Source organism: Mirounga leonina, unplaced genomic scaffold (genome assembly GCF_011800145.1).
Source record: "Mirounga leonina isolate KUSES-001 unplaced genomic scaffold, KU_Mleo_1.0 Mir_174, whole genome shotgun sequence".
Lineage (NCBI taxonomy): Eukaryota > Metazoa > Chordata > Mammalia > Carnivora > Phocidae > Mirounga > Mirounga leonina.
The window spans coordinates 57,533,589-57,605,677 of record NW_023270451.1 but is presented as its reverse complement, the minus strand read 5'-3'; the positions used below and the strand labels follow the sequence as shown (position 1 = coordinate 57,605,677).

At 38.9% G+C, this 72,089-nt stretch overlaps 1 protein-coding gene across 5 annotated transcripts; it reads right to left on the bottom strand.

Annotated features, from left to right (window-relative positions):
* Nucleotides 1–22,670: 22,670 nt before the first annotated feature.
* TES (testin LIM domain protein) lies at nucleotides 22,671–69,993 on the bottom strand. Of its 5 annotated transcripts, none has more exons than XM_035020966.1 (8): nucleotides 69,783–69,993; nucleotides 69,302–69,492; nucleotides 44,771–44,856; nucleotides 33,193–33,445; nucleotides 31,728–32,060; nucleotides 30,029–30,244; nucleotides 29,451–29,609; nucleotides 22,671–23,943 (listed from the first exon to the last, which is right to left on the bottom strand). In XM_035020966.1, exons 3-8 carry the CDS (start codon nucleotides 44,854–44,856, stop codon nucleotides 23,755–23,757), a joined length of 1,236 nt encoding a protein of 411 aa, XP_034876857.1. In that variant the 5' UTR covers nucleotides 69,302–69,492; nucleotides 69,783–69,993; the 3' UTR covers nucleotides 22,671–23,754. The 5 variants fall into 5 exon arrangements, with proteins under 5 accessions (XP_034876857.1, XP_034876859.1, XP_034876855.1 ...); XM_035020968.1 differs by lacking the exon at nucleotides 69,302–69,492 and adding an exon at nucleotides 59,888–60,153; XM_035020964.1 differs by lacking the exon at nucleotides 69,302–69,492.
* Between the last annotated feature and the right edge of the window lie 2,096 nt (nucleotides 69,994–72,089).

Sequence of the window (72,089 nt, the reverse complement as noted above, 5' to 3'; positions counted from 1 at the left end):
TCTAAATTTCTAAAACACACAGATTCTAAGGAAACTAAAAAACAAAACAAGCTAAAATAATGACAATCTGGAGACTACAACACAGTCATTTGGAACAATGGTTCTCAGGCAATTTTATCTGCAACTTTTCTTAAGTACTGTATTTGTGTTATCATTCCTCTTTTCCCTACATTTTTATTTTCCTTTTTTATTCACCTCCCTCAAAGATCACAGCCTGGACCACTCTTTTATAAAGAAAGAACACTCGTAGTTTATGCCTCCATTACTACAGATTCTTGATTTTATAGATCTCAACAGGGACTGAGCCTGGGTGGCTCAGTCGTTAAGCGTCTGCCTTCGGCTCAGGTCATGATCTCAGGGTCCTGGGATCGAGTCCTACATGGGGAACCTTGCTCAACGGGAAGTCTGCTTCTCCTTCTGCCTGTCTCTGCTCCCCCTGCTTGTGCGCACTCTCTCTCGCTCTCTGACAAATAAATAAATAAAATCTTAAAAAGTAAATAAAATAAAATAAAAAATACATATAGATAGATCTCAACAGAGATTGAGATGTGAGGCTTAAGAGGCCAAGGAGGCCACACTGCAACTCTGCTTGACTTCAAGGCTGTCACCATGAGCCAAACCTCGGAGCACAGCTTTGTGGATGCCATAATAGAGTACTAGATGAGAGGAAGTCTTATAACTCATTTCATAAAAATTTGCTCATTTTACAGATAAGAAAAGTGAAGATCAGCTTTATAAAAAGTGACTTGCACTGGGTGCAAACTAGAGTCCAAGACTGTGATTTCCAGGTCCGGTCAACGTCACCACCATGTGCCACGCCAACCACTTGGCATCCTTTTGGCACACAACCAAATCTTATATTTGCCCCTGTAATTCAAGGTTGTTGTTGCTGTTGTTTTCCTTCTTAACTTGGTTTCTTCATTTGCTGATTCTTTAGCTGTGGGATCCTCAGTCATATCCACTGAGGAGCCAACTACATTAAATAAAAATATGGTCACGAACCCTACTCTTAGCCCAACTCCCAAGGTGAATGACCTTGTTGGGCTTTACTCCCGCTCTTTACCAGGGAGATCAGTATCACCTCAGCTATTTCTAAGCAAATCTAACATTCCAGAATGCAGGGTATATAGAATCTCAGGGAATGACTGATTCTCTGGGGCATGTTTCTGTGTGCACGCCTTGTTCTTTTCAATGACCTCCCCATGAGTTTCTGGAATGTGAAGACTGTTTTTTTCTGAAGAAACCACTGGCCTACATACTTCTAGTTCTTTAAAAAATTGTTACAAGGGACACTGCTGTAACCAGCAATATAAACTCTTGGACTGTTTCCTAGTTATCTTTCTGCCTGTTCTTTATCCACCAGCCTGAGAAGAGTGGTGCAATTTTGTGAGCTAGCTAAATAAATTGAATAAATGAACAAATAAGTACACTGAAGAATAAGCACTAAACTGTGAACCCAGTGCTTCCACAATAGACTTCTTTCTGTGGCATGACTTTCATCAAAAATATCCTTTTTCTCCTAATCACTCTGCATTTCTAACACTCTAGCCTTCCCTTAAACCTTCCTTTCCTTCCTCTCCTTTCTCCCCTTTTCTTCTTTCCTCCTCCCACTGCACCATTTTCTTCTTTAAATCTTCAGACAAAAGAGCAATTTTAATCATTGAAACATATGGATGCTGGGCTGCTATCACTTAACAATCCATAAATAATACTTAGATGTAAATTTTGACATTTTGCTCAAATTTCCTCATGGCTATATAAGATTTTTTTTGTAGTATTAACATGAATGTAGAAAAGCAATGAATACGTTGGTGGTGTTGGTTGAGAGTGACAGATACAGAAACAAAGACAGAAAGAGACATAGGGAAATTTCAGATGAATATTATTTGGCAACATTTCAAAAAAAACCCCCCAGAAAACCCAAAGGACATTAGCAAGATCAAAGCTGTGTGGGTACATAAGTGGAGTTCAAAGAAGGTAGCAAAAGATACCGGAAAGCAATTTTTAAAATCATGTAATTACATAACAATGATTCTTTTGTTTGTACCAACCTTTCTAGTTACATTTTGATGTGAATGACAAGTGATAATTTCCTTAAATGTACTTCCACCCTGTTCTCAGTATGTGTTATGTGAAATCTTGTTTCCTGGCATGTTTTAGGAAGAGAGGTAGAGGAGTCAGGCTGGCCTCAGTGTGATATGTGCCATTTCCCACTCCTGATCCATCAATTACACTGGTCAGGTGGCCTCACCCCATCTCTGAGGGAGGCCGGGCAAAGGAGTGCACATCACCATCACCCGGATCTGCCATACCTGAGGTAGTTGAAAACTCATTGGTCTTGGAGTCCAGAAAAACTGTGTTCCAATCTACCTCAAACTCAGTAGAGGAGACAACACTTCTTATTTTCCATCAAAAAGTATGTTATACTTCCCCATATTTCCAATCACATTTACAATTATGCTAACAACACCTAACTTTTAAAAGGACACTTTTTGCTGAAGAATGTGTAAGCCCTTGGTTTATTGTTTTTATTTTAGTTGAGAGCAGTGGTGTTCTATCCAATAAATAACATTTCCAACAAAATTAAAAGGAGGCATTAGGAAAAAAACGAGGAGAGGCATTTATTTTACCATTTATTCTACTCTTTAAATCTGATTGAAGAAATATACATATAGAGAAGTGTACGTATTGGTAGTGTGCAGTTCAGTGAATTTTCACAAACTGGCTATACCTGGGTAATCAGCTCTCAGATCAAGAAATACAACATTACTAGTAACTCAGAGTCCCCTTCTAGTTTATAACCTCCTAAGGATCACCACTATCCTGCCTTCCAATACCACAAGTGAATTTGTATTTTACATAAATGAAATCGTACAGTATATATTCTTTTTTTTTTAAAAGATTTATTTATTTATTTGAGAGAGCGAGAAAGAGAGAGAGAGAGAGAGCACATGAGAGGGGGGAGGGTCAGAGGGAGAAGCAGACCCCCTGCTGAGCAGGGAGCCCGACGCGGGACTCGATCCCTGGACTCCGGGATCATGACCTGAGCTGAAGGCAGTCGCTTAACCAACTGAGCCACCCAGGCGCCCCACAGTATATATTCTTTTGTGCCATGTGCAGAGAGCAGAATGGAGTCTCTCCTGTCCAGCAGGAGCCAGTGTCAAGCAATGACGCAAGCAGGTAAGGTCCTGCAGCCAGGAGACATCACCGGCTCCCACGCCAGTTCTGGGGAGAACTGATCATGAGCGGAACCAGAGGAGGGCTGCAGAGACCCCAAACCGATCCATTCCCTTTAAAAAGGGAAGGACTTGGGCAGAAAACAGTCAGACTCTTCAGACCTGACCCCTCTATGTCTGACCCCTTAAAAAAGGCAACTGCCGCCGAAGGCGCTGCCTGACGGATGTCCGAACAGAACCGAGAGCCTTCCCTGCTGGAACATGAGAAGCAGTCAGTGCCGAGAGCTGACCCGGACCAGACGGAGGCCTTAGCTCAGCTGTGCGCCCCCAGCCTGACTTCGCGTTTGGTTCATGAACTTCCTGCACCCTTCTGTTGTCTTGTTTGTTGTGTGGCTTGTCTTCTGTCCTGCTCCGTGTGCTGTGTAAGAAGCCAAGCTTAATCACGTGGTGAAATGTCATGGAGTTTGGAATCCTAGGCCTGCTTTATATTGTGATTTAACTTTGCTTTATGATTGAATAAAGCTGACACTGTGGAAAGACACAACTCGTGTGTGTGCCTTCATCGCCTTCATCGTGTGCTCATGAAGTGTTACATTGAATTTGTTATTATGTTATGCTATTAGGTTGTTCCTCTTATTGCTAATGTATTCCACTCTGTGAATATAGCCATACTATTACATTTGGGTTTATTTTTGACCGCCAGTCTCTATTGGCTAGAGAGTTGGAAAGTATTTTCATATGTAATCAATATCCTGCTTCTCTTGATCAGTTTCCTGACCTCTTCTGATCACTTCTGACTGCTCTCTTTTTGAGGCTTACAGTCATTAAGTTTCCATGGGCTTTGCTGGCTCTGAGGCAAATCCAATCATAGTTCTCTTTTTGTTTTCCTTACTCATTCTTTCCTGAGTTCCTCTGCTGCTGCATATATATATCTTGTATATATCATCTATCTATTTATCTATCTAATGTTTTATGTAACACACACACACATACACTTTTTTCATGCTTATCTCGTATGTCAGTTATTCTCAATTTTTTTACATTGGGCTTAAACTGGAGGTAATTTGGAGACACTTATATGGGACTTGTTGAAAAAAATTATATATTTTTTATTTATATAATTATAAAAATACAGCATGTTAATGAAGAAATTGAATATGGTCTTTATATAAAGATGACAAATATTTGTAGTTTTTAAAATGAGAAACTTAAGTTTGTTTTGGTGAAAGAATCTGATTTTTTTGTGTCACATTTTTATAACTGAAATGTTTATAGATTTCCTATTCAAGTCTTATTAATGATGCAAAATCTTGATAATTACCATCAATGAGACACTTTTTTTGGTGCAAGTGTCACCTGGTGATGGGTATTAAAGAGGGCACGTTCTGCATGGAGCACTGGGTGTTACACGCAAACGATGAATCATGGAACACTACATCAAAAACTAATGATGCAATGTATGGTGATTAACATAACATAATAAAATAAAAAAAGTATTAAAACCATTAAAATATTATAACAGTTAAAATTATATTTGAAAAATTTAGGAATCTCTTTATTTCTCAGCTGTAACATTGAAATTTCCTTTGCTAATGAGGATAGATTTTTAATCCAATAGAATTTTTTTTATATCAAGTATTTTGAGATAATGACAAAGCTCTATTTTGGAACAGGCCTACCTACACATCAGAGAAGCTACTATGTAGCCAGCACATCAACTGAAAACAGAAACATTCAGTATATGGGAAGCTAGAAATGTGGGACCACTGCCCAGAGCTATCCCCTTCCCAACATCCCATCTGGCCCCCTTCCTCTTCCTCCTTTCTCCTAATGCTCTACCAAGTTCACCTTAAGCTATTTGGCATCTCCAACTCCAACTCCTCCAGCAGCCTCATAGGCCTTATAATGGGTTGATTGGTGGTTCCCCAAAAGATATGTCCATGCTTTAATTCCTAGAGCTGTAAATGTTACCTTATTTGGAGAAAAGGTCTTTGCGTATGTAATTAATGGTCTTGAGATAAAGTGATTGTCCTGGATTATTTGGAGGGTCACTAAATCCAATGACAAATGCCTTTATAAGAAGCACACAGGAGAGATTTGACAGACAAAAGATGAGGAAGTGATGGGACCACAGAGGCAGAAACTGGAGTGATGCAGCTGCAAGGCCACAAGTCAAAGAATGCCACCCCTGGCCTTGCAAGCTGCCCAAGGGCTGAGACAGACAGGATGGTGTAGCATGGCCAGTGAGCCTTCTTGACACATTGTCCTTGGGGTGGCCACATAGGGCTATTAACATTCAACTCACCCTCTGGTAGTGATGCAGTTTCTTCTCACTAGGATTATTGACAATGTATGTTGGAAAGAAAAATTATTTTCTATAGAAAACATCCATAGTTTTGGTAGGAAAAAATATAGGTTTATGGTGGATCAGTATCAGGAAAATCACCCAGCAGAAAATATTCCCAACTTTTATTTTGAATTTTATTAAAGTGCTCCTTGAGCATAAACCAAAAGATCCTGAAGAGGTGGTAGATGGTGGTGGAAACCCTTCTATATTTGGGTGTAGAATTATCCTAAATTCATGTGTTAGTCTGTTTGAACTTCATTTTTATTAACTCTCTGACACATTACTTTTTGAGACGTAATAAAAGTTTTGAGAAATTTTCTTCAGCCCACTTCACATCACAGTTTGCTCTTTGCAGTTCCTTTGCACTCACCTCTGTCTCTGCCTCCCCTGCCCCCCCTCCATGTGCTTCTCCTCAGGTAATACTCCTCCTGCCTCTCCTAGCCACCTTTGTGCCAACTTTTCTGAACTTTGTACTGGGATAAGGATATTTTCCCAAGGTGGCCAATTGTTCCAACTTATTGAAGACTTTTATAAAGAAAACACCAAAGTAGACCGCTTGGTAATTTAAAATTCGTGATTGGTTAGCTTTTGGGGTTCCTGCATTGCAGTGATCGTCTTGTAGATTCCACAGTTCTTGGGGCAGAGCGGTAGAGAGGAAAACAGATTCCCTTTTTCTAGGCCAGAACATGGGAATGTTAAAAAAACACAAGCAGAGCACGAGGAGTGGATTCCTGGGGTGACAGAAGTGACAGCAGTCTCAGCAGCAGCTCAGAGGGCATTCGTTTCTAAAATTACCGTGGTATGGACATTGCTGGTGGAGTCCTCTCGTCCCATAGAATACTGCCTGAATTGTAGTTGAGAAGTACTGGGACTGACCCTTTGGACATAAGTAAGCATTCTTGTAGCTTCTTGATAATACAAAGGGTAAGTCCCTGGAGGAAGCTAGAACCTTTATTCACCCTGGCGAAGGTGATTCGTTTTACTTTGGCTAACTGATAAGACACATAGTATGATCACAGCTCTAAGTACTGTCAGTGTTCCATTTTACAGATAGAAAAACAAGGCGCAAAGAGATTTAACAACCTCTCCAAGGTCACAGTTAATAAGGCGCAGTCAGAATCAAACCCAGGCAGCCTGGCTAGACAGTCTGTTTGAGAAGATTTGATTAGCATTTAAGTCCAGGAAATAGAGTGGAAGGGTTACTGTACTGTTACCCAAATAATTGCTCCAAGAAATGGAAAGACATTGTGCATAAGGTATTTACTTGTTAGTGTGAGTTGGTGTCACAGCGTGATGGGAAGGTATCTCTGGTGTCTCACAACAGGCAAAAGTTATACAAGAATATCTTGCATTTGGTACTGGAAAAGTTGAAACTGCCTTATGTACACAAGATTGAGATAATATTTATTTCAGCAAAATATCTTGAGCCTGTTCATTTTTGTACCCTGAGGTTTGGAAAACCTGACATTCTCTTGCCTAGCTAGTGTAATCTATTTTAGCATTAGTGTTCCCCATTTTCTAATAAAATTAGAGTTTTAGGTTAAAGAGAAGTATTTATTAAAGCAAATGTTGTTTTTACTGTAATGCTGTTTAATTTTATCAGACTGGTATCCAAGTTACCCCTGAAACACAAGCTCTATAGATTGTGAAGTTTAGGAAGGTTAAAACATGGCTAATGGGTGTTCTTGAGGAATCTTAAATCTCAGCTAATATGTTAAATTTTCAATTTTTGAGAACATATACAAAATGCTCTTCATTGCCATTAAAGTCTAGGAAGCCAGGTTATGGCTATTGATCCCTAATATAAAACTGAGAATCAATTATTGAAAGATTTATTTATTTATTTATTTATTTGGAGGGGGGAAACAGAGAGAGAGCGTGTGAGCCGGGGAGAAGGGGCAGAGGGAGAGGGGAGAGAGAATTCTCAAGCAGACTCTCCACTGAGCCCGGAGCCTGACGCAGGGCTTGATCCCAGGACCCCGAGATCATGACCTGAGCTGTAATTAAGAGTCAGATGTTTAACCTACTGAGCCACCCAGGCACTCCGAGAATCAATTATTTAATATAATATACCTGAATTTTTCTTCAAAACTTAATTGTAAGTAAGTGATTTATGTCCATACCCTTTTGGGGAGAGTCTAGCTCATCAAAAAGGTGGTAAAATTTCATACATTATATTTAGAGATTAAAGATTAAGTCCAAGCTAAAATTGAGTTTGCTCTGGGTCAGCCAAAGTTGTTGGAAGAGAGAAGCTGCCATTTAATTAAAAGCACCAGCAGGTGGAGATAGTCTTATGTAAAGATGTTCTCAAAGTCTCAGACTCCAGTGTCCCCTCTTTTCAGAACTTTAGGCACATCTTACTGGGCATATCCCCCTGGATATGACATTGGCATTTTAAAGAAACGTACTCCAAACAAAACACCATATTTGTCAACCCAGAAACTCCCCAAACCCTGTCATTTTGGATTTTTATGGAGGCCTCACTACCTAGGTATGATTGACTAAATCATTGGCCATTCATGAATGATCTCAAATTCTAGCCTCTCTCCCCTTCCAGAGGGCTGAAAGTTCCAACCTTCTATTCATATGGTTGGTTCCTCTGGCAAACTCAGGTGTGATTGAAAGGGGTTTCTTATGAATAACTGAAGACCCTTTATCTCTTTCGTCACTTAGGAAATCTGAAGGGTTTTAAGAGCTCTGTGCCATGAACTGGATGAAGACCAAATATGTATTTCTTATCATAAATCACAGTATGACAACATCTCACCACTTTTCCTGCTGGATCACTTACACTCCTGTTAATGACCCAGTTCCAGTGTTGCCTCCCCCCCTGAAATCTGCTCTGCTCTCATCTTGACTCCCTTCATGCATCCCCTCTATTGAGGGCTTAACACACTACATGATAATTACTTGTTTGCATGTCTGCCTCTCTCCCCATCTGGTGAGTACAAGCTCATTGGCTCCTTGTACACCTTGTAAACATCAGAGTCTTTTTGTAAACTCTGAGCGATTGGTTACTGAATAAATGAATGAACACAAGTTCGATGTTTTCTACATATTCACAAGACTGTTATCTGGTGAATTTGCTGACATCAGCTCTACTTGGTGACCATATCAGATTACTGATAGTGAGAGGACTTTTGTATCAAGCCACAACTATAAATATCTAACATAGTTTATTTATTATTAATTTTCCTTTTCTCACATCACTCACTTATATTTGGAAATATATATTACAAGGTATGTGAGCAAAATAGCTGAGTCGTTTCTTTTAATATTAACCAAAATCACCAGGTATCAGACTTATTTCCATTTATAAGATTCATGAAGTAAGAAGGTATAGTCATTTTATTGCCTTGTAACCAGAGAAAACTTTGGGGCATATGTACATTCTACATTTCTGAAACATGATTTATTCTCTATAGTTTGTGAGTTTGATACATTTAGATTTTAGGGCAAATTTTAAGCTTATAGCCACAAATTTTGCAGTTTTTCTATTCATTCAAAATGCCTTCACCAGTCTTTTTTTTTTTTTTTTCATCTAAGATTATTTGGGTATTTTATGAGATTAAGAAGAAAAAAAAGATTTGGTTAGCATATCTAGTTTCTTTGAAGTGAAATGACACTTAGAATTTGATAGGTGGTCTTAATTCATTTTGCCAGATAAGTGTATGTTGCTGATAAGTAAGCCTATTTTCTTCAACTGAGTGTAAACAAGTGAAGAAATATGGTGGAAAATAGTGTTCTCACGTCTATTATGACTTTTAAAAACACATCTCTCTTGTAATATTCTTTAGCCTTCTTCTTGCCTTTAAAGATGTGACCCATCAGACTTTACATTTGTTCAACAGAATTGATGAAAGTCTTTGCGGCAACTGTGTATCTCAACCACGTGTCTTTCCACTTCAGCTCACCAAGGGACGGACTACTTTTATTACCTGAACAGGAAAACTGAGTCATCTCAAAGGGCCAAAAACCAGACTCTTTCCTAATCAGAGACCTCGGAGCCTGAAGGTGTTCAATTTGGGTCCTGGCCTTTTGGAGACAAACTTATGGGAATAAACTTTTCCATAGCAGAAGAGACATCATGATTTTTCCGTATTGCACTCCAATTTCTTGAGAATGTACTTGAAGAAGGATGTTGAACTAAACCTTAGATTTCTGTCTTCTATTTCAGATACATTCCATGCAGATTATGGCACTGTGTAGGGTATACCACTCAGCCTCCCACACACGATGATTCCTACGGAAACCCCTTTTACTGGCTGCCAACAAATCAGGAGCTTGGGCTAGCAGGGTTTGAGAGGGCACGGATTCAGCCTGAGCTGGGGCTGGGCAGGAACACAGTGTGCGTTCCAGGTTGGCAGAAGTGCATGGTTTACAATTGCAAGGGAAGGCAGAGCTGCTGATGCTAAAAAACAGTCCAGGAGGCTAATAAATGGTAAATGAGGCCCCCAAAGCACACAATGTCTCTCTTTCTGTCTCTCCACCTTCCTTTTTTTCTCCCTCTCTCATTTCCCTAATATGTTATCAAAGCTGAGACGTTAACTGTAAAATTTCTGAAGTCCCTTATTCATTGTGTAACGGGCAAGCCACTGTGTTGTCCTTAGCTATGTCTGCAGATTCATACTGATCCACCCTGAAACTTGTAATGCCGGAGTGTGTGTTGGTTTGAATCGGCATTACCATACAAGGCAGCTTTGAATTCCTCGTGGTAACCTTTTATTACTCTTTTTAAGTTTCCCAAGTACTGCCAAACGTCTTGAACTTTGTGGAATGATTATAAATTTTATAAACATAAACCTCTGATTTCACTTTGAAATTGTGAAAGAATGCCAAAATTATAGTCACAATGCACATTTCAAAATCAAAGACCTGGAACACCATTTTGATTACTTCAAGCCTAGAAAACATTTGTTGGTATTGTTGGACAATTGATAAATGGGCCTTGCAATAGCTATGCTGGTTTTCAGGAAGATTATACAACCCAGAAACAAAGACTGGGCTGCAAAGCTAGCCTGGGTGTCTGGGTTGTTTGTATATGCCTCAGATATTTAGAAAGCTGCCCCTTTAAAATCTCCAAAACATTTATTATAAAACTTCATAATATAAGTATGTTTCCCTTGGCATCTCAGCAGGGCAGTTCTTGTTTTCGGCTCAAAATATGAGGGATTTGGTTCAGAAACAGAAAGGGTTTTGTCTTTAACGTGCTGACATGGGGCTGCTGCTGGTTGCATGACCCAGAATCAATGCAATGCGGAGCAACCCTGTAACGAGAGAACTTTCTCTACAAGATGGGCTAAAGCAAATGTGCATGGAAGAAATCTCTGGAAGGGCAAACAAGCAAAAGAAAACTATTTTTATGTGGTCCTGGTATAGTTTATATGAAAGGGAAAAGACATGGAGTCAGTATGGCAATATGGGGAGGCTGGATTGACAAAGTTCAAATGCTAGTTCTTCAGCTTCCTAGTTTTGTGGCCTTGGTCAAATTACACAATCTCATTGTCCTCAGTTTCCTTATCTGTAAAATGATATAATAAAACCTACCTCCGAGGGAGTGAGTGCATATGTATAAAGCATTTAGAACAGTGACTAGCTCTGCTGTTCAAAAGAATGATAAGGCAACTTTAAAAAGAGAGTGACCAAGAATGAGGGAGGGTATGTGCTATGGTGAGCGCTGTGAAGTGTGCAAGACTGTTGAATCACAGATCTGTACCTCTGAAGCAAATAATACATTATATGTTAAAAAAAAAGAAGAAGATAGCAGGAGGGGAAGAATGAAGGGGGGAAATCGGAGGGGGAGATGAACCATGAGAGACTATGGACTCTGAAAAACAAAGAGGGTTCTAGAGGGGTGGGGGTGGGGGGATGGGTTAGCCTGGTGATGGGTATTAAAGAGGGTACGTACTGAATGGAGCACTGGGTGTTATATGCAAACAATGAATCATGGAACACTACATCAAAAACTAATGATGTAATGTATGGTGATTAACATAATAATAATAATAAAAAAAAGAGTGACCAAGAATGAACTTTGTTTAAAACAATGTTTTGGCCAAAATTTGCTCTCACATAATAATGCTTGCCCCAACACACACACACCTAGAAAATGTCATTCTAAAGCTATTAACTCTTCCTTTGGTAAAATGCACATTAAGTACTCTGAAAAAGCCTCTATGATCGTCTCCCCCAAAACCTTTTGGCTAGAAATAAGTAATAGAAATTCCTATGTTTGTTCTGTAAGAAGCAAGAATTATCCTCAGCCTTCAGTAAGGATACTGAGCCCTCCCTCCGGAATGCAACCCCTTGTAGCAGGGGCTTAGCTGGATGTGCTTGCTCTGTCTTACGCCACTGTAGGGCAGAGGGAATCCTTAATAAATATTAAATGGTGATGATGATTTCAACAATAATGCTTTACAGTTACCTCATAGATTTTGCAAAACTGTACAGGGAAATACTGGGTATAGTGCCATTTGGTAGAAAATGAGGTGGGGTGTGGAAAATCAATTCAGAATGAAAGTACTTGAAGTCGCTGTGGTCCTATATGGTCCTCCAGCTTCTCTTCCCAGGCCCTATGTTAAGTCCATGAGCAGAACTTCGTTTGGAACAAGGAAAGAAAGAGAAAATGTGTGGGAGAAAAAAAAAATAATGTACTATATGCCTTTGTTAAGCAGGACTGCCCAAACTCTCTATATACCCCCTTACGATTCACTTTTTTTTCTTTTTATGATTTTATTTATTTATTTGAGAGAGAGAGAAATCACAAGCAAGGGGGGGTAGGGACAAAGGGAGAGGGAGAAGCAGACTCCCCACTGAGCAAGGAGCCTGACGTAGGGCTCCATCCCAGGACCCTGGAATCATGACCAGAACCGAAGGCAGAAGCTTAAAACAGACTGAGCCACCCAGGCACCCCACAATTCAGTCTTATATATGCTTAATTACATTGAAGGTAAGATCCCTAAATTGTATATAAATTGCAATTCAAAGGAAGTAACTCATTTTTAAATGTGAGAAAATATTGTAAGAAATTGGGTAAAAAACTGATTATGACTCACATACCACTGTTCTTTTTTTTTTTTTTGATGTAGTGTTCCATGATTCATTGTTTGCGTATAACACCCAGTGCTCCATTCAATACTTGCCCTCTTTAATACCCATCACCAGGCTAACCCCTCCCCCCACACCCCTCCCCTCTAGAACCCTCAGTTTGTTTCTCAGAGTCCATAGTCTCTTATGCTTCATCTCCCCCTCCGATTTCTCCCCCTTCATTTTTCCCTTCCTACTATCTTCTTTTTTTTTAACATATAATGTATTATTTGTTTCAGAGGTACAGGTCTGTGATTCAACAATTCACAGTTCTCACCATAGCACATACCCTCCCCAATGTCTATCACCCAGCCACCCCATCCCTCCCACCCCCCACCACTCCAGCAACCCTCAGTTTGTTTCCTGAGATTAAGAATTCCTCATATCAGTGAGATCATACGATACATGTCTTTCCTGATTGACTTATTTCGCTCAGCATAATACCCTCCAGTTCCATCCATGTCATTGTAAATGGCAAGATCTCATTCTTTTGATGGCTGCATAATATTCCATTGTATATATATACCTCATCTTCTTTATCCATTCATCTGTTGATGGACATCTTGGCTCTTTCCATAGTTTGGCTATTGTGGACATTGCTGCTATAAACATCGGGGTGCACGTACTCCTTTGGGTCCCTACATTTGTATCTTTGGGGTAAATACCCAGCAGTGCAATTGCTGGGTCGTATGGTAGCTCTATTTTCAACTTTTTGAGGAACCTCTATACTGTTTTCCAGAGTGGCTGCACCAGCTTGCATTCCCACTGTTCTTTGATAAACTATAAGTATTGACAGACTTCCAGGCTAATCTCCAGATTTTATCTCGACATTTATCACAATGGATTGAACACCTATCTCCTTTATAAGATATGAGATTATGAACTTCTTGAGGGCAAGGCTTATGTTGTACATGGTTTTACACCCATAGTACTTGGGACCTTGTGGATCCCTCTCAATCTTTCTTAAATAAATGATTTTTATTTCAGAAAACTTGGAGAATGAACAAGCCCTTGTGTTCTAAATTCTTTCCCACTGAATCCTTAGCAACACTAAAGGTGTTTCTCATCCTGACAACTGGAATGCTGAGGATTCCACTGTCCAGTATAGGAATTCAAGAACTTCCAGTAGGAATATAGGCCTTCCATTTTCTCCAGGACTGTGATCCTAACCTCCAGAATGTACTGTCTTGAAAACAGTACTCACCAGGTTTTCTGAGTCAGGATTATTATGAATGTTCCTTATGTTTATAAACTCTACAGATAGAGTTTATGGACTTATGTTTATTAAGACTGCACATTTGTATAAATCTTTGAGCCAAGGGAGAGGAAGGGCAGATAGAAGGATGAGTTAAAATCTTAAGTACAGTATTTGTATAAATAACATTTTGTAGTAAATTTACATGTTTTGCAAGATTTCTCCTTTATGGGTCAACTAATTCTGTTCAACAGATCTTACAGATACCAGCCCTGCATAATGAACTACCCCCAAATTTTGTGGCATAAAACACCCATTCATTATGTTCATGGCATCTATGGTTGGGAATATGGACAGGACACAGTGGGTTCAGCTTGTCTCGGCTGACACTGGGGCTTTTGCTAGAAGACTTGAGGCTGGGGATGGAATCATTTGAAAATTCATTCACTTGTGTCTGGAAGTTGATGCTAGCATTGGGCAGGGAGCCCCAGTTCCTCTCCATATGGACCTCCCCACATGGAATCTCCAAGTGGGCTACTTTGGGCCTCCTCACAGTATAATGACTGGGCCCCATCTCTTGAGATAGGCTAGAGAGGTCATACTTGTGAGCTAGCCTAGGAAGGCATGCTTGCTACATTCTGTTCATCCTAGCAATCACAAAGTCCCCCTCAGGCACAAGGGGAGGGAAGATAGATTCCAGATGGTGAGTGGCAAGGTTCTGGGAGAACATGTGAGACCACAAATATTACTAGGGTTGTTTTTGAAAATGCAATCTGCCACATAGGGATTGATACTCTCATATTATAGAGGAGAAATTGAGACACAAACAGGTTAAGTGGTTGTTCAGAACTTTCAATGTCTATTGTACCAAACAGAAGTACCAAAACTACTAGTATAATTTTTAATTCTTCAGTAAAGAGAAAATATACTAAACTTCTCTTAATTTTACCCTGGAAAAATAGAAAGTAACATGAAAATCTCTTCAAAAGTATCATTGACATATAGTCATGTTTCATAAGAAGACTAGGACCTTTTTTTTAAGTTAATATGAGATGCCAACATAACTTTTATTTATTGACTTCTTTATCTACATCTCTAGCCAGTTTTTCCTGAGATTCAGATTTCAGGTTCCAAACTATACCTCTACACCTGTCTCAAACTCAATGTGTTCCAAAGAAGATTCATTTTTCTCTCAACCTAGCTCCTCCATAAGGAGATTTGTCCATTTCTGTCACTGCCATTCTTCCAATTGGCAGGAATGGGGTTTTGGGGTTGTCCTTGACTCCTCTTGTCCTTCAATCCCACTGTGACCAGGTATTTTACACTCTGTTTTTGCAATGCTTCTATTTATCTATCCACTACTCTAGGAAAATAATGAAAATAACCTCTGTTATTGGAGAAGATACTTCAATATCTCAGTCACTTTAGGATCATTTCTGTTGTCTCTGTTCAGGAACAGGTGGTCATTACTTTAATCTTCTGTTTACCTGTTTGTCTCCTCCATGAGACTATGAAGAATTGAGAGCAGAAGTCTTACCTTATTCACCTTTAGTTTCCCAGTATCCCAGTATAACACTTGACCTAGTCAAGGTATGTTTGTAGAATTAGCAAACGATCTGCTTTATTTATCTGTACTAGTTAGGAAAGGCTAACTCCCATGAAAAATAACCCTAATCTCAGTGGCTTAAAACAATAAATCTTACTTCTTGCTCACATCATGTTCCAGTGTGCAACAGTGTGGAGAAGAGAGCCTCCTTTATCTCCTTTATCTCTTGGCTCCACCATCTTCTAAGGAAATTTGAGTTTTAATGGCCAAGCCTAGAAGGCTCTTGCTGGGAAATACAGTCCCACTGGAGATAAGTTTGGTTATCATCTAGCCAATGTCACACTAGCCTTTCAACTATATACTTATTTATAATAGTCATCTTATAGATCTGCTGGTCCTACCTGCCTTTATTTCCATTCTGTTCTCTGCCCCCCAAAACCTCATTTGGGGAGATTTTTAACTTTTTTGTAAAGGTTGCATGACTCTGACCTCTAGGCATAAACTGGTTTGCCCAGTGTGAAACAACTGGGGTCAGACTTTCTTTTTGGGGAATTTGGAATCAGAACCTGGTAGCACTGTTAGGGAGAAAAAATTTTACTTTACCCTTCTACGTTCTTTGGCTGACAAATTGATATAAGACAGATCAACAGGGGAAAAACAAACAATTACAGATGTGCTGGAGCCCCATAAGAATATGAGACCCCACAGGCAGTTAAGCAGTTGAGGTTTATATACCATCCAGAACTAAGAAGGGGGTACAGAGTCTGAGACTTCAAAGAGGAGGAAGACAAATTACAGGAAGATGGGAAGAACAAATGTTTTGGTAAACAAATGTTTGCCAAAATTCAGAGACAATGGGACACAGAGAGGAATTTGATCTCCAGACCATGCTGAGCTTACCCCCAGCTTACCACACCTGGCCCATATTCTAAATTCTTTTAGGCAGATAAGGGGAAGGTAAAGCTTTTCCAAGTCTTTGGGCCTTGATTAACTTCGGCTCAAAATAATCCACATGCCAAAGTGGCATTTGAGGGAAGGCTCATTCTGAGCCCCTTCAGGACTAAGCTCTGATAGTAATTTCTTAGGCAGTGGGGTATAAATGATTCCTGTGGGAGAGTTCACAGCCTTCCCTCAACCCACTCAGTCTATTGAAGAGGATCCCAATTCTCACATGTTATGATAAAGGCCAATGTTTAGAATCTTAGAACAATTACAACCTCATAATAGCGATTATACAGGCCATTATTATCTAATATTTTTAATGGCTTTGACCTCCTGCTATTTGTATATTCTCTCATCTTGAATCTTATTTTCCCCATTTGGCCACATTTAATTTTATGTGTTAGAATTCTTCTATTCTCTCTAGAACATAAAGCACCATGAGAGCAAGGATTTTGTCTTGTTCACTACTTCGTTCCCAGTGCCTGCAGCCATGCCAGGCATAGAGCAGATGTTCAATAATTATTGATTGACTGTGAGTGAGTGCATGAATGCATGAATGAAGCAATGGAGAGAAGTGGACATGACAGAGTGCAAGAGAAGAGAAATTGGTAAGACTGGGGCTTGGGGGCATTGTGGAGAGAGAGCAGCTGGAGATGTAAAGAAAACAGGCAGGAGAGGAGTGGAAATTTTAATAAGTATTGCTGAGGGCAGTGCTATGTACTATGATCCTTGTTACCCCTTTTTAAAAATTCAAGTACATTTTTTTCTTAACTTACTGAGCTATATTTCTTCTACTGATCCATTTTTTAAAAAAATTGACCAAATGAATTCCATATCAACTAGTGAAACTCTTACCTGGTTTTCATGACTTATTCATATGTCACTTGATTCATTTTGTTATTCACTATTTTGGAGGCATATATCATGTGTTAAGTGCTATTGGTTCCAGGGAAAAAACATGAATAATATTATATTCCTGAACTCAATTAGGGCAATGATATAAGTAAACTAGTAGTATAGATCAAAACCTTTGTGGGAGCACAGAGGATGGGTCACAAACTTAGTAGGGTGTGAGAGTGTCGTGGATCAGCTTCTTAGTGGTAGCAACCTTTGCAGTCATGGATGTATGAAAGAAGTTGCTAACTTCAAGAAAGCATTTGGGTGTGGCTAGATAACAATGTATATGTATGGACAGTTAGAAAAAGAGGCTGGATTGCTGTTAGATTTTTAAGTAGGAGAATAGAAATTCCATCTTTGTATTACACTCTGGGAGAAGAATAAAGAATGAATCAGAACAATGTTTCTCAAAGTGTGGACCCAGATATCAGCATCACCTGGGAACTTTTTAGGAATGCAGATAATCAGGCCCCACCCAAGACCTTCTGATTCAGAAACTCTGGGGAGTGGGGTCCAGCAATTTGTATCGAACAAGCCCTCCAGGTGATTTTGCTGCATACTAAAGTTTGAGAACCACTGAGTGAGCATGAGGGTGAGAGGGTGAGACTCTAAGCAGGAAGGCCTGATAGGAACTTACAATATCCCTGGCGAGAAACAGTGAGGTCATCAACTACAGTGTTGGTTATGGTATTAGAGAGGCAGGCATAGACAGATTCAAATAAATGTTTCAGATGGTCAGATAAGTCAGCATGGTAGGGGAACCAAGTAAGAAGATATAAGGGGGGAGGGAGAGAGAGAGAGAGAGAGAGAGAGACTTTGATAGAGGAGGTAACAATGACCTGTGACTTGAAATGGATCAGATAGATAGAATGAGATGGAGTGGGGAGAAAGCCAAGCAAAAATTTAGTAACCAGTCACTGCAAGAACTTCACAGTATCTCTTGCTGTAACTCCACATCATCTCTGGTCATTCTCTGGCATTCTGCCTAACAAAGTTACCCCAAATGATGCCCCTGTCTCATCTCACAAGCCAACAGAAACCCCAAGCTTCAGAACTAAATAGCTGCCCAGCAGCCCTATACCCTATAGCTAAAGAATCTGAACTCTAATCATTCATCATAGTGATCCATAGATTCTGAACTCTAAATAATTATTCACCATAGTGTTGAGTTGTTTGCCAATTCAACAGCCATTACCCCTCTTCCTATTGTCAGCAAATTAATTTTGTTCTGGGTGACCATGTGCCCAGCCCTTAGGGTATGAATTATGATGGGATAAGTCAACCATACTTATAGCTTTCCTTTTTCTCTGAGCAGGTGACCTAGTTCTAGCCAAGAAATGGAAGGGTAGTTAAGTCTGCTGGGGGCTCCTGGAAAAGATGTTTCTCCTTGTTAAGAGAGTAAAATACCCTTTTGTCCCACCTCTGCTTTACACTTTGGGTGCTGTTATGTGAAGGATTGGCACTTGAGCAAAAGGACAAACTTGAGAGTGGAAGGCAATGAGTATGGGGTGGCAGAGCAGAGAGATTAAAAAGAGCTTGTTCTGAGCCAAATTTGGACTAGCCTATGTCTTGTCTTTAAACCACTCCTGTTCGTAGTTACTTACAGCCAAAAGCATTCCTAATTGATTACTCATTCTTCTCTAGCAAACTACCGGAACTAACCTTGGTATGTCTCTCAGCTCTGTTTACTCCAGGCGTCTAGATTTTTTGGCCTCATTTGGAAATCTGATATCCATTCTGCTTTGTAAATCCCTTAATCTGGCCCTATCCCTTCCCACACTCCCTAACTTTACGTCTGTGTCCTATGAATTCCAACTTCTGTGAACTGCAAACTCCCTGTACTCTCAACTGCTTCATCTCCTTGTTCCAGCTGATAGTTATCCCTCATGCTCTGTTTCTTCTGTAGAATTCTCTAGTAGAGGCCAGTTATTTTTGCTCTCATACAGACATTCCAGAGGGCCTGTCGTGTCAGTGTCTTCCTCGTCCTCTGTTGGCATTTCCACTAATTCCTTTTTTTTCCCTAACAAAATCACAGCTCTTTGAAGTATATATAGTAGATGGCCTCAGACTTTACCACCTATTTCTACCCTTAGTTGTCATCTTGAATCAAATTCTAGGATACCCCTTCACATTTTTTGATAACTTTTGGCCTCTGGCTCATTCTTCTCTCAACCATTTTCCCTATTGTTATTCTTGGTGACTTCAACATATTTCTAGATGTCTATCCTGCACTTGGGCCCATTATTTCTTAGACTCCTCAAATCCAATGATCTTGTCCCCCATCGTACTCAGCTATAACTGTGAGAAGAGAAACAATCAATGGGACTCGGCCAGAAGAGCTCTAGATTCCTAAATCCAGCCCTCGCTTAAACTATATCATGATGCCTTCACAGTCAGTATTTATGGGGGCATCAACTCTAACGTCTCTGCATTCAATAATGGCAGACTCTAGTAAAGATAACTGGGCGCAAGTTGTTTTGTTATTGTCTGAAGGTCAAGATATTCTGGGGTAAAGTATCATTGAAGAAAAATCAATAGCAGCCTTCATAAATGTCAGCATAAAATGCTATTCAAAACAAGTATAAAAGGTTAATGATATTTTGAGTGTTTCAAAATACATTATCAGATTAAATAGAAGCTACAATGACATGTTGTTCCCCATGAAGAGACAAAATAATTAGCTAAAGCTATTTAAATATCTGATAAATATATGAAAAAAAGATTCAATTAATGAAGAAAGCATGTGTGTCGGGTTATGTGCTCAAAACACACCCGTATACCCCAGCAGAGTGGGTCCTTTTCATATCTGTGAGTATTCAGTGCAATCATCAAAGTTGTCATTGAGCATTTAAATCAGGAGAGGTCAGGAAGGGGCAGAGCATATCTAGTAAGAATCTGTGGTAAAATGCTATTTTATGGAGACATTGATGGAGTCATAAGTTTTCTGAGCAGTTAGGCGAATGCCCAGAAGACAAGTTCAGATATGCCAGGGCATCTTGAGGCAAAGGCTTAATACTGATCTTGGGTTATGGTGTCTCTTTGGTAACCATGGTGAGGCTGGATGAACTTAAACACTGCATGTTGGAAATTTCTTAAGAATAAGTCAATAATGAATCTCTTGCCGGTAAAATTGGGCCGAAATACTTCAAAGTCAGATTTGGAAATCTATGCTTTAAGATTTCAGGGTTACAGAAGTTTCAAGCTAGAGTTGATTAAAGAAAAAAACTTCACAGGCCCTCATTTCAGGAAAAAAAAAAAGATATTCTACAACCAATAGAAAGGCTAGTGTGTCTTTTAAGCAACTCGTATTTCTTAATGGGATCAAATAACTGAAATCCACTGATTTCTCAAAATTATTATTGTATCCAAGGGTTACAAGCAAAATTCTGCTTAGAGATAAACAGGATATGTCCAGTTTCTATGAATGAGATCATGATTAATCATTCTAACATGTCAGATTCTTTTAATAAGGATAAATGTATTACCTCACCTCGGTATTCTTCAACAACCGATGTGTCAAAATCTTTTGAACTTCCTGGGTCAGGAAAGAAACCCCTCTGTTCTCAAGTACCCACTGCAGAGTAGGGCATAAGAGAATCAGAAGTCCCCGCTATACCTTTTAATATCCAAGATGGTGGCTTCTGCAGAAGGGAAAAAGACATCCCTTATTCTCTGTAGTGCCTTTATCATGGTTCATATTCTGCTATTCTCTTCCAAGTCTAGTCCTTCCAGAGTAGCTCTCTAGTGCTAACTGCATAGACTATGGTAGTTAATGACTTCTATATTGACTACAGAAAGGATAAGCTATATCTCTGAAAATTAGAACTTACATGGGATTTGGGTGATACAGATTTCCATTTATTACTTCCCTATCTTTTATTTCAAGGAGAGGATTTGAAACTTTGGTTCCTGTACCAAGTAAACCATTATTTAGAACTGAGGACAATGCAGAATATAAAATGATAGTGGAGAGTGAGGGGGTGAGCATATCCTAAATGCTAGAGGAAAAATAAATCTTAGAGAATCTAGTAACTATCTTATTCTCTTGTTATAGGACAAAGTATTTAAAAGACTTTTATTTCAAAAAAAAAAAAACCAACCTGATTCACAATTAAAAATAGCACTCATTCTATTCTATTACATACATTTCATTACAGTTCATTTTCTTATAAGACCCAACTGAAAATAAGTCAGGGTAAAGGGTAAAACCCAGTGGCTGTGTATTTCCCAGGCAAAGTACTTTATTCTTTTAGGAAATGCCTAACATACATGCAATCAATATCTTGGGTAGTGAATGATGGATTTGGTCAGTTTTCTTAGGCGTCTAACATCCCCCAAACAGCTTGATTCTACCTCAGCCCCAGGAATGTAGGTTGTGCAGGGAGACATGTGAAGAGTGGCCATGTTAATACAGAGGGGAATTGTTTCAATTTATTCCCACTTAGCCATGCCTGGGAAAGTTAACTTGTTCAACTTTGTGGAAAAAATGGTACAGAAAATGTATTTGTTGCCATTTGAGATAAAGGTAAAAAGAACAAGCATAAAGTGATTTATAGACAATGATGGACATTTGTGATATAAGCATTTAAAACTGTATGCAGGATTAGATTACTTCTTTAGATAAAGTGACATGTGTTCAAGATACTTTCATGGCTGCGGAAGGCATAATGCAGAAGGAATAAATGTGTCTATCTGTATGTTAGTGATAGTATGTGAGGGTGGGATGGGATACGGAATTTAGGAAAAGCACTATCAGCCAAATAATCATGAGCTGGGGAAAAAAAAAAATCCAAAGCAAATTATTCTGAGTATGTGTCATAGAAAACCACTACACCCACTATGACAGGAATACTTCAGACTGAAAAAAAAGAAGAAATCTCATGATCTGCTAAACTAGGAAGAATTCATCCACTACTATTCCACATTTGCTTCCTTTTTCACAATAAGTAGCCATGGAAAAAATTGTTAGAAAGCCAAAAAACAATTTAAGTAAAAGAGCAGTATTTGTTAGATTCACCTCAAAAGGATATAGCTTACCCAAACTTCAGTTAAAATGACACTTTTCTGAAAGACAAAACTCCTGCATGAATTGAAAAACCAGCAACTTAAATTTGTTGTTTGCTTGATTTATTTAAAAGTGTCATAAAAGGGGCAACTGGATGGCTCAGTTAAGCATCTGATTCTTGATTTCAGCTCAGGTCATGATCTTAGGGTCTTGAGATAGAGCCCTGTGTGGCGCTCTGCGTTGAGTGTGGAGCCTGCTTGAGATTCTCTCTCTCCCCTTCTCTCTCTCAAAAAAAAAAAAAAAAAATTTCATAAAATGTATCCCTTCATAACGAAAAGCTGTCTTGTCAGAAACAGCTTTTATTATTGTTTGAGGCTTTATCTGTGGAGACAACGCCCCCTGCTGTGACAAATGCTCAATTGCAGATGGAATTTTTTTGTTCTCTAAGGGAAAGGCTATGAAGAATAAAGGTACAATTGCAGAGGTGAAAGAGACTTTATTTTGAATATACGTATCATTCATTCAGTTTCATTTTTATAGTGCATAGCTATATATGGAAGTATATAGGGAAAAATAAACATTAGAAATATCTAAGGATGGAAGTATATAGGCAAAGAAGACTTTTGATATATACCCTTGAACAGGTTTAGAAGCATCATACAACAGTATCCATTAGAAAATAAGTTCATGCAAAAAAAAAAAAAATCTATCCAAACCATGGTAGGCAAGTGCAATCAGTACAAGTGATAGTTTCTTGGGTACAAAAAGTATACATGTTCTTTGGATTGAAAACATAAATGAATGGCTTGACTTTTATGTCCAAGCCAGAAATCATCTACAGAAGTAAAAAGCGGATGCCACATGTGACAATAAAGTATTTAAGGCCACAGATAGAGGTCAACAGCTTACAAAGAGAATGCTGTGAGGTAAGGCAAGTTAAAAAAAAAAAAAAAGAGAGAGAAATGCAATAAAGCTACCTCTGCCTAAATGAGAAAAGAGCAAAGGCATTAGAATGATAACAGCTCTCTGTACTCTGCTGCGTTTCTCTTTTCTTTGTCAAAAGAATTCACTGAGTATCACTACAAAGTTCAGTGAATAAGATAAGGCAATAAACGCAGAGCCTTGGCATTAGGGCAAGTTTAATTTCCTTTCATTTTACACAAGAGCGGAAGAAGAATATAGAACTAGCAGTGTGCATCTTTCCATTTCAGCACACTAATTTTTAAGTGTTCATATATATATATACTTTTTGTTTGGCACAGGGGGATGGGCATATGAAGATTAATTAAACCCAAGCTTCCACCTCCAAGATTTTACATGTGGAAAGCTAAGGAAAGATAAAATTCTTTACTGTTTTGAAAATCAAATGCTTAAAGGAGGTTTTAAAAATTGAGATGAAAAAAATTGATAAGGAAAAACAGCAAAGAAAGATACTGAACAAAATCTCCTGGTTTCCTTTACAGTTTCTTTTTTTCCATTTATTTTTCCAAATTGCATTTTACAGTAGAAATGCAGACCATTTAGGATAGCTATGGCTCAATATTGCTTGGTACTTTCCTCTTAAGACATCATCTTCTTACACTCCACTGAACAGAAAACCATCCCTTCTACTGGCATGAACTTCTGCCCAATGAGACACTTGCTGCAGCACGAACACAAAAAGCACTCTGTGGACGCATGCCAGCTGAAATTGTTGTAGGTCACCCGCTGCACTTCAGGGTCAATGGCATTGTGGCATCCTTGACATACCTGTTAAGTCGATTACACAAATAAGAGAAGAGGATGAGAGATCAAACTGTGATGGTAATATTTTCATGTTAGAACAAACAATACCTTTCTTTCAGATGGTAAATTAAACTGAGAATGGCCACTTCAAAAATATGTAACTGAGAGTGACCTTCCAGTTAATCCTTTTAGGCAACCACTGTTAATGGGCGTCTATAGGCTGAGCACTATGAGAAATAACAGGTGAAGACCGAAAAGGTGATTTGGTGCTTATAGGATACCCCCATGGTGTTTGAAGCAGAAAGTCTTGGATGGCAAGTTTCAAAGCAGTTTCATTCCAGTGTATTCTATTTTAGTAATTATAAAGAAGTTTTATGATTTTTCCTATAATACCAAATGCTGGTGAAGATGTGGAACAACAGGAACTCTCATTCATTATTGGTGGGAATGCAAAGTGTATAGCCACTTTGGGAGATCGTTTAGCAGTTTCTTAGAAAACTAAACATACTTTCATCATATAATCCAAAATTGTGCTCCTTGGTATTTACCTAAAGGAGCTGAAAACTTATGCCCACAAAAACTTGCACATTGTTATTCAGAGAATCCTTATTCATAACTGCCAAAATTTGGAAGCAACCAAGATATCCGTCAGCTAGTAAAGGGATCCATACACTGTGGTACATCCAGACAATGGAATATTAACCAGTGCTAAAAAAATGATAGGAGCTATCAAACCATGAAAAGACATGGAGGAACTTTAAATGCACATTGCTAAGAGAAAGAAGCCAATCTAAAAAAGCAACATACTGTATGATTCCAACTATATGACATTCTGGCAAAGGCAAAACTATGGAGAAAATAAAAAGATTAGTGTTGCCAGTGGTGGGATAGGGAGGTGGGAGAGAGGAATGGGTAGAGAACAGAGGACATTTAGGGCAGTGAAAATATTCTCTAAAATATTATAATGATGGGTATATGTCATTTGCCCATTCTATACCTTTGTCCAGACCCACAGAATGTGCAACACCAAGAATGATCCCTGAGGTGAACTATGTACTTCGGGTGATTATGATATGTGGATGTAGATTAATCTTTGGTAAAAAATGTAGCATTCAGGTGAGTGAGGTTATATATGTGTAAGTGTAGGGGTTATATGGGAAATTGCTGTGTCTTCCTCTCAATTTTGTTGTAAACCTAATATTGCTCTTAAAAAATAGTCTTCAAAAAGATTTTTCCTCACTCATTAAAGCTTTGAAGTAGTAATTTTACTAGTCTTACCTCTGACACATGAGATTATTAACATCACTAATTTCTAGACAGTATGAAATGAAAATCATGTTCAAAATAATTAAGGACTCAATTAAAAATACTGACAGTGTTTGAGAATAATTAGTTTGCACTAAAAATATAACTTGTAGTTAACTGGCTTCTGTTCTAAGTCATAATTTATGTATAATCTAATATTGTAAAACATTAATACTTTATTCTCTGTGGAATTCAGTGTATGTTATGTACAAATAAGTATATGGCACACACTCACATCCACAAACACACACGGTTTTCTTCTTTAGCTGAACAGGTATATAAAGAAAATAAGTGAATAATCCTCAATATTTTAGCAAAAAACAAAACTACCTTATCAAGACTCCTAAAACACTAGACAGTCCACAGGTCTTCTTGTTTGTGCATATTCTGAATGAATGTGACTATCTAAAGTTTTTAAGTATTTAATAATAAGTAGATAAAGCAACAAATTGACCTGGATAGGTCATTCAGCCTGAGCATCCCTACTTGAAAAGACCTTAAAATGTGGCTGCTATTCAGTGGGGAAACTGGTTTAGGATGTGAAGTGTGAAGTGAGTCCTTGTTACAAATATCTACTTCAAACATGCAACATACTTTCTATGCTTTTTTTTTCTTTTTTAGATTTTATTTATGTTTGAGAGAGAGAGAGAAAGAGAGAGGCAGAGGGAGAGAGAGAGAATATTGAGTAGGCTCCATGCCCAGCGCAGAGCTGAGGCCGAGGTGGGCTCAATCTCACGACCCTGAGATCATGACCTGAGCCGAAATCAAGAGTTGGACACTTAACCTACTGAGCCACCCAGGCACCCCAACTTTCCATACTTTTTAGAGCTACATGGCTTCTAATTACAGAGATTATAGCTGCTTAATTCCCATGTTATGTCTACCTAGTGTTTCCCGAGAAGCAAGGGAGATATTCTCTTTCCATGATAAATGCACCACTATTTCTGAATACAACAAAAATGGGTGTTTTAATTATAAATGTGCTCTTACTTTGTAGCTGTATCATGAAAGCAATTGCTTTTGCATATATTCATATTTTGTAGATTTGTATTTAGAATGTTGTCCTTTGCAGTTTTCTGTTTCATATTAATTTTTCAATGTTTTAAACTTTTTTGTATAAAATAGAAGCATTTCACTTTTTTTTTTTTTTTTAAATTGCTTTTAGACCATGCTTTTCGACCATGACCTATCTTGTTTATCTCGGCCCTCTAACAATATTTGTGGATCTTTTTATATCTTTTGAAACTCATATTTTTGTGATTTAAAAAAAGAGATAACTACTCTTCAATTATATGTAAAATTAAAGAAGTTGCTTAGGTTAAAAAAAAAGAAACTAATGAACACCCTGAATGGTATAGGAATTTAGGGTTTGTGGTTTTATATAATTTAGTTTTGCTAGTAATTTGTCATTCATCCCAAAGTCTGACATATAGTCCCAGCTAAAACTTACTGCCCCTAATTCTTTATAAATCTGAAAGCTGCCTAGGCCTCATTGAGGGTCTGGGACATGATGTGCTTTACCACTTTCTGCCTGGCATTTGATTTTTTCTGGGTTCTTAAACTTCTAATATTTCAATTCATTCTGATTTCCTTCAGTTTCTCCTACTTCTTTTAGTTTATTTGTATACACAGTGTGAGAAAATTAACACTTATTGTAATGAGCTCTCTGGCAGGAGGTTCCTGTGAAGTCTCAGAGATGTGAACTCAGGGGGGTGGGCATTTGAGACCAGAATTCCAGAGACCATTCAGAGACAAACTAAGTGTATTTCCCACTATCCTCTTTCTAAGTTATTTTTTCCCCCCACAGAAATTCCCTGTTTTGAGTTCTTGCCTTCAGGTCTACAAACAATTTGTTTGAAGATTAAAAGATCTAAGCAGATTGATAACCCTGAACTAGACAATCTTCAAAATTTTACATCATTTAGTATGTGGCATGGATAGCTCTTTCTGCCATTAGCTGGTTTGTGCAGGCAATGGAGAGAGTTGTTCATTTTAATTTTATACAAAGGGCAATAGTACACCTTACTGGGAAAGTAAACTTTCTAAAAGAAATCATGCCACATTATAAAGCTAAATAATTTACAAATTTTCTGTGTTTTAATAATATCTCTGGTTATTCCTCTCTATTGGTTAGTTACAATGTAATGAAGAGAAGCTTGTAACAGTTACCTAAAGCAGCTTCATTTGCTTAAAGCTTTATTCAGTATTTATTGAGTATCTACTGTGCTGTTCTAGTGTTAGAAATAGAAAACAAAATAGACAAAATTCCCTGCCTGCATGGAATTTGCATCCTAGTCCTTGAGACCAAGGTCACACAACCCTACAATAAAATACACATTATGATAACCATCTACCTTTAAAGAAACTGTAGCAATAATATTTAGAGAAGCGGTTTTTAACTAAATTATGTACTAGGTCACATGGTGATTCATTATCCTTTTCCCAGGTATAAGGAGGCCCATGTTGATCCCAAAGCAAATGAGAAATATTAGAAGACAAAGAAGTCACTTGAACATTTCCTAAGGGCAGACACTGAGGGCATGGAAATAAAAAGGCAAGCTCTATCCACCAGCTGCTTATAGTCTAGGGGAGGAGACAGAGGGGTGGTATTAATTACACACAGATGTGCCCCATGGGAGCACAGAGAGGCATCCTAGCCAGAGAAAAAGGGGTGGAACTTGGGGGGGGGGGGGAAATCAAGAAAGGTATTCTAAAAAAGCTTGCCTCCAACTGAGTCTGGGGGAACATACAGTCTAGGGGAACATACACGGTCAGGTGAAGCGGAGAATGGGTGCATGAGACAAAGGAGTTAGTGTGAGTAGAAGACCAAGAATGGTGCGTAAACTAGAAAATGAGTAACTTGTTGAATATGATTTGGGTTGGGTAACTAGTAGAACAGGCAAGAAGGGGCTGGATCTGTTAAGCCAAGTCTTAATGATTAGGTTTGCATTTCAGGAAGATTTATCTTCCTTCATTATGGAAGGTGGCTTTGGACAAGATGAAGAATGGAAGTGGGGAGACCAGATTTGAGGGCACTACAATAATCCAAATGATAAAAAATAAAGGTCTGCAGTAGAGTAGAGTTGTAACTGTGAGGATCTGAGATTTATGGATGAGGCAGAATTGATGGGAAATGACGAATTATACCCAGGGAATGGATAAAGGTTGAAAACTGGCACTGGCATCAAAACTTGTTACCTTATTCGCATAGTACCACACCCCTAGAACGATATAAACACGTCACTGTGTTCCTTAGCCGGGAGCCTGCTTTACGTGATAGCTCTGGGGAACTTTAGTACATATTTTCCTGCTTATAAAGAAGTAAATGTCTATCATTTTAATATCCCTTGGATTCAGAACTTGACTATATATGGTCAACTTTCTTTATCTGTCCTTCATCTAAATTGCTTATCTCTTGGCCATTATGCAATAGCAGCTCTGTGTAAGCAGGGTAGAGCCAAGAAAAAAATATACTTTCACATTAAATATTTGAATGTTTGGCGGATACAAATAAATCTAAACACACAGGTCAAATTTTGTTATAGTCAATCAATTCAATGAGGGTTTAAGAAACAGGCATTGTACAGTCTCCAGGTTTAAAAAAAAAAAAAAATGAAGCCACAGTGGGGGGCTCTAGGAACATGAACAGAAACCATAAACACTCAAACAGCTAAAGAATGCAAACAGCTCCTAAAAAATCTTAATGTAGGGCGCCTGGGTGGCTCAGTTGGTTAAGCGACTGCCTTCGGCTCAGGTCATGATCCTGGAGTCCCGGGATCGAGTCCCGCATCGGGCTCCCTGCTCAGCGAGGGGTCTGCTTCTCCCTCTGACCCTCCTCCCTCTCATGCTCTCTGTCTCTCACTCTCTCTCTCTCAAATAAATAAATAAAATCTTTAAAAAAAAAAAATCTTAATGTAAATGGACCGTGATCTGTACGATGAGAACCAATCAATCTCATTCCCATTAAAAAACTTTTTTTTAGTGGGGATTTGATGACTAAGTAGCACTTCTAATCTATAGTGTAAACTGTACAGATAGAAATCTTGAGGTGGCTCACAGTCAATGCATATTACTGTTTTTGAGTTACCTGGATTTTAACACCCTATGGCAGGAATCGCAGGTTTCCTACTTAAGCATAGTCCTTTCTGTTTCTCATTGGCTTAAATAAAGGCAGAGTGTCAAGTCCTGCAGCAGGTCAAGCAACCATACCCCAGGATGCTTCTTACCACAGCATGATTCTTCACATAGCAGGGCTTGCACACGGGCTTGTCATTGACCATCACGTATATTTCCCCAGCTAGGATGTTGTCACAGTCAAAGCAGCAGAAGTGTTTCAAATGCCAGTTTTGGTTTTCTGCCTGGGTGTACTCATTGCTGAATATCAACTGGGAAGAGGGCAAAAATAAGAGGAATCATGTATTTTCCTTTTTGCTATAGATGACAAAGCCAGGTTCTGTAGACCAATAAGGGATTTAGATCCATAAGTAAAATCAACCCACTTTCCTGGGCTCAGTCTGAAAATAGCCTAATGTTTAAACTCAGGTTATTATTTAGTTTAGTCCAAATCACTCTTCTGTGTTCCTGGACAGTCTTGCATTGTCAACACAGTTAACACGGACACTCTCCGAATGACTGAAGTTAAAAGTTGTTTTCCCACTCAACTCCTCTGCATGTAAAGAAAGAGACTGATGCTTGGTGAATTCATGTGGGCTTTCTGCCAGGACAGCCTGGTGCGGATGGTCAGGGGACGGACTCTATGGGGACACCAGAAGGAGCCTGCCTGCGGGAGCCACGGACAACATACCTCATCGCAGCCAGCACATCGTGGTTTCTCACTGTCACAGTAATGTCTGCCACAGTACAGCTTCCCATTCTTCCAGAAATAAATCATGTCGACCAGGAGTTCGTGGCAGGTACTGCAGACGAAACAAGCTGGGTGCCACAGTTTATCATAGCCGGCCCTTTCAGCGTAGACGGCTGGGTCACCCTCCTTCATACTCTGTTTGCAGCAGTAGCAGGACTGAAAGGGAAGCCGTCCAAAACAATATGTCATCGTTAAGACTGGCATTTCTCATCATTAGTGTCGTAGGAATTCAGAAACAACTTCCAAGAGAAAGAATTCCTACTAAAATTAGTAATTCATCCACGGAGACGATAAGATGTCAGTACTTCCGGGAAATGGAATTTCTAGGCTCTCTCCAGGCTCTTCAAACCTAATTCTTGTGCCCTGCTGGTAACGGAGCACTGTTTCCTGAATCAAGTCTCTTACAGAAAAAGGGCAACAATAATTTTCACCATAATTTTTAAGTGGTTCTCTCAAAATGTTACCTTAGAGCTTATTAGTACCTTTTCTCTTTTTTTTTTTAAAGGACTAAGCCTTATTGGTTAACGTGCTAATTGTATCTATGAGAACTGTATTACACTAAGTTTAGCCCTTATGTTTTGTTCATCTGTATCACAATTCTCTTTTACTTTCAAGGTATAAAAAAAGACTTCAATTTCCCTCTCTAAGGGAGATTTTTTTAAAAATAAGATTGACTATATAGTTGACCCTTGAACAACACAGGGGTTAGGGGTGCTGACCCCCTACGCAATCAAAAATCTACATATAACTTTTGACCTTCTCTAAACTTAACTAATTGTCTACTATTGATCTGAAGCCTTACTAATAACATAGTTGATTCACACATATTTTGTATGTTATATTATGTACTGAATTCTTAGAATAAAGTAAGCTAGAAAAAAGAAATTATTATTAAGAAAATCATACGGGGGGCACCTGGGTGGCTCAGTCGTTATGCATCTGCCTTCAGCTCAGGTCATGATCCCAGGGTCCTGGGATCGAGCCCCACATCGGGCTCCCTGCTCAGCGGGAAGCCTGCTTCTCCCTCTCCCACTCCCCCTGCTTGTGTTCCTGCTCTCGCTCTCTCTCTCTCTGTCAAATAAATAAATAAAATCTTAAAAAAAAAAATCATATGAAAGAGAAAATACATTTACAGTACTATACTGTATTGATAAAAAAAAAAAATCTGTGTATAAGTGGACCTGCACAGTTCAAACCCATGTTTTTCAGGGTCAACTGTATATCCACATAAATTTGAATTATGAATTTTAGGCATGTTCTCATAAGCAAAACTGAATTAACCTAAGCATACGTTATTCTTGTTTATGGGAAGAAATAAACAATTAACACCAAAATTATGTTTAGAAGCAGATTCTAGAGGAGCATGTTGTATTCCAGCATGACACCCATGCTAACTACCATGTATACATAAAACTCACAATTATCCTTGGCAACAGATAATCAGAAAGCTCAGCTTTAGATAGAGGTCACAAACATGATTCGCTAAAATAAACCTCAACTGAATTTTAATTTATTTCCTTCACTTACTCCTTTTGGAAACATAGGAATGCCGCCCCCCTCCCCCCACCAATGTTCAAAGAACGGGAAAGAACTTGTAAAAATAGACCAACTGGGCCAACGCCAGGAGCTCTGTACTTACATACGGAGTTCTTTGCTCAGCCGATTTGTCCTCCGTGGCCCCCATGGCTGCTGTGGTGCTTCTATCCCCACTGGGGCTGTACATCCGGTTGGGGCCTTGAGCACCTATCTCACGGGGAAGTCTGACATCTCCTACTCCCAGAGCTTCGCGCTTGTATTTCTTCACAAACTGCTCCATCTCCTTCACCTCCTTGGGGGACAACTCATGGCACTTGCAAGGGTCCTGGTCGTGTGCGGGGAGCTGCTTTGCCAACTGTTTCTTTCGGTACTGCGCCCCCTCTGAGCCTGCCACCGGCTGCTTCTCCGTGGGCAGCATCTGCATGTACTGCCTGGCCTGGGCCCCAGGGAGACCAGCGTTAACCGGGAGGTGCCTTGGCCGTCAGACAAGCAATATTTGACAGCCACATCAGAAGCAAATTATTTAAGAAAGAAGGGGGTTTTATCCATTTGTAACAGTCTTTAAAATATAAGTATCTTCAGAGGTTAACACCATCACAAAAGGTACTGTAAATAGATTTAGTTCAGTAAAAATAAATACATTTTTCCCATGAAATTAAACCTTTGTTTTTAGTTTATAAGAAGATTTCGGTTACTAATGTTTACCTGTGCTATATACACAGATGTATAATTGCAAGAGAACACAAATTTTTAGAAGGCGTGTTTAAATGTTTAGAATGGGCTATGGATCAGCAGCATTTTTATCATTATAAAAAAAAGACATTATCATAAGATTCACTTGAATGACTTAACTCATCTTCTTAAAAGACTTCCAAATGTCATATTTGGTTGTTATAACAGTAAAAGGAGTTTGACACAAAATTACTGGGTTTGTTGTTTTTTTGTTTTTGTTTTTTTGCCTGACACAGTAAAGTATACTGTTGAACATTTTCTGAGTTTTGAAAAAATGATAGAGGGGCGCCTGGGTGGCTCAGTCGTTAAGCGTCTGCCTTCGGCTCAGGTCATGATCCCACGGTCCTGGGATCGAGTCCCGTATCGGGCTCCCTGCTCGGCAGGGAGCCTGCTCTCCCTCTCCCTCTCCCACTCCCCCTGCTTGTGTTCCTGCTCTCGCTATCTCTCTCTGTCAAATAAATAAATAAAATCTTTAAAAAAAAAGAAAAAGAAAAAATGGTAGAAATTCTATTCTTTCAGATATTCTTTGCTATCTTAAGAGATATCTTCTCAAGAGTAAGCTAGAAGTTACTAGATATATACAAAACATTTGTTTTTCATATAAGTATTAAGAATGTCAGACCATTCCCTGAAAAAGGTTAACATACCTGAGTAGTCAGGAAAATTCTATGAGGTATCTAATTTTACTTTCAAAAATCAATAGGAGTTGAAAGTCAAAGTAATAGGAACCCCAGAAAAACAACAGACTTGAGGTTGATTAGGTCACTAAAGGGACTGCCCTAAAGAAGTAGCCCCCGAACTTTAACAAAGAGACTGCCCTTCCCCTTATTATTTACCAATGCCTGATTCTGGACAGGAGGAGCCCATTCATAGGTAACTGTATTGATGGAGACATTCTTCTTGGCAGCAACTGGATTGGTCAGTATCATAACATTACGTTTATACATGGGAATTCCATCTGATTTTAGCTTTGCAATCAGGGTGGTATATTTGGTGTCTTCAAAAAGTTTTCCCACTTTTCGATCCTCTTCATTGCTCAAGAGGACATCATGCTCTTCTTGGCCACACTTGCAGTTACGACATATTTTTCTATAATTTTGGAAATAAGTTGACAATAACTAATTATACCTAATAAATAAGTAAGCATACTCATACATTTATAGTTTATAAAATACTTTTATACACATTCCATATAATGGTATAGAAAGGCAAGCTATTGTGTGGGGGGATTCCAAGTAGCTATCCATAAATTTAAGCAAGGAAACATAAAAATGTACCTTCACATTATAAGACTTCAAAAACTTAGGTCTTAATTAAAAAGTGTATGTTCAAGGGAGCATATCTGAGCAAAACCTCATCCGGTATTCCTCATTTTCTTAAATCAACAAGTAAATAAAATCACCAAAATACTATTACAGCAAGAGGTTTCATATTTTATTGCATGGTAACATTTCATAGCCATTACCTAAGTTTTTTGTTTGGGTTTTGTTTTTGGGTTTTTCTAAGTGAGACGGAGGTTGATATAACTTTTCTGATCAAGGACTATAATCCTAGATGCAGCTTCAGCTTTCCTCATTTCCTTTCCTGTCCCCTTGCTAATTTCCTTTCCTTTCCTTTCTCATTTCCTGTTTCCTTTCTCTTCCTTTCCTTTCCCCTTATTTCTTCAAACACTTAGTGACCACTTACTATGTGCTTTCATATGTATAAAAAACCAGATAGATGAAAGTCTTTGGACTTTCAGAGCAATGAAACAAAAGATACCACTAAATGAAATGTCCCCCTTCCCCAATCTGGCCTAGCAGGTAATCATTCTTTCATGCAACATACACAAACGTCCATGTGCTTAGCAATGTACTTAGCTTATATATAGTACTTGGCTTAGCTTATAGCAATGTACTTAGATTGATACACCCTATAATTGCATTTGTGATAGTAAAGAAAAGTACAGGATACGTCATTTGACAGGGCCTAATTTTGACTTGGAATTGGTGAGGAAAGGACTCCATAAAAATATTACTCCATAAGAAACTAACATTTAGGTTGAGATCTAAGGGATAATGAAACAAGTATGAAGTGTGTGTGCGTGTACTTGAGATGGGGTAAAGAAAGAGGAAAAAGACCTCCAAACACTGGGTAGAAAGAGTATGTGTGGTGGTCCTGACTTAGGAAAGAGCTTGTGCCCTTAGGTCCCATGATCAGAGAGGGCTGGCGGGACTGCAGTGAGGTAAATAAATGGGGAGTGACAAGGTTGGAGAGGGAGGGAGGCATAAGATCATGCAGGGACTTGTAGGACACATTAAAGGATTTGGTTAAAGAATTAAGCAGGAGGCACTGAAGGCTTTTAGGTAATGGACTAACATGATTAGATCTATCATTCTCAAAACTGTACCACCTATTATATGAGAATGGATTAGGGGTAGACATAATTGGAAGGAGGGAGACCAATTAACATGTCAATGGTGCATCCAGTTTGCAAAGTAACAGGGATCACTACTTCAAAAGTGGAATTTATATTCTGGATGGTTATTTTTGTGGTCTAGGTAAGATGTGTTATAGCTTGAACTACAGTATTTAACAGTGGAGATGGAAAAACAAGAACAGATTTAAGATCTCCTCGAAGGTAAAACTGACTAAATTTTGTGGTTGCCGTGGACGTAGTGATGGTAAAGGGAAGGCCCAATCTGCCAGAAAATGAACCCAGGTTTTCAGGATGAGTAAGCTGGTAGAAGGAATGTAACTTATTAAGAGAGTAAATATAAAAGAAGAACAGATTTGAGGTAGTTGGGGGGAAGGCTGATCAAAGTTCTCCAAAATTCAACTACTGAAGTTTGAAATGCCTACAAAACAGGGTAAAGATATCAAGTAGACTGTAGGATATGTAGATCTGGTGTTAAAAACTGTAGCCTGGTAGAAAATATAAATGTGGGAGTCAGGGAATGACACATTTGCATATAAATTGAACAGATCACTTTCATCTCCTGGGCAAGAGTACAGGGAAAAGGTGAGGACTCAGGAAGGAGTCTGGCAGAGAAGCAGAAGCTGGAAGAGGTGACCGAGGAAAACAGAGAAGTAGAGAGACTTTGTGGTGTTAAAAACATAAGCTGGAAGTAAATATAGGGCAGTGATAGCATATAAATTAGAGGGAGGAGTCTGAGAATTTAAAAAAAACATAGTAATATCCTTACATTGTTCAGGAAGATAGTGAAGATCTAGATTAACATTAGACGTTGTTAAGCATGCATATTAAACTAACTAGATAACTAAAGGAAATATTACATATAATTTCTAAACTTAGAGAAAATGGAATGATGATATAAAATGCAAGTAATTAAACAGAAGGCAGTAAGAGGAGAATAAAGAAACTTAGAAGATTAGGACATGTAGAAAGCACAAATTATAAGACGGTTAACATAATCCAAATATACCAATAGTCCCAATAAATGGACTCAGTGCTCCAGTTAAAAGACAAAGAATTTCAGACTGAATAATACAACAAAATCGAACTATATGCTACTTGGAAGAGACACTTAAAATTTAAGGACAAAGAAAGGATGAAAGCATAAGGATGCAAAAAGATACATCAGGCAAATTCCAACAAAAAGTAAGTTAGATACTTATATTAATATCGTACACTTTAGACTTTAATGCTTTTTCCTTTACTGAGTATTAAAGAGAATCACTACATAGTGACAGAAGTTTAAAATCACCTCTATGATGTAACAGGTCTAAAATTAATATAGCTTAATAAGCTACTCAAAATATATAAGCAAAAATAACAGAATTTTAAGAAATAGACAAACTCATTATAGTAACACTAAAAAATTAGAAATAAAGATTTGAATAACACAATAATCCTGATCAAGTGGACACATAAAAAATATCCTATCCAGTGATTGAAGAATACTTCTTTTTGTGAACATTTGAAACACTTCAGGAAACTGAACACATACCGATAGACCAAGTCTCAAGAAATGCCCAAGGAATCACCATCAACCACATTATTTGAACAGAATATAATTATGTTAGAAATCAACAGCAAAAAAGGAAGAAATCAGGGAGGGAGACAAACCATGAGAGACTATGGACTCCGGGAAACAAACTGAGGGTTACAGAAGGGAGGATGGTGGGGGGAGGGGGTAGCCAGGTGATGGGTATTAAGGAGGGCACGTGTTGTGATGAGCACTGGGTGTTATATGCAACTAATGAATCATTGAAAACTACATCAAAAACTAATAATGTACTATATGTTGGCTAACTGAACATAATTTTAATAAAAGTAACTAGAAAGTACTTTTGAAAGACTCCTAAAAAATTCAATATTGAAACAAACAATCACAATAGAAATTAAACCAAGTAACATTTTAAGGAAAAAAGAAAACAAAACTATTACTTCTTGAAATGCAGAACAAAACTGAGGGGGTGCTTAGGAGAAAAGGCATAGCTAACATGCTCAAGTTAGAAGGACAAGAGAATAATATGAGTAAGTTCAACTCAGGAAGTTATGAAAAATGGAGAATAAGACTAAAGAACATGGAAGGAAAATAAAAATAGCAGAAACTAATAAAACAAATGTTTGTTTCTTATAAGATGCAGGGAAAAAAATGCATTCAATATATTTCAATACATTTTAACATCTCTTCTGACTACATTTTGCTTAGTAGTTTTAGCTCCAGAAGGAAACTAGACGGAATTTTAGGAAAGGTTTCTGGGAAAAAAAAACCCACACTCAACATACATCATACTCAGTGCATTCATTTTAGCAAGAAAGCAACCTTGCCATCACTTCACTCACACAGTCATGTGGGTACTAATCAGAGCAGTAAGAAAAATCAAAGAAATTGAAGTTATAAGGATTCATCAGAAAGGGAGAAACCAAACTGCTGTTAATCATAGACGCTATGACTGATCATATAAAAATGTATTAACATCAGTAAGAGTTTAGTAAGTTTTCTGGATTTAAAATTAATAAATTGGATTTCTCTACATTACTAAATTAGGAAAAAACAACTAAAAATTCTTAAATGAATCTCTTTGCCAAATAACAAATTATTAAATAATTACAGATTTTTGTGTTTTGTTTTCTTAAGGTAAGGTATGCAAACTAAAAATACTAGATTTGACTCGTGCAGTCCCAGAGAGAGAGAGAGACAGAGTCAGAGATTTGGGGGGTGGGGAGGCAAACTAATTTCCTCGTGCACACATTGGTTAGAAATCTTTATTTGGTAAGAATGGGCTGAAGAGTTTGCATATTCTAGTTCAGCTATAAAAGACTCTTATATCTGGTTATGTCATACTCCCGTCCCATGGAAAGGAGCATATTATTCTACTACAGTATGTTCTTCATTCTTGTTCTTCAGTTAACAAAAACAATATAATTATCCATAAAACTATCACATTGCTTTTGGTTCAAGTTTAAAATCAGACCTTCCTGAGACTTTAGTTCTTTAGGGCTGGGAAGTTAGTTCTTAATATAGATAAATAGATCCTTATATGGCTGTGAACTATGGCATGCATCCGAATAGTCAGCAAAGTGATTAACCAGAGAAGGGAGTAATAAAGTTACAAGGATATGTGATGAAGGATATGACTTCCTTTGGAAATGTTTATTATCCAGTTCTACACCAGAACAACATGTGCACCATAAAATAAGGGGAGTTAGATTTTAGAATTTGAAAGACAAAAAAAGCATGTGAAATAAAGTCTGCTGGTTTCTAAAGCTGTAGAATAAATAAGTTCTATTTACTATGAAAGTATTATATATAAAAAGGTATATTAACCAATGATATAAGAGCCATCTCTCTACTTTTTCTTATTATGTGTCCTGGCTATTCTTGGAAGATTTACATTCTGAGAATATCTAATTTCCCCATCCACCCTTTCCCCCACCCAACATACCTTTATTAAGTAGGTAAAATCAGGTTAAAATACACCAATAGCAGCAGTTGATGAGGGAAAAAGAAGTTTTCAGTTTTCTAAGTGAGGAAAACCCATGAACTGATTCATGATAGCTTTTAAAATCACAGATACATTATAAACCTCATCTGCATCCTCGCTGCAGCATGGTGGCAAAGCAGTAACAGAACACTTGGCAAGAATATGACTCAAGAGGGTGGAATGGTTCTTTCAGTTCAAGTTGTCATCACTAAGCAGCTGGAGTGACCACATCCCTTAGAGACCCTTTACCCTAGAGCTCCATTTCTAAAATAAAAAGGGATAGCTACAAACCACCGTTCAAGAAAGAAACCTATAAATCTGGGCCAGGTGCCAAGATATTTTACAAATATCTTCTAAGAACTTTTATTTATTTATTTATTTATTTTTTAAGTATTTATTTATTTGAGAGAGAGAGAGAGAGAGAGAACACACGTCAGCAGGGGAGGGATAGAGGGAGAGAGAATCTCCAGCAGACTGAGCGGAGCGTGGAGCCCAGTGTGGGGCTTGATCTCACGACCCCGAGATCATGACCTGTGCCAAAATCAAGAGTCTGACACTTAACCGACTAAGCCACCCAGGCACCCTCTTTTAAGAACTTTTAAAGTCATTAGGAAGATAGCCAATAAGTTTATTGAAAGGAAACTTTTGTTGAGGAATCAGGGGAGAAAAGGATATCATTATCCTGGTACCCAAGAAAAGGCGTGAGAATGAGTAGGACATTTATTACATAATTAATTTCAACCTAAAATAACCCAGATTCTATTCTATTCTTAAGAAAATGAAGAACTTTAAAAAAATTGATTTTATGCCAACCTAAAACAAAACAAAAATGGCATGGGTGAGCGCAGTACCCACGTGCTGGGGCTATGTTTGTAAGGTTTGTTTAATATCTTTCCTCAGATGCTTCACCAGTAACTTTTGATGAAAGATGCAGACAAACAGCTTGTTTACTACATTTATATGAGCTATACCAATTTGATAGCAGTTTTTGAGGGCGTTATAAGTCAGTTACCATACTTAGCACAGTTGCCAAATCTCTAAATCTTCTAACCTGTCTTTCCTATAGAGCACTTCTCAAATTCTCCATAGGATGTTAATAAAAGTTAACAAAACTGTTAATGTTAATAAAAATTGGGGAAGAAAGAAGTGAATTCAGAATTAAGTTTATTTAAAAGGGTCTTTTTTATGACTTCTAAAAAAAGATGCAAATGTAATCTGATAGGCTGGGAAGCTCTAAGTTATGGGGGAGTAGGGTTATTTGTATTAAAAAGTTCTTTGTACAAAAAAGTTTAGGGTGTTAGCACAAACACAAGGATAATGTGCATAACAAATTGAAACTGTACACTCATATTTTTACATTTCAACTTTGGATTTCTTGAGTTAAATCCAGGAGAGGGTATACCAAAATTTAGCAAAAGCACTGTCTCAGAAAAATAAACAGATTTACAGTTTCAAGCTGAAAGCAGTCAAGAGACTATCTTTCATCCCCGCCCAAAGGGAAATTATTTTTGTATCACTCTTCGTAAAAAATATTATTTTTACAAGGCAAGTAGTAGCAACTGGAGTGCTTTGACATACTGCCCGTATTCACAGTGATTTAAAGGTATGGTCATGGCACTGCTACAAACCATATTTTAAAATGGTTGGAAGCTGCCGTTTTATAACAGGGATATACTTATATGGACTTAAGTGTGGGCCTCTGTTACAGGATTCCACACAAGGATTAATCCATTTATGGTGGGAAATTTTTAGTTTTCAGCCAGCCCTAAACCAATCAGAAATTCTCTGGAAAGATGTATGCTACATTCAAGTAACACTTTTCTTACAAAATGCTACTATCTTATTAGAAGGATTTATCAAAGATAAAAGACTAATTCTATCACTTATATGATGAATAACTATTATCCTAATGATAGTACTTTCAAAATGAAATGACTGACTATAAACTCAAAATCTTGGGTGTGTGTCTTAATATCTCATAAATATTTGTTAGCTCTAGATATTACTTGGAAGTGTGTCCAGAAGACAACAGCTCTTATTTAGTAAATATCAGGCATCCTCAACCTTTTATTTTTCTCTAGTCTTGTCATTATTGATGCAGTGAAGACAGAGCTCACAGTTAAAGCATCATTGTCCACAAAGACGTATATGTCACAAAAGCACCACACTGTAGAGAAGACAGCCTGATGCAGCCCCCAAAGTTCACTGATCATGAGGCACGTGAACATGGGTTCTAGTTTCTGTTCTGCCATGTAGAAGGTGGTGATGAGGAAGGTTTTGGCAAGCTTTGGGTCCAAATTTGAGTTCTGCCATCTATAAGCCATGCCTCTGGTAAGTCATTTAATTTCCCTAAACCTTTGATTTTTCATATATAAAATGGAATGCTATCACTTACCTCAAAGGGTATTATGAAGATTAGTTACAATCAGGGACATAAAGTGTTGTGGTAAGCAGAATTCTAAGATGGCCCCTTTGACCTGCACCCTCTGGTGTCACCCTCATAATTATGTTACTACATATGACAAAGGGAGATTATCCAGGTGTGCCAAATCTAATCACACGAGCCCTTTAAAAACAAATTTTCTCTGGCTGGGCGCAGAAGAGGAAGCCGGAGAGATTTAAGGCATAGAAAGGATTCCAAGCACTGTTAGTGACTTTGAAGGCAGAAGTGGCCCTGTGCCAAGGAATGTGGGTGGCTTCTAGAAGCTGGGAACAGTCCCTGACTGACAGCTGGCAAAGAAACAGGGACAACCTACAACCACAGGAAATGAAGGAAATGAATTCTACCAACATCACGAATGAGTCTAAGAAGCAAATTCTAATCCCAGTTTTCAGATTAGAGCCCAACCTGGCCAAAACCTGATTTCAGCCTTTTGAAATCCTAAGCAGAGAATCCAGCTAAGCCTGCCTTGATTTCTGGCCTAAAGCATAAATGGAATCCATTACTAAGTGTTGTTTTAACCTGCTAAATTTGTAGTAATTTTGTTATGCAGCAATAGAAAATCATTATAAGTGCTTATTAGTGTACGCCACAGGCAATTTCATAAATTATATTTCTTATTAATATCTAATAGGCTCAAACAAGTCATTTTAACTTCCTTTGGGTTTTAGGTCTTTGATCTAAAAAATGAGGTCTGACTAGCTAAGTTCCAAGTTCCACTCTAAACTTCCGTAAGTCTAAGAATTCATTTTTAGTTTTTTCACAGCTGTTGTAACACACCTTGAACAGGCAATCATGCCTGCTGGATCTCTTTCATTCACTCTCCAGATCCATTCTGCACCCTTCTGCACAGTACCCTGAACCATGCTCTAGGAGGCTGACCTGTAAGGACTAAAGCTTTGGGCTACCTTGTCCCTAGCAGTGGAAGGTGCCAGCAGGAAATCCGAGTGAAGAAGAATAGTGAGGTCTGAGGATTTATTTCCTGGCTTCCTACAAGTGTACAAGGTGCTCAGGCCAAAAATGACCCCTTATTTTCCTTGGGGGTGTGTAGAAGCAGGGAAGAGGGTGCCAAGGACTGAATTGTGCCTCCCCCCCAATTCGTATGTTGAAGCCCTAACCCCTAGTGTGACTGTATGTGTAGACAGAGCTTTGGGGAGGTAAAGTTAAATGAGGTCATAAGAATAAGGCCCTAATATGATAGGACTGGTGGCTTTATAAGAAGAGGAAGAGAGAGATCTCTCTCTCCATATACATGCACTGAGAACATGTGAGGACACAGAGAGAAGGTGGCCGTCTGCAGAGCAGGAAGAGGTTTCTCACCAGAACCCAACCATGCTCTGATACTGAACTTCTTGCATTTCCAGCCTCCAAAACTAGAAGACAATATGTCTCTGTTGTTTCAGCCATCCAGTCTATAGGATTTTGCTATGGGAGCCTGAGCTAAGACAGGGAGTAAGGAAGAGTTCTCAGAGGTAATGCTTGAACTGAGACTTCAAGAATAGGAAGGACTTTTTGTTTCATGATGGTAAGATGTAGGGTCTTTCCAGTTAAAGGAAACACACACACACACACACAAAAACCCCAACACTACAAGTATTTCAGGGAACAGTATGTACCTCAGCAGATGAGGCACAGGGTGCTTGGAGGGGAAGTGGGAGAGGAGACTAGACAAGCAAGCAGGAGTAGATGTTGAGGTTTGCCTAAAGGATCAAGCCAAGTGGGAAAGCAATGAAGGTTCTTAAGCTATTGGGAAGTACACAATAGTATCCATTTTCAAGACCATTCTATGGCTGCATGGAAGTCAGATCGCTGAAAAGTGGGGAATAATTAACTTAGCTCTGATGTTCACAATGTGCCCCACGAAGCCCTATGGGTCCTAGAAGTCAAGGGTTACCATGAAGATGGAAGAGGAAGCTCAGCGGACAGGATCCTGGGACTCTATGTCCCACTTTAATCACAGCGGCTCTATGGCCCTAGACCAGACCTGGAATCTTCATTATACTGAGGACAACCAGCCCAGCATATTTTACTTCAATGACTGTACTAAAAATGGCTCATCTGGAAGTCGAAGACACCTGCCCCCTAGCCTTCTAGTTATGGTGAAAAAGTCAGGGAATTATCAAGAATTCTGAGAGAGAAATGTGTCCGAATTCATGCCAGGAAGAAGACAGAACTACTAAGTAACCTTCTGGACGATCTGTATAAATCCAAGCGAGGCTGGAGGCTGTGGCAAAACCCTAGTCTTTTATGACTCCTAACAAATTCTCAGAGTATACCAAGGTAAGTAAATGGAAAAATGAAAACAAAAAAGTGATTTTCAGGCCACAGAAGTCAGCTCTTCTCTGACATTTTTATCTGAAAGTCTCAGATTATAGTGATCTGCAATAGAAAAATAATATAGCACAAATAAGAATTACTCTAAACTAACCTTCTGCTTTAGAGAAAAGATGCTATCACTTAGGAATAAGCTTTAAAAATGTCATTAGCAGTTTTTGGCAACTATAGCCAACCTAAAAAGATTATTTTGATTGCACAGTAAGAACCATGCCCAGCAGAGGGCAGTGCAACTCTCTACACAGCCCACTGAGAGCACAATTAAGTGGTGTGCGCCGTCCGAGCTCAAATAGTTTAATCCATGAAATCTGTTTTGTGTCTAGTGACTTTACCTTTCAAAACCATGACAGACATGCTGCCTAACTGCTATGTCCCTTGAAAAGGGGGCACAGGGAAGAGCCATGAAAGTCTTGTAATTAAAAACTTCCCTGGAAAATTTTAGCTCCCTACAAATAAAGAACTGTACCGTCATTTCTTGGCGAGCGGAGGTTTCTGTTTCCAGCCTCCAAAACTAGAAGACAATATGTCTCTGTTGTTTCAGCCATCCAGTCTATGGGATTTTGCTATGGGAGCCTGAGCTAAGACAGGGAGTAAGGAAGCCCCCACTATTTAAAACAACTGTCTTTGTTTCCTAAAACTTGCTAAATAAACCTTTAAAAGAGCCTAATATCTCAAATTTTATTTGTTTACATTTTGCTTTAACTTAAATTGTACACAGCCCCAAGAACAGATGAAATTTTTTATTCTAGAGAGTTTTCTATGGAAATATGCAGTACAGAAGTGAGGTTCTCACTGTGAGAACAGAGGTTCTCAAGTGAGGTTTATTCTAACAAGGCATCTGCCGTCCTAATAATGTATAGTTGATGACTAACTTTTTCTCCTCGTCCTAATGATGTATAGTTGATGACTAACTTTTTTCTTCTAACAATAACATGCCGATTCTAACTTTGAACAGATTTATAAACTACCATTACAGTCCTTGACAGCCATTGATGAACAACATTTATTCTTATAAGAACAGGTTTAAAATAGCGATTTTTAGATGTATAGGATATATTATCACTTTAAAATATGTAAATCAGATCTACACAAAATTCACATTTTGTTTGTTTTCAAAATTCACATTTTTGATCCATTAACAGTTGTCTGTCATGTATGTGCACTTGATTCAAGCCAAGACAATGGAGATGAATTATTATTTTTTTAATTTAAGTGTTTCAAAGTTTCTCAGTGGTAAATTTATAGCTGAAAATTTTGAAGAGCCCTTAGGTTCAAGTCTATGTCCTGACAACTAGCACATGAATGCTTAATTAGCCATATTTATTATTTATTGCAAATATACAGATAAGATGTGCAAAGTTACCAATTTTTAAGAAAAGAATAATAATTATAATAAATAGTGACAGATTACCATAAACTCATTTGCTGCTCAGAAAAGAGACATATTCAGTATTCTAGACTCAGGAAATATGAAGGACAGCAAATAAACAATGCCAAATATAGTTACTATGGCCCAGTTAGCTCAGTCACACTTAATGATAGGAAGACAGAATAGATTTATTTTTTATTTATTTCCTAGAAAAGAATATGACAGATCTACAACTTAGCAACCATGCTAGAAGATTTGCAAGAAATCTCCACTGCCCGAGGAAACACTGTCAAAGAGCAGAAATTATTCATGTGGTGGTAGTTTTTTACAATATTACCTCCAAAAGTGTAGTTCGAATCCTTCACATTTTTCTTTGCATTTTAAACAGGGAGCTCCAAATCCTTGCTCATGACCTAAGCCCATCTGTTAAGGAGAAAACAATTTGTATTATAACAGTTTCAAAAAATCTTAAAAATTCAATAAATTGCACTTCTGATTCCACTTACCACTCCTGCTGATATAATTTCAAACAACTCTTTCATGAGTAGCACGTTGTTTGGTTAATGGTGACAGATATAGATATGGGGACTGGAAGTACCTACACAACAGACCTTTAATTCTTATTGCTTTTTTCATGAAAAGCACCAGAATACAACTGTGTAGAAGACTATAAATACCTCAAGTTGCAAAAAATCATAAATTTTTGTCTTTGGCCACTATACACCCTGTATACAATAGGAACAGGGAGCAGAGAGCCAGAGCTTGGGAAGCAAGTCTGCCCCCTATTAACATATTTTACAGCAAACAAGGAATATGAAAAAGATTTTAGGATTATGATTAAAATAGTATTATTTCATTTTATTATTTAGTATTCATTTATTTTATTTATGATCCATTTTATTATTTATATATTTATTATATTCAAAATATTATTTATTATAAGTATAATAATAATAGCAACAACAAGCATATATTGAATGCCAGGGACAGAAGTAAGCACTTATTGAAATCTTATAAAATCTCACAAAATGCTTATAAAGTAGGCAATATTATAGAGATGACAACTGAAATTCAGAGAGGTTACAGAACTTGTTTAAGCTCAAAGTATAAATAAATGGTAGAGAAGTGATCTGGGTTCAGGTCTTCCTGACTCTGAAGCCTGTGCCTTTTTTTTTTTTTTTAAGATTTTATTTATTTATTTGAGAGAGAGAATGAGATAGAGCATGAGAGTGGGGAGGGTCAGAGGGAGAAGCAGGCTCCCTGTCGAGCAGGGAGCCCGATGCGGGACTCGATCCCGGGACTCCAGGATCATGACCTGAGCCGAAGGCAGTCGCTTAACCAACTGAGCCACCCAGGCGCCCGAGAAGACTGTGCTTTTATGCCTAGGGTGGGCAGAGAGGGGATGTACTATTGCCCTTATTATAGCAAACTATTGTTTTTAATCATATTAAACAATAATCCTTGGGAACTTGCTGAGACATGACTTAGTAAACAGAAAAGGGGGTGGTGCCGATGAGGGAAGGACACAAGAAGGCAATGTAAGCTCTTTTACCCAACTATTGATATTAGAATAAAAAAGATCAGCCCACCTTATATCAGCACATGGGCAAATCACCAGTGACCAGGCTACTCTGTATTTTAAATATCACATCAGTGATTGCTAACAAATTTGTTACCACCTAGTGCCTGGAGTAAGAGTTCAAGCTGGACAAATAATAGATTTTCTACCAGGGCACCCTTTTGTAACTTTACCAAGTTGTGTTTTTGCTATGCAATCTAAACCACACTGTTACTTCTTCCTTGAAAGATCAGTCTGACCACGCCCTCAAGTGTAGATGAAGCCCTTCCTTTTTTTTCTGAAGAAAATGACCACATCCTCTTACCATAACTAAGGTCTACCCAGCTGCTCAGGGGAACCCACATTATTTTTAAGTCAGACCATCTCAAGCATACTCTCTAAAGGTGATAAAAATCTGTCCAGTATTAACTAAACTTCATCACTTTTGCCATGTCCCCATTACCAATTTTACAAAGATTTTAAAGTTGTATACTTTAATACTAGGTGACACTTTTTTTGCTTGCTTGCTTTCTTGCTCTTTTGCTTTTTTTTAAGGAATCAAATTGTTTCCTTGTCACTGATGATCACAGCTCACAGTACAGAAATAAAGTGGGTTAAGCAAAAGAGAGAGAAACTGGTTATTTGAGTTTTTTTTTTTTTTTAAAGATTTTATTTATTTATTTGAGAGAGAGAACGTGAGCGGGGTGGTGAGGGAGGCAAAGGGAGAAGCAGGCTCCCCGCTGGGCAGGGCGCCTGATGTGGGGCTCAATCCCAGGACCCCAGGATCATGACCTGAGCTGAAGGCAGACACTTAACTGACTGAGCCACCCAGGCGCCCCTGAGTTTTCTGGTCTTTTGTAAGGAATGTAATTAAAGAGTTTTCTCCATTACGATATCCAGACTAAAATGAATGGCAAATCTAAAAAAGGGTATTCTTTTTTAAGCTCTTTCTAGCTTTCCATTACAGGAGAGTTAACAATCCTGAATTTACCTGGTATATGGATTTCCTTCATAGGTGGTTTCATGCATTCCTACCAAACTCTGATCCCAAATGAATATTAAGATGACATTAAGGCTTAATCACATAGTTTAGCTTAAATCAGCTGCTTCTAAACTCTCTTGTATATAATTCACAGTAAGAAATACATTTTATCTCATGACAGAGATATGCACACACACATTAAATTAAATGTCCACAAATTCTTACCCGCCTTCAAATCTGAATCACCTGGACTGAGCAACACTGGCCTTAATAAAATACTGCAAGCATACTGGAAAAATAGCATCTCATTCTCTAATTCTGAATGGAACCTGGAAGCTTAGCTAATATAACTAGAACCCCAATTAGTCAGCAGAGGTTTTACACTAAGGCCCAGTGCAGTTCATTGCCAATTTATTATTTTTTTTTTTAAAGATTTATTTATTTGACAGAGAGAGAGATGAGAGAGGAAATACAAGCAGGAGGAGAGGGAGAAGCAGGCTTCCCGTGGAGCAGGGAGCCCGATGCGGGGCTCGATCCCAGGACCCTGGGATCATGACCTGAGCCAAAGGCGGATGCTTACGACTGAGCCACCCAGGAACCCCTCATTGCCAATTTATAAAGTCAGCATTGGAAAGGGGCAAATTTTTTCCTTCCTACCTGCTTTTTATCTTCTTAAAATAGTGATCAGTTTACCTACTAGAATTATTAAAACTGGTGATATTTCCTGAACGCGTCTTCTAAAGTGGCCCACATATTCTTCTTGCTGGACAGGCCTAGGCATCCCCCTGGTGTAAGAGGCCAGGAAACTAAAATCAAAAGGAGGGCCGTTCTGCTCCTGATCGCACAGCCAGTCAAGAGCTTGCTAACCTACCACTGTGCTGCGGGGCTGACCTCCACAGAACATCGGGTGCAATCCCTTCAGTCTTCCAAAGATTCCCGGGCCCATTTCTGCTTCAAGGGAAAGGACTACAAGCCTCTAAATGTAATGACTGACAGGTGTAGAATGGGAAGATACAAATCTGTCAGGAAGGCTGGGGAGGCTCTTTTGAACAAATGATGCTTGAACTGAGCTGAAAGGATGAGCAGCACCTGACTCAGCAGAGAGAAGAAAAAGTACATTTAAGGCAGAGGAGACACCTGATATCAAGGTTTGTGGCAGAAGAGGACATTGTTAGAGACGGGACACCTTAGGGCATTTGAAAGGTGATCGGATCAGGCTTGCAAGAGGCTGAGGGAGCTTTTTTGTCTTTCTCCTTTTCTCTTCCTTTTCCCAAGGAAGAAATAATCTTCTGAGGATGAGACTGGGAAGGAAGAAGCACTCGAGAAAAGCCATGCAGGCAATGGAGGGGATGGATGGGGAATGGGGGAGCAAGAGCACCCCTCAAGCTCTGGTAGCCACGCCACAGAGCCCCCTCTGGGGAGACTAGGAACCTGACTCTGAAAAAAAGCAGTCATTTGAGGGAAACAGCTCTGCAGCCTGCCCCAGAAAGCTCGGAAAGCACTGCTCCAGTGTTCTTCCATCCTCCCTGCCTGCCCCACTGGCGTGCCTAGAAGGCCAACGAAATCTCCATCTAGGTTCCTTCAGTATAGTTTATAACTACCTGAAGAAAGTGTCCCTCGCACCTTTCCAAACACACACACTTTCATTTTCCCCAAATGCTCAGACACAAGGAGTGAGGGGACTCTCAAAATATCAGAGAGAGGGAAGGAGTAAATGAAAGAGAGTGGAATGAGATCACGGCAATATGATACACTCTCCTGCCGTAATTCAATGAAAGCAGTTCTAATTAAAAATAAACATACAAACGAAAAGACACCTAGCTTTCAAAACCATTGTTCGTAGCTAAAGTGATTACAGAGTTTCAGACTGGGAATAAACTTGTTTTCCTAGAGGAATTTCATTAAAAGAAATTATTTTATAGCTGTAAGTGTATAGCTATAAAACTTGAACTTCCTTGAAACTCAGCAATGAAAATCTCTAACCTATGCCTCTTCTTGGGTGAGAACTTCTTCCATATCTTTACCCTAGTTATCAACCTCTGTTAGGATAGAAAGGCACAATGCCACTAATAACAAAGATACGTGCTTCTCATGCTAGTGCTTGCCCAGGTCCACATCTAGAATGCAATGTGTTCTCTAATCCTGTTAATCCAATCTATATAATAAAATTGCACCAGAGTGGACATATCTCTACTGGTGTAAGGCAAACTTCTTCTGTTTCTGTTTCCACCACAACTTAGGCATTTAGGCATCTTCACAAGTCAAACATATTTCAGATGAAGGAAAGTGTGCTCATTCAACTCAATAGTAAAATGAGTTTCAGAGCCAGAGCTGCCCCAGGCACAGTTTCTTGGGGCCTATTCCCAGGCCTTTTCGGGCAGAGGTCACAGGAGCTGGGATTCCCCAACTCTTCCTAGTCTTAGTTCAAGGGTCTGGAACTCCATTGCCCTCAGCCAATTTCTCTCCCTCCTTCACTTTTGTGGTCAGGATTCCCGGAAGCACAGAACCCCAGATTCTTCTCCCTATACCTCTTCTGTCCCCTTTATCCTCAGCACAGGCTGCACCTCTGGTTAGCATCTTGTGTCCTCAAGAGCTCTGGCTGGGACTCTTAGATATCCAGATCGTATAGGTTAGATTCTGCCCAGGTGTCTGGGCTTGAGAATTCCTAGGCAGGGGTAAGAACGGGGAAGGTGTTATTTAATGATACCCAGGGTGTGTGCAGGGGAACGTGGGAAGGAGTGGTGAAGGGGAGGGGGAACCCAGAAAGTATTGGCTCCTCAGCTAAGGCAAGTGAAGCTACTTCACGTCCAGATCCCGGGACAAACACCAAGATATATGTGCTCATATGTAATAATATGTTGTGAGAATTAGCTATACCAGGTATTAAGGAAATGATCAAGATCTACATGGCTAAACAGAGAACTGAAAATGCAAAAAGAGCACTGAAGGGAGTCAGGAAAACTGTGATCTGGTCCCAAGGTGTCACTGCCAAGTCCAGTGATTTCAGAACTCATTTTTATTCTCTGAGCTTCTTCGTGTAGATAAGGCAGGAATTGAGTTAGATCAATTCTAACAAACCTTTTAATTCTAAAATTATGACTGCAAATCAGGTTTCGATTAACTTGATCTGAGTTTGTTATTCAGCATGGTCTTCTGCTCAACATTTAAACACTAAATAGACAATAGTCATTTGAGAAAGCTAATAGATTATTGGCTCATATAGGTTAGAATCATTTGGAGTTCAGTTTGGAAGAGTAGTTTATAAAGGAAACAAAAAATTTAAGTTCTGAGGGATAAGACACAGTTCTGTTGCACGTAATTATTTTAGCAGCAAATGTGATATGGTATTCCCTGCAGAGTCAACACTTGGTGCCTTAAAAACATATATTTTTCATAAGCGCACAGGTCCCAAAGCTCTCTACTTACTTCATATAATTTTAGTAACACATTCTGGCCAGCGTCAATACAAGGATATGACAGATTAATTTTTCTTCTTCAGTGTCCAAAAAACAGATCCTTTGGATTGATTATATTTGGAAAAACTACAGCCAGGCTTTAGGAATACCTATCAAAGTCCTTTGAAAAAATAAAAATAACTCTATAGTATATTTCCTGAAATACTAGTCCTAGACAAACAAAATTTTTAAAGTATCCTTAACTATAGGTTCCAGATACTGAACTTACATTACCATGATCTATGCCCCAAAACACCCCTTGTCCCCTGCTTATTCTAGGGTAAGAAATGGGAATGGAATCAATTTCTCCATATTCATAATTTCAGGTAACCAGATAGGTTGGCAACATTTCAAGTGACCCTGCTGATCCAGGAAAAGGTACTGCATGTCAGATACTTTAAAGAAAAAGGAAAGAAGGGTAGGAAACATCTGGTATTTCAACATGGTCTGAGTTGATTTGGAGATAATTTGAGTCTGGAAGATATTATGCAGTATTCAGGGTGAGATCATCTGATTCATGCTGTTTTCATAACCAAATTTCCCTCTGGAGCAAAGAATCATATGTGGTTACTAAACAAACAAGTGTTACTAAGACTTCTTTAATCATTTTGGAATGAAGCAGACCAAGGTAGATTATAGGAAATATACATATCTTCTCTTTCTCTCTGTACATGTGCATGTTATTTACCTACTTATCACACATGCAGACATACATATATTCATATTACACTCTTAAAGAAGCATTTTAGACCTCATTTATACAAATGAATATTCTGAACAAAGGAATGACATTTCCAAAAAAAAAAAAAAGTTCCTCTCAACACATGGCTCTTTTAGAAACTTGATGTGATCTGGGAAGTTCCCCCTACCTGAATCAATATATTTGATTCATCGGTGACACAAAAATTTAAATTGTTTTAGATTTTTTGTTCATTGCCTGCTTCCCAATCTCTACCAAGATTTGCAGTACCCACTCTCACCCCCCAGAAAAAGGTTGGGTTACACAGAAAGCCAGACTTAAATATAAAAACAGAGGCATCCTTCAACTTTTATGTAGTTTGGCAAATTTCTTAGATGAGAATACAAAGAAATAATTTATTATGATTAAGAGCTACTATTAATCATTTCTAGCAAAACTGCTATATCTTTTTTTTTGCTTATAAGAACAAAAACTTTCCATCTCTCATTTAAGTTTGAAATACATAGGAGGAAGAATGAAGAAAAAGTCGTCACCACCCACCTGGTCGCACAAACTGGGGCCCAGAGTCCTCCTTGTCCCTGTCTAGCCATGCTTACTATGCTCCAAGTCTGGCTGGTCTCTCCTCTAAAAACTCCATGGTTTATTCCCCTCACCTCCACTCCACTGCTCAATGTTCACACTTCTGTCATGTCAACCTGGGATCACTCTCCTTGATGATCGCTCCCTTTGATGGCATCCTATTGCCACTCTCAAAATTACTTTAATAAAACCTGAAGATGATCACAACATTCCCCTTGTTAGATGCTTTTACGGAGTTCAATGAATTCCACAAGTCTTAACATACAGAGGAGGTCATTTTCAATCCACACCACTCTTGTTCCTTCCACTCCCTTCCTCACAAAGCTCTGCTTCCCAGGGGAGCTTCTCCCCTTTGTTGGATCTCATTCCCCTTCTCCTCCATCTGGCAAAATCCTACTTTGTACAGACCCAACTCAAACATCAGTTACTATGCAATGCCCTTCTTGGACTATTCTCAATCAAGTGCTAAATCCCCATCAGTCTTTTATTTAGTCCTTTTTTTATTATGCTATGACGGTTGAACCTCAGTTTACCCCATTAGACTACAAGTTTCTTGTTCATATTTGAATCCTGATGGTTGCCACAGAGCCCGAGCTTGACAGAAATGCCAGAAAGTTTTATTTATTTAATGCTTATCTTAATTATCTAATGACCTTTAACATACTACTTTTATCCCATGAGTTCACATAGTACTTTTACCCCAGGAACTCCCATTGCATTTCAAAAAGGAAAAAAAAAAAAAAAAATTCTGGTAAGGCTGTTTATTGCCGGCATGGTTCTAAGATGGATCATCTCATTTTATCCTCACAACACCCCTATGTAAGTCTATGAGATACTATTAATTATCATCTGCATTTTCATCCCGATGAAGAAACTGGAGCAGGGAATTTTTAACTTGCCCCAGGTCATCTGCATTGCAGAATGCCCATTCTTAACCATTAGTGCCTAAATGTAGGCCATGAACATGGAAAGATCCTGGGTTAACTACTTAGTTTTTTAAAAATAGAAAGAAATAGAATATTTAACTTGAGACCAAGGATTATAGCTCAAGAAGAGAATAATCAATTAAGGGTCTTTGGTTATAAGATACCACTTATACAGAAGCAAATGGGAATAAAATTCTTCATTGTAGATTCTAGGATTCATTTCCATATTCCTTCAGTTTTTTAGTGCCATAAGTACAAAACCAGAGCCCTACATGAATCTGTACCATAAAATTCACTGTGAGCCAAAAGGACCAACATTCTTTTTGTTCACACACAGTAGTAAACCATCACATAGATTACTGTGTTAGGAAAGAAAAGGAAACAAGTGATCTTTCAACCTAAATAGTTTATAATAAATTCTATTCTGGAGGTACTGGGTCATTCTTCCTGGAACTTTAACAAATTAAGTAGATAACTCCCACTCAATCTGTCCCTACATTTCTTAAGGCAGTACTAGTATCAGGTAAGCGACACACGGAATGTCACCAAGGCAATTTGTCTCCTTCAGTCTGAGAAGTAATCAGGTGACAGCAGATTTCCTAAAATGTCTATATGACTTCAATAAATTTGGTAAATTTTTGACAAAGATCAGAAGTAGATCCTGCTGCTTTTTTCTAGGAAACAAGAATGAATTTTAGTTCTGGTAGGATACCTTGAAACATTTCTAATTATGCTTTTTCTTAATGAGCACTGGTGATTGCGATGGTGGAGATGGAGGTAAAAGTACCTCATCCACCATTTGTTAAGATGTTATCACTACCGGGGCGCCTGGGTGGCTCAGTCGTTAAGCGTCTGCCTTCGGCTCGGGTCGTGATCCCAGGATCCTGGGATCGAGTCCCGCATCGGGCTCCCTGCTCCGCGGGAAGCCTGCTTCTCCCTCTCCCATTCCCCCTGCTTGTGTTCCGTCTCTCACTGTGTCTCTGTCAAATAAATAAATAAAATCTTTAAAAAAAAAAAAAAGATGTTATCACTACCAGGCACAATAGGTACACCATTCCATTCAATTTTCCAGACAACCCACGGCAAAGTGTGATCTTCCCTATTTCACAAATAAGGGAACTATGACTTGGACAGATTGAGTAATTTGTCCAAGACTGCCCAGCTAGCAAGTGGCAGAACTGAGATTTGAATCTTAGCGATTATAACTCCAAATCCTGAGCTCTTTACTCCAAAGTCAGCATTTTTCTTGTCCAAAATGAGAGCTTGAAGATAAATAATAATTTAAATAAGTAATATTCCTCATCTGTAACTTCTCTGGAACAATAGGTTCTGATCTGAACGACTGCCAATTCCTCACTAGCCAAGAGCTCCTCCTTCCTGGACAAATACGAGACTGATTATAAGGAACCTGAATGTCTGCACACCAGCTGCACTAACACCGAAGGCCCTGAGGTGATTATTCACACATGCAAGAAGGTCCACAGAAAAATGGGGTGTGAGTCAAGCAAAATCTCCAGGGTCCTGAGGCAAAATAGGTCTCTTTCAATGTTATATCAAGGAAAAAATGTTTGAAGAGAAGCAATGAATCCAAAATATATTTATATCATGTCCTGGAAAAAATAAAATAAATAAAACATGAAATACAGATGAACAAATTAAATCTCAAAGTTGGAAGATCCTTATTCAAAATATGTAGACTTAACATTAGTACTGAAAATTATGTGCTATGTTATATATCCATACATTATATAGAAGATACCATATGGTGGCCAGGGGTAATATAAGGAGGCAAAAATTGAAATAATACTTTTCATTTTTTTCAAATCACTAAATTTCTAAATTTATAATGGAAAATGTCTGTATTGGTTACAAATTACCCCCAAAACTTAGGGGCTGAAATAAACATTTATGATCTCAGTTTCTGTGGGTCAGGCCAGCTGGGAGTGGCCTAATGAGGTGAAATGGCTCAGGGCCTCTTGCCACATTGCAATCAGGAGTCAGCTAGGGATGCAGTCATATCACAAGGCCCAACTGGGGCCAAGACCCACTTTTAAGCACTCCCATAAGGGCGCCTTACGATATGGCAGCTGGTTTTTCTCAGGGCAAGTGATCCCAGAGAGAATGAGAGCACCCAAGACAGAAGCTGTGGCCTTTAATCTTAGAAGGGACATACCATCATTTCTGCCATGTTAAACTCTTTGGCAGCAGTTGACCAGGTCCAACTGACACTCAAGGGGAGGGAAATACACAAGGGTATGAATTCTAGGAGTTGTGAATCAATGGGGGGCATCTTAGAAGATGCCTCGGGGCGCCTGGGTGGCTCAGTTGAGTCAGTTAAGCATCTGACTCTTGGTTTTGGCTCAGGTCATGATCTCAGGGTCGTGAGATTGAACCCCACATTGAGCTCTGTGCTCAGTGTGGAGTCTGCTTGAGGTTCTCTCTCTCCCCCTGCCACTCCCCCTGCTCCTTCTGCCCCTCCCCCTGCTCTCTCTCAAATAAACAAATCTTAAAAAAAAAAAAATAAGCTGTCTTCCACAACCTCTTTTCTGTTTTGATTTAAATCCAAAGACTAAGTGATTTGTGATGAGAGACATATTACAAAGGGCGGGGATATAGGGTGTGCTTATCTACCACTCGTCTTTATTTTTTTTCCATTTCAAATGTTTAAATGTCTCTTCACCCAAATGGGCATAGTGAACAGAACTTTGCTCCCTCCTTATAAATATTCTTATTCCTCTCGATTTGTTAGCTGTTCACTCAGTCAGGTGCAGGTAACAGTCTTCCAGAAGATAGGGTAGAATATGATTTTTAGTCTTTAAGTCTTACTTTCCATTGATCTCAGCATATATACATACTTTTGGTAATATATATATACACATACATACTGCTTGTGTTTTAGAACACAATCATAAATTAGAATGCAAAATGTCAAGTTTGATTAGCAAGAAATTTTCAGAAATCTATTTAAGAGAAAAATTTCACTATTTTTATACTATGCCATAGTCCTCCTTAATAAACACATTAAAAATGGAAAAAAGACTTGTATAAACTTTATTACATAAATCTGGTGATGGAATTAAGTAAAATAAAAAAATTATAGCACTTCTTTGTGATGTCAGAATGCAAATTACTTGATTCCAATTAGACAGTATTTATAGTCAGCAGTTCCTAACTACTTTTCCTGTACTGCTTACCTATTCAAAGCCTAATGTATCCTCCTCAAAGTATTATTAGGGAAAAAATAACTTAGATTTTTTAAAAAATCACTTATTTTAGGTAAACAAATGATTAAAAATGTATTGTGTGTTCAGTTTATCCTAGTTCCTTATAAACATTTTTCAAACTGACTACTATCAAATTATTTTTATACTGTTGCTTAAAGGAAGTTGCTTGAAATGTTCACCAATAGAATACCTCCTCTGCAGACTCTCAAAAAAAAGGCATTATCCTCAATCTGCTACTTTGAGAAAGACAATCCAGGCTATAAAAATGTGACAATTAACAAGTTATGATTGTTGCTGAAATGATTTCTTAATTAGGATTGGCTGAGCTCTGGCTCCATGGAAGGACTCTGCAGTGGCATGTGCTTTTATACACAGCCCTCAAAGCCTCCCAATTATTAGCTATAAAAGGAATTTTAAAAACCTGATTCCAAAAGGCATCTGCAGTAGTCCCTTAAAAGAATTTAGATCATAACAAGCAATCCTAATTTGGTCTTGTGTCACTACCTCAACAGCTGACTCTAAAAGAGTATTTCCCACACATGGCTGTATCTTGAGAGGCTCTTATTAAGACTCTGAATATCCTAAAACTTGAGTGTTGCCATCATTTTTGCCAGGGCTAAGGGCTATAATATTATTTCTTTAGGAGTAACTTGTAAGTTATAACAGATGAGTGAGGGGGTGGGGAGGGTGACTATATACTTGTGTTATTTATTACCATTAACTGCTTATCTAATCAGAACACATGCAGGAAGAGAGCACTACAGGTGTGTTTTCACAGAGCAGAGAATGAAGGGAAAGGCTTGTGGCTCTGGCTGAGAGAACCACTGAAGAGGCTGCCCAGGGGAGCAAGGGGATCCAAGGGAACCTAGAGAGTCAAGCCCAATGAAGAGAAGGCATGGAAAAGGAGAGGGATGGGGAGGATAACAAGTACAAAAAGACAGTCTTCTTGGGCGCCTGGGTGGCTCAGTTGGTTAAGTGACTGCCTTCGGCTCAGGTCATGATCCTGGAGTCCCGGGATCGAGTCCCGCATCGGGCTCCCTGCTCGGTGGGGAGCCTGCTTCTGCCTCTGACCCTCCCCCCTCTCATGTGCTTTCTCTCTCTCGTTCTGTCTCAAATAAATAAATAAATAAAAATCTTTAAAAAAAAAAAGACAGTCTTCTCATTTTCTACTTTTGCCCAGGATTGGTGTTCAGGGGCATTTAGAACAAAAACAAAGTCTAATAGCACAGGGGTCTTGGAAACTGGGAAAGGCAGGAAGAGAGGCAAGAAACCCTAATTCCAGAGGCTTTATGCTTATTTACTTACTGTCTAGTCTTTTCACACCATCCCTTAATCTGGAAAAAAAAAAGAATTATGTTTACATGGTGTGCTGTGTAAACATAAGAGCCTTAACTAATTTTTGATCCAATTTTTGATGTCTGATCTATTACAGAAGTGCTTTGTATTTATGTTTTTTGTTCTATATTTAGACTACAGTCCAAAGATTTCTGCACTACAAAAGGTACACAGACATCGTTTTAAATTTGTCTAGAGTTCAGGGGAAAAACACATGCATATATCACCACCTTTTTACAACTAGGATCAAATGTCAGGTACAGATAAACTTAAGTTTCCTTAATCTTGATAGAACAAGTAAATAAATCAAAATTAGATTTGACTAGATTAGAAACAGGACCCATTCTCAAGTGACCAGTGATGTCAGGGAAGCTACAGTGTCCTGATTCTTTATTTTTTCACATGGACAGAGGGCTATGAAGGTAATTCAAGTGAGAAAAAACCTTCTGTAAGGCCCTCTCCTCCCCTCAGCTTTCAGTGTGGGAGGCTGAGAAGACTTACATTCTAGCAACAGAGGGGGTGTGATTTATGATTGACTGCCTAACAAACTACTCTTAAATAGACTGGCTTAAGAGTAGTTTATGATCATGATACTCTGCTCATGGCTTTTCAGTTTGGCACCTTGGGCTGGGTTCAGCTGGATGGTTTTTCTAGTCTGTACTAGTCTCACTACATCTGCAGTCACTTTTCAAGTCAACTCGGGACAGCTGGTCTAGGGGAGCCTCAGCTGAGATAGTTCATCTGTTCCAGGTGGTCTCTCATCCACTGGCCAGTGGGGCTAGGCTAGTTCCATGGTAGCAGCAAGGTTCTGGGAAAGTAGTTAGAAGTGAACAAGGCCTCTTGAGGTCCACACACACATCACTTCTACCACACTCTATTGGCAGCCCAGAGTCAAAGCGTAGGGAAGATTCCATTTCTTAAAGGGAGGTGTTGCAAAGAATTGTGGCCATTTTTGCAATTTACCACAAAATCTTTGAGGAAGATTCTGTTTAGGAAAACATACCCATTCTATTGGGCCAGAATACCTAGTAATGTTAAATCAAGTGCCCCCTCTAGAAAACCTAGTTAATATAGCTTTGAATCCTTCCCATAGTGACTAGCACATGGTACCTACTCAAACAAGTACTGGAAACGATTACTTAAAAATGTTTACTTTTATCATAAAAAATTAAGATCAAAACAATTGGAAAATTAAAAAAAGAAACCAATTAAATGCAGTAATTTTTTTTAAAGATTTTATTTATTTGACAGAGAGATAGCACAAGTAGGCAGAGTGGCAGGCAGAGGGAGAGGGAGAAGCAGGCTCTCCACTGAGCAGGGAGCCGGACGTGGGGCTCGATCCCAGGACCCCAGGATCATGACCTGAGCCGAAGGCAGCCGCTTAACTGACTGAGCCACCCAGGCGCCCCTAAATGCAGTAATTTAATACATCCCAATTATTGAACTTTAAGTATTTCTTGTGTTCAACAAAGCACCAGTAGCAATAATATCCTGAAAGCATGTTGTCACAAAATTCTTGATGATATATTCAGGTGCCTGTTAAAGGGTTTGAAGTTCTATGCAGAATTTTCTTCCTTCTAGGTTGGATTTCTTGATAACGATCATGATACATCTATTTATTGTCTACGTGCAGGCACCATACTTTGTGCTTTAAAATGTTTATCTCAATTATCCTTACAGCCCTGTGAGACAGATAGTTGTAACCCATTTTCTGATCAAGATCCCAAGGTTTAGAGTGTTAGGTAACTTTGCCAAATTCACCCAGCTTGTAAGTGCCAGGGTGAAGAAATGAACCCAGGATTCTAAAGCTGATAACTGCTGCAATTAATTCAGCTTCTCCAAACATTTACTTATTGATGCCAAAGTCTAGTGAACTAAACAAAACTGATCAGGGCACATTCACAGCATTAATAATTAACACTGATTGAGCACTTGCTAACTATGCTAAGCGTTTACATGCATTGCTTTATTTAATGACACAATAACCCAATAAGGAAGTATTATCCATGTTTTATAGATAAGCTCCCTGAAGCTAAGAAAGCTAAGAAACTTGTCCAAATGTCTAGGGGAGTATCAAACTGGGATTCAAACCTCTGTCTGGAGCCATCAAAGTCTGTTCTGTGGCCTCTAAAGTCCCTAACTGTGCTCCACCAGAGTGGGCAACAGTGGGCCACAGGATGATCCTATTCTCTGGCTGGACTTCCATCTGGTCCATGAGAAGGTACCAACAAATAACATCTCTATTGTTTTTACCTGTGACATCTTAAAAGCGATATGGATATTAAGCCATCAAAATCTGTCTTGCCTCTCTTTACCTGTAATTTCTCTTGGGTTAATTTTCTATTCTGCTACCACTGGCACAGTCTAACACAGCAACATTTGAGTATTTGTGAAACCTATTTTTAGGTCAAAATCTGTCACTGCTCTTAGAAACCTTTGGCAACTTGCCATTTTCCAAAAAAATGAGTCCTACATTTCTTCACATGGAGATCACATGACTCAGGTGGAGTGAACTGGAAGAGGTCTGAGTCTAAAAGCTAACAGAAGAATGAGTAGAATGAGAAAAGGATCCTCTAAAAATCAAGTAAGGGATACTGCAAGGTTAATTTTCCTTTACAATTTTTCAAAAGAGCCTTTGAAATATCAGTAGTCTGTGATACTGTGTAGAATATCTTCTCAGAATAGACTCTGATACCTGAGCGATCTTCAGCAAAGTATACTTCAGCCCGCAAAATTCAACAATCCCACTTCGGCATGTGTGCTAGACTGAAGTGATGATCCCAATTGTTCACTGTCCGGTAGCAGGATGAAACATTCACACCCTCGCCATAAGCTTGCAGTCACCAGAACGGGCTTCCCTCTCTTTGACTTGAGTTTGGGCACAAGCAGAGGCGTAAAATGTGATCCTACAGGTGGGCATGCCCTCTACTGCTCTAGCCTTTGCTTAAGGGATCCCGTGATCTAAAGAGGATGAAAGATATAGGAGTCAACGTAGTCCCAATCCACAACCTGGAGCCAAACCCAGCCTACACAAACTAGACCCCAGTGTGAAATTTCCTCTACTTCAAGAGATGATATCGTGTAATAAGTAACAATCAGGGTTAGGATAGAGCAACAGATCCTTAACAGCTAGCAGGCTCAGTAACACACTTCCTCAATTTCAACCTGTAATAGGAAAGTCAGAAATCACTGCAGATCATGTACCTTGGCTTTATTTTAGAAGAGTCAAACTGAAAATGTTAATGGTGTGGATAACAAATGTTTACTGATGTTTCCCTTTTCACTGGCTTTTCCCTTCGTTCATGCTATTCTTCCTGCAGTGCCCTCTTTGCCTAATGAAACCTTATTCATCCTATAGGAGTTAGTTTGAATGCTGTTTCCTCCATAAAACACTCCCAAATCCACCCATGTTAATTACTTCTGCTTTGGAGACTTCACAATAGTTGTCTGCATTCCTGTGATTGCAGTGCTACTCAAAAATGTCGCAATTTGTGAACTACTGGTTATTAGTCTGTGGTGAGACATATAAAGAAACTGAGAAAAAGCTATGAAGACTTATCAGCAGTAATTTTATGGCTGATGCAGTTAATAATTTTTTTAAGTGGCTTTGTCTTTGTCTTTTTTTTTTTTTTAAAGATTTATTTATTTATTTGAGAGAGAGAGAATGAGAGAGAGAGAGTACATGAGAGGGGGTAGGGTTAGAGGGAGAAGCAGGCTCCTCGTTGAGCAGGGAGCCCGATGCGGGACTCGATCCAGGGACTCCAGGATCATGACCTGAGCCGAAGGCAGTCGCTCAACCAACTGAGCCACCCAGGCGCCCCTGTCTTTTTTTTTCTTTTAATAATTCATTTTTATTGTTTTTTTTTTTTTAAATATTGGCCCATGACAGATTCAGAGTTTAAAAAAAACATGGTTCCTCATCACAGCTATTTTGAGCAACCCAGTGTTACAGCACTTACTTCATTCTACCCAACACTGCAGTTAACTTACATATCTGCCCTACATATCTGTTCAGTTTGCCTGCCTGCCTTCTTTTATTGACCAAAGCTGACATCAGAGTGTTTTGGGGATACAAACTCAACAGGTGATATTGATAGAAATGGAGTTTTTGTAACCTTACATTTAAATTGCCCTTTTAATATTCTCTATGAAAAACAGAGGGTAACTTTGTTTAACCCCCAATTACTTTTATTGTAGGCTCGTACCTCATCAAGGAAAAAATATTCTTTACCTTTACTTTGTGACTCACTCTATCAAGACTTTCAGAGGTTATACTTACAGAAACAAAAATCCACCTGACATATGCAAGATCATTTTCCAATGAAACATGCTATCACTTTATATTCAAACAAAGCAAGGGCAAGTTCACTGCAGCTACAGACTTATGAATGGACTCAGCACCAAGGCATTTGTGCTGGGCTTTTGGCCTCTTTTTTGCTAGGCTTGCTGCTTAGATAAGAAGCTATGCAACAGACCACCTGAAACCTCTTTTACAGTTTTGCACAGTGGCCAGAATGTCACAGTAATAAACACAGGCTGAATCATTTCTGAGTTGAGGATGATCCAGCATTTCAGAGATTAAATATATTTGTTAGCAGCAGACTCTCTGTCATGTGGCAGATGAGATCTCAGCAGTCCTCAATGCCTGGCTTCGCATACAGCTTCCCCTTCATGCCTTGGTCAAACCTGAGAAGTCCTGCATTCTTAGACTACACAAGGACCAGACAAACTGGGAATCTTAAACTATGCTCCTCTGCTTTTTAGAATATAACCAAAATAAAAGCAGCAATACCTGGAATCAACTAATTTTTATAGCTATGTACTACTCAGTGTGACAGAAACAAAGTACTTCCATAGCATGTTCTCAAAATATACCTCATGAGTTTCTTGATTCTTTTTTCTATCACCTTCTGTTCTTTCCTAATATTTTTGTCATAGGCAATGAGTAGTGATTATACTGGTTGATTGAGAAGGAAGGAAGAGAAAAGCAATTAAGAAGTCATTTTAGGGGCACAGCATGAACTTGCATTAGAAAATTATAATCATGCATACTCTTCTCTCTCTAATTCCCTATTATTTAAGTAGGGAGTTGAGTAGATTGGATACTTAGAAAAAAACAGGTGAAACAATTCTAAATATGACTGGAGCTCTTTTAGAGGAAAGTCAAAGACTGGAGCTGGACAGCTGAAAAGCATAATCTCTACACTTAATCCTCTAATAACAATGCTTAAGGCAAATTTTAATACATGGACATTTACTCAAAGAGCAGGGGTGAACTTATCAAGTTATTTTCCCTTAAAATCTTGAAAATCTATGACGTTCTGAAACCTGTTTTCAATTTGGTTAGTCTGTTTTCCTCCCTCAAAAAAGTTGATTTCATAATTTATATAATGTTCCCTGAATCTCACCACCTTGTAAAGAGCAAAATAATTTCCTGTAGGTACTGTATATCAATGATCTAATGAGCAGATTTAAAAAAATCACAGTTTGATGGCAGTAGTTACCAAACAAAGACTAGTAATGACTGCAAACAGAAAACACAATCCAGGGATGCCTGGGTGGCTCAGTCCGTGAAGTATCTGCCTTCAGCTCAGGTCGTGGTCCCAGGGTCCTAGGATGGAGCCCGCATGGGGCTCCTTGCTCAGCAGGGAGCCTGCTTCTCCCTTGCCTGCCGCTCCCCCTGCTTGTGCGCTCTCTCTCTCTCTCTGACAAATAAATAAATAAAATCTTTAAAAAAAAAAAAGAAAAAGAAAGAAACAATCCAGGAATGACTCTTGTAGGGCATTTGTAAACAGGAAGAAGACTTGTTTGTGTAACTTTATAAGTGTAATGTAACTAATTATAGCCTTATCCATTTATGAGCTTTTTCACATTCTAATACATAAAAGCTGCTTTCTCATTCCTTTTACATTTGCCAGTAAGATAAATAAGAATTTCTAATTACAAAGTTTGCAAAACCAGGAACCAATACTATGAATTACCACTAAAAATGCCTCTTCTCTATGTTAGAATTCTAGCGTATTGCTGACCCATAAGCAGTTTTATATTACATATTTTATTATATTAATGGGTATAATCCCAGTTGTGCTTTTGATCATTTATTTTGATATTTACTATTTTGCTCTATCATTCCGTTTAAGAGTGTAAATTCTATGACACAAGGTACCTTACCTTTTCTGCTCATACTATACTCACAAAGTCTAGAACAGTGGTTGGCACATGAAGTACCATAATTTTTAAATAAATCATCTTATTTTGGGAGAGAGAACTTTTAAAGACAATAAAAACTCCATTATTTTTTCATTTTCCTGTAATTAAATATTGAGGAAAGGGACATATCACACCTAGGATTATCTGACCTATGCTAATGGAGCAGTTTATCATGTATTTGAAACTTCATACTACACATTTAAAATAATTAAACAATGTCTTCAAATATTTCACAAATCTTATAAAGGTAAATTAAGTAAAAACAAGTTGAAAATAGCTAAGATTTATTAAAAATTGTTTAACTTATAGGTTTCCTCATGGAATTCACAGAACTGCATAACATTATACATCATACTATTATTAAAATCACACATATTTACATATTCTTGGTTTGTGTGATTTTTAAGCACTGTGGAACATTATTATACTTATAGACTACTGCTACTATTTATCAAAGTCACAAAGAGTCATAAGGTTTGAAGAAATCTTAGAAATCACTTGGTTCCCCTATTGATTTTAATAGATATGGAAACTAAGAACCAAAGTGGCCAACATCACAAAAACTAGAGTGGACCATATCTACTAACTCAGTTCAGAGTGATGTCATCAACATCATACTGATAAATGGAAGTGAGAAAGCTGATATACTATAGATCTCTTCATACACAACAGGTCTTTACATATACTGGATGCTTACTGACCTTTTCTATTTTCTGAACACACTGTGGTATATGGTTTGAAAAAAAACTTATATTCAAGTTAGTGTGGGGCCAAATTGTATTCCTAGTTATAGTTCTCAGAACAAAGAACATCGGAAGTAGTCTTCTTGAGCCAATTTATCATTCTCTCCCTACTAAGTAGGCCTCTGAGAGTAACCCTTGTTGCTCTCTGATGGTCCGTGAGGTTAATTCCATGCTCACTATGCTGGTATAATCCCAGAGCTCATGGAGAACCTCGTGAAACAGTTGATCATTTTGGTGTTTCCCACTGCTTCTTTTATTTAATTTTTTTTATTAACATATAATGTATTATTTGTTTCAGGTGTACAGGTCTGTGATTCATCAGTCTTACACAATTCACAGTGCTCACCATGGCATCCCATTGCTTCTTAATAGATCTTCTTGTATCAAGAATGGGAAATTTAAAACAATAATGAAAATGACAACAACAACAACAAACAGTTCTCCCAGCACTGATTAATTTCTTTTTTAAACTGAGCTATTCTTAGCTATCTGGTCTGCTGGTCCAGTGGCACTCTGAGCACTCTGCTACTGGGGGAAAGAAAGGTTTAGCCTATCATGCGATGTATGAGGCTTTTTATCAACTCAGCTTCAGCAGATAGATGATTCGTCTACAGCCCAACCCATGAGTGCCTCGATACAATTCCAGATGTCACTGATATCCCCAAGCACAGAGCCAAATGCTGGGTCACTATTGTTCAAGGACCATATTAAGTAGCTAAGAGGCAGCATTACCATTGCTCCCAATAAAAGTTGGAAAGTTGGAAGAATCCTAGAGGATATGGTCCAGGATATTATTGGACCTTATAAATTTCTTTGCCCGTAAAAGTCTCTGAGAAGTCCCTTTTCATAATACGTTTACTTTATTTAGACTTTGTGTCTGTCCAAAGAACGTCTATGGCAACTTACACTAAAGGGCAAATATACAACATAGATAAAGTATAAATAAAATATAGAAAACCAGTAGGGTGGTAATTTTATTGGAATAGAAACCACTTCCTCCAAATAATTCCTTAAAACAAAAATTTTGAAATGCACTTTCTCTTTTTATATTAGGGTAATTCATTTAACATATTTAGTAAACAAGGCAATGATATAAGAGGACTCAGGGGCTAGATGATGGAGAAGCATGGTTCTGAAGACTATGGTTCAAGATCATAGGTTAATCTGAAACTGCCAGAACCTATCTAAACCTGCTTCTTTTGTCCTTAAAATGAAGCTAAGGTCTACTTCATAAGATTGCTTTGGACAGCAAACAAAACTATACAAGTATAAATAGGATAGGAATTCACTGCTCAAGAAGCTTGCAATGTAGGTAAGAAGAAAATTATAATCTAGAGGGAGAAAGGAATGAATGTCCTAAGAGTTAGAGATAACACGCTTTGGGAATTCAGAAGAGATACTGCACCTAGCTAGGAACAAGAAGAAAGATTTCCTGGGGGACAGGGCATGGTGGGGAGGAGGGGAGTGTCTTGAAGGATGAGTAATATTTAGTATTGTAGATGAGAAAGCGAAGTCAAGGGGTGAGGTGATGGTACCCGGTAACAGCCAGCAGAGATAAATCCCCAATTCTACTTCATAGGAGAGCATAAAGGAACAAAATCAGTAGAAAACCTACTACAGTTCTATTCAAACCAATATTCAGGGCAAGTTAGAGAAAGTGACTTTTCATATCCAATTAATGTAATGAATCACCCCATGGGTTAGCAGAGATAAAAGCCCAGCTGAGGACCACTTCACTTTCTTCTGTACTTGTTCTGAGAGACCGAGTAACTGCCTCTAAGGCAGAGCCCTGGCAGTACCCTGCCCTCCCATTACCCCCAGCTTTGCCAATGATTCTCTCAGCAAGAATGGCTTCAAGCCGAGAATCCAACTGTAGATTTGAACATCCAGGTCACCATTTACTTGCCTTTTCTGCTTCAATCAGGGGCCACCTAAGAGAAAAGTCTCGTTCTAATTCCTAGTGGAAATCATCTTTGTGGTTCAGTACTCTTGCCAACTGCAACCACGTGGTTTCACTGTGTTTCTCTGGCTAATGACAGCAGCTTTCAAAACAAGTTTGGATGCTGAGAAAGGGGACTTTTTCGTGACCTATGATTGTAAAAGTGCATCTCATCTTTTTAAAATAAAATTAAAGAAACAAGGAAGAGAGTCCTAGGAAAAATATGTGAGGCGTTAGGAAGGATCAAAAGACAAAGGTTAGAAAGGAGGCGAGAAATGAATAAGGAGTAAAATGAAAAGCTCTGCAGCAATTCCAGGCAGCCTAAGGGAAATTATGGGACTTCTCCTTCTCTCTGGTATGTTTTTAAAGGGAAAAAAAAGTGATTCTCATGGGAGAGTAACACAGAAAGGAAAGAGGAAAAGAGCTGGCTGTGGGCCATGATTTACCATTCACCCCAAAATGAGACTCTGTTTCTGCTTCTCAAAGGCCATTGTTTTTTTCCAAGCAGACCCGGGCTCTATTACACAAAGTCAATTGCAATGAAGAGACATAAAACATAAGGAAGAGATCTAGACAAGTAACTCAGAAGACAAGGCACAGACATAAAAGTCAAATTCCACTCTAAAATATTAAAACAAAACTCTGTATTAAAACTCTGTATAACCAAACTAGCTTCACATCCTAGCAACAGCTCGCTTGCCTCAAACAAAACAAAATATAGCAAAATCTAATTATAAAAATCCCTTGTTTTTGTGATGGTGGGTTTTAACTGGTAATTACTCTAAATTTGTGCAAATGATGTGGACACCCAAGTTCTCCTTTTATAAACCAAGAATCCTATAATAGTATCATCTGCCTAAGTTGTTAAGGACAACCCTCTTTAATTCTTTTTACACAAAATGTTAATGGGAAAAAAAGGTAACATTTTTCATCTGCCTGGGGAAAATTTGTCATGAAATCAAGAGTGTAAGAGTTTTAGAAGGAAAAAAATGCCACATATCTTAAAATTGACGTCAAAACAGTTTTATTTAAATGGTTGTGTCTTTGTTCCAGCTTCCAACCTGGCTTTTTTAAAGGTACGTTCAAACTATTACTTTACTCGTATACCCAAGCCAAAAAGAAGGGAGACTTGAAAACTAGCTACCAAAATAAGGTGAGAAGGCTCTGCTAGTAGATCAGAGATAAAATCTTATGTTTCCTTCTTCCAGTGTGTTAGGAAACAATTTCCACAAGGAATGCAAGTTGCTGAGATTATGGCTAAACTTATGAAATCTATTCCTGGAATCTCCAAACTTTTTGTACTGGAAAACTTTTTGTTAAACCCATAGAACATCAAGCCTGTCAAGGGTCCTACAAAGGCACAGAGAGAGGGTTATGATTGGCAGTAAAACTGGACATTTTCAGGGTCCTTTAGTAGTTTCCAATATACTGGTTGAGGACTCTGCCCTGAGGATCAGCAGCGATGACAAGGTAGTGAAACAAAGATTTGTTACTGTCATGGGATTGCAAGAGCTTTAAATTTATAGAATCCTTTTCCTCTGGGGTAGAGGAAGGAGAGAAGGAGGATTAGAGAAATGGGTAAGATTCTTGGATGAAAAGACAGCTTTTTAAACTAAAGGGGAGATGAAGGAGAAAAATTATACCATATATCAAGGGCTTTTTTAAAATCATAATCCACATTTTAAAACTAAGGAAATTATTTATAAATAATGTCTGAATTTTTCCCTTGTAAGGACATTAATTCTTAACTTTGGACTTTCTTCCTCAGAATTACTTCTTCTTTATCTCAAATAATTTCAAAATCACTTTTAAATGTTGACTCCCCCACACCGTTTAAGTACATTTCCTTTTTCAGAGCAGTTTTATGTTCACAGCAAAACTGAGCGCAAGGTATGGAGTTCCCATATAACTCCCTGCCCCCCTATCTCCCACATATCTTCCCACAGTATCAATATCCCACACTAAAGAGGTACCTTTGTTACAACTGATGAGCTTACACTGACACTTCATTATCCCCCAAAGTCCAGAGTTTATTTTAGGGCTCATTCTTGGTGTTGTTCATTCTATGCATTTTTACAAATATATACTGACATGTAGCTACCATCCTAGGTAGCACACAGAATAGTTTCGCTGCCCTAAAAAATCCTGTGCTTCACCTATTCATCCTTTCCTCCCCAAAAGGGTGCTGACTCTTAAAAAATAGTTTTTGCATCAATATTTATAAGCACAGTCAAGACCTCCCAAATTTTAGATAGGCATTAAATTAAGTAGCTCTTACCCACTTGAAAAAATAAGCAGTGTTCAGCAACAGAAGGCTAACTAAGCAGCAAAATGCTTTCCTAGTGGCAAGGAAGATTAACAAAAAATGTGTCACTTAAAAGCACAAGAATAAGAAACCAAAAGGGAAGAGAATAGAATGCAATCACATTACTCTTATGATTTACATTATGTTTTCCTGTAATTAGATTCCCTTTAGAGTACTGGTTCTAGTCATAAGTGATAAACTGTTTTTCTACTGCAAGTTTTTATGTTTCAACAGCTTTGTAACCTAATATTTTGCATTCGCCTACATTTTCAAAAATCCAATTCTGGGCATGAAACAGAATTGATGCTCAAGTCAAGAACTCTGTCTTTTAGAAGATGAAATAATAGCAGTACTGGCAATCATAGTGGACAAGAGAAGAAAATTAGGTTCTATTTTTCTCTCCTTTCTCTCTCCCCACAAAACTTCCTTCCCTATTTGATAAGGGACAGCTAGCCTAAATTTACCGCAGAGTAAATGGGAGCAATTGCCTGGAATGAGACCTTTCCCAAAGAATGTTACACTGGAATGTGACATCAGCATTCCTTCTGAGTCACAGTCTGGTGCCCACCCCTTCTCTCAGGAGACGTGAGGCTCCCATAACCAGGGAGCAGCTCAGGTAGGGCTGTGGGTCCTGAAGCCCCGGGGCGGGGGGGGGGCGGCAGAGGGGGCGTAGGGGGGGGGGGGACAGCCAGGCGGGAAACGTCTCCTGACGCTAAACCACTAGTGACAATAGCCCCTTTGGGGTTAGCTGCCGAAGAGGAAGAACGTTTTCTTTGAGAGATAAAGCACTAAGAGGGAGACAGTGCATGGGAAGTCAATAACGACCAAAAAAAAGAAAAAAAGAAAAAGAAATCACTTCTCACGCTATCACCAGCCGCGAGTGCGAAGGAAGTGCGTTACATCAGCACTCACTTTTGAGAGCCGTGGGCAGCCAGGGTGGGAGGGGAGGAGGTCTGAGCTGTCAAAGTCACATCAGTGCTCCTAAACCACAAAGGCTTAGTAAAGTTGAACTTCCTGAGACAGGAAGAGTGTCACGATCTCGCCCGAACTCGCCCTGTCCTCATCCTTCTCTGTTGGGGAGGCACGGGCGCAGCTGAAACATACTAAGGAAAGTTTCAAACACCTCCAACCGTTGGACATGGTTGGACGGGGAGAAATGTCCCGCGCCCACTCCCGCTCTCGCGCCCGACTCTCCGTCGCTCCCGGATTTCAGGAGTTAGGGGGGCTGCCAGGCACCCCCTCTACCGGGAGAGGCGGGTACCTGGGCCAGCGGTACCGAAGACCCGGAGCCGGCTCGCGCCGGGCGTCCCGTGAGCCCCACCCGCCGCCGCAGCCAGGGGGCGGCTCCCCGCGCAGGTGAAGCGGCTGCTGCCCGCCGCCCGCGCCCTCCTACCTTCTTCACTTTGGCCTCCAGGTCCATGTTTGTGTGTCAAAGGAGTTCCTCTCCCGTCCGGGATCTCACGCCCAGGATCGCCTGGCCTCCGGCTTCGCGGCGGGTACTGGGGAGGGTCTGCGGGGACTCCAGCGCCGCCGCCCGAGCCACTCGCCCGGCGCCGTCAAACTTCCGCCGCCCAGTCGGCAGCAGCCAGCCTGCAGCGGGGATCCGGGAACAAAGAGGCCCAGGCAGCCAATGGCAGCGGGGCAGCGCCGGCCGGCCGCCAATCACCGAGCGCCGCACCGCGCGCACCTTCGCGGCCCGAGCGGGTCGCAGGCAAGGTGAGGGGCGGAGTCCGTTCTAGTAACGCAGACCTGGTCTCGGTCCATGCACTGTGCGTCTGCAGATCCTCTCGAGAAGAAACTGAAACCCACCCAGCCTCCAGCTGAAGATGAGGAAGAACCCTGTCCATTCTGGCAGCTCGTACCTGTGTTTGCCTGGGACCTAATTAGATATGTGTCCTGGGGAGTCCTTATCTCATTGCGTTAGCTTCTTGGTTTATTTTCAGAGCAAAGAGAAAGACATGAGACCGTGGAGACTGTTAAGGATTTCTCTGATGGTCATTGTACCCCCAATTTCACTACTGAGTTGTAGAGGTGGCCGTTTCTCAAATGCTTTGCTCCATAATCCCAAGCACTGGCAAAGAACCTCATCTCACAGACTTAATTTCTATAAACAAGTTTATACATGTTTTCTGAGCATTCAAATGTTCAAAAACAGGGATGATGTGAATCACTTCAGAGACAGGTTGTGTCATTCCTTTGGAAGTAGAGGCTTGTCCTTTGTCTCTGCTATGTGAAACGGTATGAGGCTGCTACTCATGTTCTCGTGCCTTGATGAAGTTTCATAAGGGTAACAAGCAGCACCAGAGCTAGGATCCATTTCATGGCCTCATTCTGGAGCGATTACAATGAATACCATCAGATTGGTGGGTCTGGAAGAGATCCTAGGGATTACTGAGTCTAGCTTTCTCATTTTTCTGGAAACAGAGGACCCCAGAGGTGTAGAGATCTGTCGGATTTCTTAGTGAGCTAGTGCTCATGAGTCTAGGCAGTGCCTCCAGCATGTTTGGGAGCATAGACACATTATATTTACTAAGTAAAAGAGAAGAGAGAGAAGAGTCCATTTATTTTCCAGTTTGTGGTAATGACAAAAAATTATAATGCACAGACAAGAGGTGACCTAATCTGGCATCTATTTTTAAAAAGAAATTCCCCACAAATGTAGATACCTGGGTACAGATGTCTCTTACTTCACCTCTGAAAATTTAGTAACTGAAAGCAGCCAAAACTCATGTTGGTCAACACTTTCAACCCTTTGCTCACTTGGCTGATTGTTAGCATCATTCAACAGAGCATTGATTTATACTGTGCATATTTTCCTCATCCTATTAATAAACTAAGAATGGAATGACCAAAATGGATCGTGAATTTTTCATTCTCAGTTGAAGTAAAACTTTCCCATCCCATTTTCCCAAACCATCCTAAAATATTTGGGCCCCTACAACGTTTACTGGGCATAAGCTCCCTGAACGGGAAGCTTAGCTATGACAAGGGAATTTGGTCTCTTTCAGGGAGCTTAAGAGATGGAAAATGTCCAATAAAACAGTTTAAATAAAGCATCAAACAAATGTCATGACATAAATTTTGGGCTTATTTGGTGGGATTTCAGAGATGACACTAAGAAAAAGATCTGGAGACTTTTTCTTTTTTAGCCATCAAATTCTGCCTTCTTCTCTTTCTTCCCAGCCCTCCAGCCTCATTTTGTGTTTGTATCACTAGCAAGGATGTAAGTTGATTTCTATCTGGAATCTACTGTGCCAATATTATAAAAGCTAAAAATAGAGGTGGGTAAGCATTAAGTTAGGAGGATTAGATTGTGAGTCTTCATTTAGCAATTCAAGTGTTAAGCTAGAGAGATTTTAAAGAGTTAGAATTGGCACTCTTGACTAAATGTAACTGACAGAAAAATGAATAGAAAACAGCACACATGTTTCTGGTTTGATCGCCTATGGAGATGGTTCAGGAAAAGATAAAATATATGATGAAGGTCAGGGTTTTGTTTAGTTGTGCTTTCTTTGGGGGATGGTGGAGATAAAGGGTTCAGTTCTGACTATATTGGGGGTTTGAGGTTGGGAAATGAAGCAAAGTATCCAAATACAAATCTTAGAGATGAGAGCTGGACTGAAATGGTGATTTAGGACTCAATAGCCTACATAGTTAAATCACTGAAAGCCATGGATAGAGTAAGATCAGCATGGGAGAT

Excerpts from the sequence above, each read along its gene's own strand:
- TES (XM_035020964.1), bottom strand. The coding sequence starts at position 69,809 with ATGGACCTGGAGGCCAAAGTGAAGAAG. Across the intron at positions 29,610-30,028 it reads GATGTGCTGGCTGCGATGAG|TTGATATTCAGCAATGAGTA; the intron begins GTATGTTGTCCG and ends CCCTCTTCCCAG. Across the intron at positions 23,944-29,450 it reads ATGTGAAGAATCATGCTGTG|GTATGTCAAGGATGCCACAA; the intron begins GTAAGAAGCATC and ends TCGACTTAACAG.